General features: G+C 41.9%; 1 protein-coding gene across 1 annotated transcript; it reads left to right on the top strand.

Moving 5' to 3' along the window:
• Positions 1 to 14,979: 14,979 nt before the first annotated feature.
• Positions 14,980 to 38,019, top strand: LOC125761483 (muscle segmentation homeobox). Its single transcript, XM_049422641.1, has 2 exons — positions 14,980 to 16,755; positions 35,639 to 38,019. The coding sequence occupies exons 1-2, from the start codon at positions 15,969 to 15,971 to the stop codon at positions 35,977 to 35,979; spliced, it is 1,128 nt and encodes a 375-aa protein (XP_049278598.1). The 5' UTR covers positions 14,980 to 15,968; the 3' UTR covers positions 35,980 to 38,019.
• The last annotated feature ends 34,070 nt before the right edge of the window (positions 38,020 to 72,089 follow it).

Genomic DNA, 72,089 nt, shown 5'->3' with positions numbered 1-72,089 from the left:
TAGCTTCTTCGCATTGTCATATGGTCGTATCGGTCTCGGGGGTCTTCCCGTTTTTATTCATTTACATCCACACCGGTACCGGAATCGAGGCGTAACGGCACGAGCTACAGCAGCGGAACAAGCAAACGAGCTGATGCAAATTTGACATAAATTTAATTTGCTGACATCGTTAAATAATTTCAAATTTTTATGATAATTTATTGCTTATTGTAGTGCAATTAGCGGATTCGCAGTTCGGGATCGTGAAGCGATCCTCCGGCTCAGGACGCGGATCGCGTTCCAAGCAAAACGTGAGTGGAATGGAGAAATTGAAATGGAAACAAATTGCAGTGGAAATTAATTTTAAAAAAATGTCAGGAAATCAGCTCTAGATTGTTGGTTCTTTTACTTTATGTAAAAAAACTTCTGCTTCTTTCGTAAATGGACATTGAGTCTCTGGAAAACATCCAGACAAGTAACGATATTACGGCTAATACGTATAAGGGGCGGCCAGGTGGTGCATGTGATAAACGGCCCCGGCCCACATGGCAGGACCGGGTTCAAATCCCATCCCGACCGTTCCCCCGTGGCAAGGACTGACTATCCGGCTACGTGGTAAAATGAGTCTAGTAAGCCAGAAATGGGCGGCGTGACCTGTAAGGTCGTTAAAAGCCAAGAAGAGAGAGAGAGAGACGTATAAGATCTCACTATAACAGCGTCTTCGTGGTATTTCCTTTAAAGTATTATGAAAATTGTTTTACAAATATGCATTGCTCTATCTTAAATGATTGAAATTTCATAAGTTTAGTTCGTTAGTTATCTTCAACATATTTCCATCCCACATAACGCATCTTTCGAATATCCTTTGTACTGTATTCTATGCTGTAAAACAACGTCCTTCAAGTGCGTTGTTTCTGCCGCAGTGTTAAGCCATCACACAAAAACAGGCTAATAAATCATCTCTAATTTTTGCCCCAGTCCCGTAACCAATTTGACTCGAGCTATGAGCTGCTCGAGCGTTATCTGCTGCCTTTGGTCACGAAAGAAAGCACTCACGGCTAAAGACAACACGCACTTCAAAGGCATAATCCGTGAAATTTAACGATTTGACTATGGTTTTCGGCGCTATCTTACTGCTGGCGCGAGTTGGCTCATTCTATCGGGATAATTATTGCCGCGTTTTGTACCCTCAAGAACTCTTGCTGGCGCCAGGGGCGTGATCTGCCTCGTGTCGCAAAAGGCTCAAACCTTAAATGTAGTGTGTAAAGTTTGGTGGCACCTTATTAGCGCTCTATGTGATCACCATCCTAAAGGATGGAAGGATCGTTGGAAGATCCTTTTGGGAATTGCGCTCATGTTGCATCGTTCGAAAGACCTCACACTGTAATATGATCTAGCGAACAAGTGCGCACTGACATTGGTCATAAGTCACAATGCGACGCGTTGAGGTTTTCTGGTATTTCTTCTATAAGTCCTCAGCAATAAGGTAACGGAGATGGTGGCGGCACTTTAGAAGGGTCCACTAGACAGATAGGCCAGAGACTAGAGACTTTTCGGTAGATTTGTATAAGCATCTAACGGGATGGCCATACCCGAGAAACCCAAATGTCCTCGGAGATGATCCGATGATTTATGTTGCGGTCAAAACATATGTTTTTTTTTGATTCCCCAAAACCAGTCCAATAGGCGGTGGTTTGGTCAACTTTGGAAACGACCTCCAGTCCCGGACCGGATCCGTTACGGTTTAACTCAGCCGGTTGGATGTTCGGCTATTGCAGATGCCAGAGCCACCAAAAACGCCCCAGACATCAAACAAATGTCAGAATGGCACAATATGGTCTGTCCGATAAATTATATTGCTCAGCTAATCGCCGTCATATGGAGTTCCGAATTCACGTCTATAATTTAGTTCACCAACAAAACTTTGTGCAATCTTTCAATTTGAAACCAGATTTGTTGTAAATTTGAAGTTCTTCGAAATCTGCAAAACATGAGGCGGCAAAATACCGCCAAAGACTGTGAGCAATTAATCACTATTCTCACTGTGAAATTTACTGTTAGCTATAATTTTTAAATGTTACATGAACTAGCTCTGAACTACGACGAAGGAACTTAACCACGAATTATAAACACACACTACTTGACGCTATAAGGATTGACAATAAGGGACAATTAGGATGAACTATAATGAACTTTGCATGTAAAATGAACTCGGACAAATGAATAAACAGTTGCAAACAGAACGGCGCCAAGACTGCACGGGTTTCTTTTCTATACATTTCTTTACCGCGATATTTTCCAGTTTCGAGAGTTTTTCTCACATTTTTGGTCCTTCGAACCGGATCGTAGTAAAGAAAGTGTAGTTTCGGTCATCATCCTGCTATCAAGGGTGAATTTCGGTTCTTTCGGAAAAGTGCAGTTTTAAGTGACGCTTCGCGCCATCGCTTTCGCCCCGCTATCAAGGGCAACGGTCTTTCACGCGCCATCGTTCAAATTTCGCGCCATCGCTTTCGTTTGTTCGTTTCGTTCGTGTTTCGTGTAAAGTGTAAAGTAATACCATGGACAAGAAAATCAAAGCTTCGCAACTCAAAAAGAGGATCGCAGTGGAAGGCCTCAAGACGTTGGAACGGTTTCAAGCGGAGTTTGTGCCCGAAGTTGCAAGCCAGATTCCAGAAGCTTTGGAGGATTTGGACAGGCACAAGTCAGGGTTTTTCATCTCGATTGAGAAACTCGAAGAGCTGGATGAAAACGACGCCAGCATCGAGGCATACATCCATGAGAGGAGTGATTTTGAGGATCGTCATCGGAAGCTGAAATCATTCCTACGGGAAAACCAACCTAAGGAAGAGGGTACGCTGAACGACACGACGGGTTTGGCTTCCTCGACGCTTGCCTTTTTTCGGCCAAACGCTTCCAACCTACGTCTGCCAAAGATCGAACTTCCAACGTTCGATGGAGACCACACAAGATGGCTTTCGTTCCGAGATCGGTTCATAGCCATGATCGACGCGTCTGCAGAACTTCCCGCCATCGCTAAACTCCAGTACTTGCTTTCATCGTTAAAGGGAGAAGCAGCTTTACCCTTTGAGCACACCCCTTTAACATCCGACAACTATCCTGTTACGTGGGCGGCACTTCTGAAGCGGTACGATAATTCACGGTTGTTAATCCGTGAATACTATCGTAAATTGCACCATCTTCCGGGTGTGCAATCGGTGTGCGTCGACAAGCTTACGCATCTAGTGGACGAATTCACTCGCTTTGTCAACGGATTGGTGAAGCTGAAAGAACCGGTGGATGCATGGGACACGCCACTTTCGAACATGCTGTTGATGAAGCTTGATCGTGATACATTGTTGGCTTGGGAAAAACATTCCGTGCATTTTCCTAAGGATAAGTACAAGGATGTGATCGCATTTGTGCAGGATCGGATCCAGATCCTAAAATCGACGAACGATTTTGCGTGTGAGCAAATTGTTAGTGGAAGAAAGGTGGCCGGCACTCATCATCCGGCAGTACAAAAAGGGTTCATTGCAGACGCAGCTGCATCAAACACGGCCCATTCCTCAACCCCGGCTCATTCTCAGCGATTGAAGTGTCCCTTAGCATGCACCGACGCTCATCTTCTACGCAACTGTCCGGTATTCATCGCTAAGGATGTTCAGCAGCGACGAGATGTCGTTACAATGAAACACTTGTGTTGGAACTGTTTCAGTGGCACTCATCAAGTCAAATCCTGCAAGTCTGACTATTCGTGTCGAACGTGCCATCAACGCCACCATACACTTCTGCATCACACTCCGGGTACAGTGGTAAGCATGACATCATGTTCGGATGACGATAAGGTGTTTCTAGAGACGGCACATATTGTGATTCGAGATGATTACGGTAATGAGCATGAGGCAAGGGCTCTACTGGATTCGGGGTCCATGTCGAATTTCATCTCTGAGGAATGCGCTCGAAAACTATTGACCAACCGCAACAAGGTCAATATTGCTGTTTCGGGCATCGGAAATGCGGTGTTACATCAAGTAAGGGGTTCGATCGTCGCTACAGTTCGGTCCAAGAATCAACCCTTCGCTACGGAAATGGCTTTCTTGATTTTGGACAAGCCATCAGCTGCCATCCCTACTTCATTTTCGGACATCTCATCGTGGAAAATGCCAGATGTGGCATTAGCTGATCGCGCCTTCAACGTTCCGGGGGAAGTCGACATCATCATCGGAGGCGATACTTTCTGGGAACTTCACACCGGTCGCAAACGCTCTCTCGGTATGGGAAGACCGTGGCTGGTGGAAACCCATTTCGGTTGGGTGGTCACCGGAAACATTCATCATTCATCGCCTGGTCTGCGACTGTGTCATCTCGCAGCAAAGGACATCCCATTAGAAGACGTCATGCATCGGCCTTCGCAGAACCAAACGCTAGCAGAGGATTCTGCGCTATCGGTGGAAGAGGATGCATGCGAAAGACACACCGTTCGCAACTCATCGGGAAGGTATGTCGATCGTTCACCCTTTACCACCAATCCACATGTCGTTTTAGGGGGTTCACAAACCACAGCAGATTGTGGACGTCGTTGCATGAAACGTCGTCGAAACGATAACCCTAAAATGAAGAAAGAGTACGTCAAATTCATGGTCGAGGACAAGCGGTGGGATCACATGAAAAAGGTAACCGATCCAACAGACGACGTGACACGAGGACTACTCCCAGACAAAAAACTAAATTGTCATCGTTGGTGGCACAAGCCACATTGGTCAAGCAGCAAGCGTGAAGCAGAGCGTCGGTTGTGTCGTGTCCCCCGGCAAGAGTCATTTTCGGATGAGCTGCACGATATCGAGAACGGTAGGGATGTTCCGCGCAACTCGAAGCTGAAGTGCCCATCTCCAACCATTGAGCAATCGGGAAAGCTGCGCGTTGGTGGCCGGCTTCGTAATACACAAGCGACTGAATCGCGCTTGATCATGCGTTCGAATGAGCTTCTTGGTAGGGTCGGTCATGCGAGTGTACCGCAGGTTGATAGGAGTTTGATTGCGTCAAACAGCGTCAGCGTCATTCATACCAAATCCGCTTAGCATCAATTCAGAGGAGCTAGTCGATATTACACCTGAATAGTTTACAACACAAACCACGCTACATTGTTGACACTCATGGTTGTCAGTACAAAACACCAACATACACACATCTACACTCATACGGAACGTTAACAGATAAGCGGTTACATGAAATTCTAAAGCGAAAAGTAGATTAGTAGATCAGAATATTACATGAATTTTTAAAGAAGTTCCTTCTTTGGTGGCCGGGAATGTGAAATTTACTGTTAGCTATAATTTTTAAATGTTACATGAACTAGCTCTGAACTACGACGAAGGAACTTAACCACGAATTATAAACACACACTACTTGACGCTATAAGGATTGACAATAAGGGACAATTAGGATGAACTATAATGAACTTTGCATGTAAAATGAACTCGGACAAATGAATAAACAGTTGCAAACAGAACGGCGCCAAGACTGCACGGGTTTCTTTTCTATACATTTCTTTACCGCGATATTTTCCAGTTTCGAGAGTTTTTCTCACACTCACTTTCTCGAAAGTATCGATGGGCTTGGTGTACGGAGCTCAAATTACTGCTACATACTTCGGTAATGATGTACCGAAACAAATGGATCGGTTTGGAAAGCTTATTGTCGCTTTTTGGACAGCATAAGAAGGTGGGTAGAAGGAGCATAAGAGAAAAAAAAAGATAGGAAATACGGGAAAAGATGAAAGTATCAAACATGCTTAAGCAAATATCTTTACTCTAACAAATATGTTGTTTTATTTAAATGTTGAAACTGTTTGAAATGTTGACTTTGTAACGAAAATTGCTGGGATCTATAAAAACTCTTCAGCACAAAGATAATGTATTTATTATTTTATTTGAATTTTAGTTTCAACGCGTATCTCGAAGGAATAAGAGAATATGTTAATAAAGTTCAAGCTTTCATTGTTTTTGTCGATCAATGCATCCGAACGTTTCATCTGGAAGAACACCCTCACCGACACTAATTAGCATAACGCTTCACAAATCGTCATTTCCGATCCGGATTACTGTGAGGGTAGTGAGCTATTACACGTTCCTTTAATTTACAAACTCCCCCAATCAATGCATCAATTATTATCCTCCTAATGAACGCTGTCTCTCGCTCAACCCTTATCTGATCAACTCAATCTGTCAATTTCGCCCAGAACTGGACGCTGAATGCTGGAGGTCAGTCAGTACTGTGTGCGTGTACATTTGTTTACAGTTCTGAACGAAACAACACATCACCTTCGAACAAACGGACTCCTTATTAGTTAGATCGTTTGATTAACAAAAGGATGATCAAACGTTTTAATGGGCTAACGCCTTAGGATACGCTTACCGTTCGTTAACGCAGTTGGGATTGATTATCTCAAGATGAGATTTTCATCGCCAGCCCGCCATATGGTAGCCAGTGGAAAATCAACGTTATGAAAACACATTTGGACAATTAAAGCTTTGTTAAGATCTCTTTGTGTGTTTCATCATTTTTGCAGAACGGCACCACCAGCATGGGGAAAAATCGCGCAAAGTTTTGTTTCCAGCACAACACAAACCGTCTCGTTAGAAGCGGATTACGATCGGATGTTGCTGATAACAAGCGAAAATAAAAGTGACTGATAGGACGCGAATCACCATGGTTGCGTGGTATGCTGGTTCTAACTCTCGGAAGGGAAAACCCTTGTGCCAGAATGGAAAGCATCGAATAAGTGAGTATAGATAGAAACGTAGAGAAAAATGGCACGTCACAGATATAATCCTAACGAACTTTTAACAAACATTGTCGTGCAAAAGGTAGATAATGTACTGGTCGATCAGGTATGAGGAAGAAGCGTATAAAAATTATTAGTTTAATAATCAAAATGCAGTTTGCTTTCCAAATTTTCACACACCGATCTTTTCTACCGCTTGGAAAAGAAATAACAAATAAAACAACCGTATCAAATAATAGAATATTTCAGCAAAATGTGTCTTGTAAGATTGGTTGAATTATTATACCACACAACTTGTACAGCGCACCCAGTTTTATGCGCTTCAATTCAAAGGAAATGCGATCCATCAATGCAGCCGTAAACAAGACACTCGTGTTTGGCATGTCAAATCGGTCTAGAGATCCCTTTTTTTTGGTTCCTCCATGTGGAACGACGGTTGTCATGCCTTTTGTGCGATTTCGAGTGGTTCAACTCATTAAAGTCATATTTACCATCGTCGCTGTGTCTCTTGTTTCTTTCCCGTTGTGACCATCGTAATGGTGCAGAACCGTGTCAAGGTGTTGGGCTTCATCTTTCGTGTCGCACTGTGAGTGGTCCTCGGCGGTTGCAAAAGCTACCAATGCTTCCTCGCTATTCAATCTCGGGCCGAGGGATCACAGGAATTCCGTTGAAGTTGAGAAGGCAAACCTGAGCAAAAAGGTCATAAAAATTGACTTCTTTGCTAGAGCGCATCGATGTGGTTGATTTTTGATGCTCTTGTCATTTGTGCTCAAATGTTCTTGATATGCGTTTTGAACGTTGCCCGAGTATGCCGATTGTTACGGCTTGGAGTGAACCACCGACCGACCGAGAGTTATGGGGTTTTTGAGCAGCTGTCAAACGGGACAGTTTGGGAAAACGTAACCAATCAGCGATTTTGTGCCGGGGGTCTTGTAAAATGTGTCATTTGTTTGTTGTTAAACGGACTATCCGTAGTTATCTCGGACAGATTCAATCGGTTCGTCCCTAGCCGATATCCCCGGTACTGTACCGTTTTAATTGGAAGGGATCGTACACGGTGTACTGCCAAACCGATTGCAGTAAAAGCCGGATTGGTTACAAAACCGCAAGCTCTGGGTAGAGAATAGACATCAATTTATGAGAGTTACGTTTACCTGACCCCTAAGGACCATACCTTAAAAATGACGCATTGACGGTACCAAAAGCATGTGGTGCGTGATCAGAGTTAGACGAGGAGATTGGAAGTGGTTGTGTATTTCCCGGATAGTCTATCACAAATTAATTACCCTCTAATTATCCTTAGTTTGGTAAAGCTTGTATTATACAGTTTTGAAAAATGGGAACCTTCATGGAAGAACACCAGAAGAAGAAATCTTAAAAGTGTTCATGCTTTGTTCGAAAAACGTTGATGATCGATCAAAGAATAGAACGATCCCAAGGGATTTTTTTGAGGTTAGGAGTAAATCTTCAAAATCCCGATGAGAAAAACGTTTGCGAACATGGCAAACATGTGATAATTGTGAGACATGGGTAGCGATCAGTTTCGCACTAAATAATTTAGTGATCAATCACATCAATTGAGTGACGGATTGGATTATAAGTACGAAGGACGTAGCTAGTTGATGGATGGGATTTCACGCGGTTAACATGCGTTTAAATACTGTTTTAACATCTCATTCGATTTGTGAGAAAAAAAATATTAACACACGATTATTATTGAGCATTTAATAAAATACCCTGAAGTCTAAATTAATTTCTTTGAATATTCTAATTTTGCTCATACTTCGGACTAAGTGCTGTATGAGTTTAACGGTTCCAGCTATAACAAACACAACGGAAATGAAACAATTTAAACAAAACAACATTGTTAAAGAAAAGAGAATAATGAACATGAACATGAAGATGTCAACTTCTGAAGTCTCTGCATTGTACGTCTAATCGGTTTAGCATGTAATGCTTCAAACGTATGAACTCGATAAAGAGGATTAAGGAATATTTAATGGAATAAGTGTGCCTTTTTTTTGCTAAACAATACCGACATTATTAACGTTCATCAAAAGTGCATTACGGGGGAAGAATTGGGCCGCTCGAGTACGCTCTTGACCGGATACAAAAGGACGACAAACGCGCATTCAAACCATTGCCACCCGCACAGCTGTGGAACAATTCCGTGCAAAAGCCAATTCTCTGCTTTTTTCATTCAAATTGGCCCAGCATCCCTCATACCCTCATGGTGGCCAGGTTTAATATGTAGTTTTTGTTTCATTCTTACACCCGCTATCGGTGATCGGTTTTTGCATGTAAGGTAACACACAAAAAGGTGCAAAAGAATGCACGCAAACACTGGACGGCCAACTGTCAAATGTCAAATTTAAAGCAAATTCATCAGAAATCTTCTGCTTGTGTCCCTCGTCCAAACTGTGACGATCCTTTTCGTCCCAAAAACACGATTGTTTGCTGATGTTGCAAGCAGGTTAGCGCAGCATGATACAAAATGTGTGAGTGGCGCACTGAAGTACGTTCCCTGAATTTGATTTCGGGGTTTTGGAACGAAAAAAGTCTAAAGTTTGTGTTGAAATATTTGTAGCATTTGGAATAGGTAGAACTGGACAGCTCATAAAAAGGACACCATCATTTACAAAACTCATCACACGGAAAAGGTGTTTGAAAAGATGCGGGAGAGGACGAAAAACAGGACGAAAATTACAAAGTAATTGACTTCCATCCTTCTGTGCAACACTCGAAGAAAAAAAAAACATTTAAGGGAAGGTTACATATTGTTCACAATTACAGGTGAACATAGTTGCAGCTGGGCCGTGTATTAGGAGACACGTGATGAGAAGGATACAATGCTGGTTGGCCTCGTGCCAAAAAAGCCATAATTAAATATTTGAATATAATATTCACTGTATACCGTAAGACATTAAAAAGATATTTAAAAAACTGGTTTTTATAAAGATTATATTATTATCTAGATTTAATATAAATATATCATACTTGTGTATTTAAGTATTTTTTTAATTTAAGGAATAGTTAAGATTAGTAATAGAATGAATTTAAAAATTTGCTAATTGTAATACCAGTTAATAATCACAAATCCTTGAAATATGTCTCCCAAACATCTTCCAAACATATCAGTCTGCCAAAGACCATCCATGCGTTATTCTCAACCAGCAGAGGGTAAATGATGTAAATCAAATCTCATCGAATAAAAAATCCTACATTTTCCTCAACAATCATCCTCCCGGGGGAAAGATTGCTGTGCAGGAATAGGACACGAGGGAAGAGGCCAACGCTCAATTACAATCACTTATCTTGTTAAAATATTTGTTTGAAAATAATGCTTGGAAAATATAGCATACGTTCGCAGGATATGGCACCGGTTCCGGAAGTACGGTTGCGTACGAGACATTTAGCCAAGGGGAAGGAACGGTTTGTGATGAAAAATTCATCGCCCGCAAATAGATTTCCCCCTTTTTCTCTGGCACATAATCACATTCGCACGATGGTTTTTTTCCCATCCCCTGGGCCGATTTAGATAAACGTTTCTTTAAATGGTGCGTTCGGCTTCATCTATCCCTCTGCCTTCGGATAGGGTGCAGCGTTCAGAAGTGTTTTCTGTAGCACCAATATTTATGTGACACCGATTCGTTTCGTTTGCAGACTGCCGTACTACTCCCGAACGACTATGATTCGTTCATCGGCTGTTGTGAAGTCAACTAAATGCTGAAGGAACGCACACTCTGGTACCAGTGTACGAACCTACCAAATCATGGGCCGGGTTTAGATAGCGGTTAGAATAGGGAATCGGGGTATCGTTTTCAGCAAAATCTGACACGTGCGCAGCTATTTACAGAACGGCCTCGGGAAGTGGAGTTTTTATTGTTTGCTGATAAGTTGTTGGAGGTAGAGATATTGGTAGCGCAAGAGATGTCGACGATACCGTTTTGTATGCCACGAACGAGCGTGGGCCGATGAAATTAAGTCTTTCGTTCATATACTGTTGTAACGTTTTAACAAATACGATAATTTTTAGTGCGTATTTTTGTATGATGCAAAAAAAATCTCCGATTGAAAATAGATTTTGGAAAAAAAATAGAAGATGTACATCAAGCAGACAGGAAAAAGCTTTTTATTTGCAATATTCTCAATTGTTTGATTATGAAATAATTTGGCAAAAAGTGTACATATTCAAGAGTACATGGCAATTTTTATAAAACAATCAACGTTTTTACAGATTTTACTTCGAAAATCCGTAAAAATAAACGAATTTGAGGTACCTGATGACGTTTCGTCAGATTATTTAGATTATAAATTTATATTTTTAATGAAATCTAATGTTAAGTTGACACATTGAGAAAGAGCAATCAATTTCGTACTTGTTGAATTGGATTTTGAATCTTTAATTTTTATTATGTTTAATTATTACGGCATTTAACCGTACGCTCAACCTCCAAAGGCTGCTTGTACAAGGCATTTCCTCCTTGTACTGTGCCTTATTCCGGGCATACTCGGTTCAAATCTTGTTCTTGTTGTATTGGAATTTGAATTTTTTCAATTCATTACAAAATACCAAACGTTTCAAGTTGAAAAACAATTTTTAGCTCGAAATGTGTCCCTATTTTGCCTACAAAGGGAAATCAAATCGATTTAATTTAATTTAAATTAATTTTTAAGTCAACCGGTTTATTGGTTTTTGAGAAATTCAGCTCACCAATTTCACACATCTTATCATCGACAATGTGCCTTTTGAAATTTTTACCAGATATTTAAATGTAACTGCCTTATTTTATTTCTTCGAAGAAAATATTGTATTCGTTTTTGTAATTGTATAAAATTACAAACAAATTTATTGTTAATGGTGGAATGAGTTTGGTTTTTTCCCCCGATATTCTTTTGTTGAATGTGATAATCTTACTTTGAAAAGGCAATATTAGGTAAGACACAGTCGACACCAACAATCAGAAGAAACAAATTTCACAATTTCATATTACTATTATGATTTTCCGGATGCCAAGGGTGGCAGGAAATCAATCTTAAATTTTAAAGATACTAGTAGCAATGAACGATGAAAAAGCTCTCGAAAACAAAACAAACAAACAAAAAACTTCAATAAAACCATGAGCCGGAGGTATTTCTTCCACCATAGTACCGTGTGGCGCCAATATAAGGTGGCAGAAGCAGGGAAAGTTGAATAGAACAGAACTAGAGACACGTCACAGTTGACCGGAGATCTAATTAATGACACATTTTGTCCCTCATGGTTGTATGCATCGTTCAAGGGGGAAATAGGAAATAAGCACGGTATGTAAGCAGAGCCCGTTTTCCTTTTCGTTTAGTGTCACGGTGTGTAATAAATCAATTTCCGTTTTCAAGCTCTTTTTTTTCTTTCTTACGCTCGCTAGTTGGTATTTCTTACACACTCAAGAGTCTCACAACTGAAGGACAAACCCCTTTTTTCCAGGCTGGCTTCTAGTCTACTGGAACCAGACGGGGAAAACTAGGCGCCCGAGAGAGCGAGAGTGACTTTTTTCGGTAAAGTCATGATTACCGTGCCACAAAAGCGCGTCTTTTTCGGAAGTTTAAGTATCAGCGCGAAGCAAGAAAAATGGAAGGAAACAAAATGCATCCACCGAGCGACATTAGCGATGTTTGGTGTAATGTTTGCGGTGAAGCATCTTACACAGCATCCGGCCTTCGATGTGTGGTATCGTGTGTGCGTGTGGAAATTGGTGTGGAATGCAAGAAATGCCGGATGGATGAAAAGTACAAGCCAAAATTAAGAGAGAATTTTTCATTTTCCTCCCTTTGCTTTGTAGGAAGGTGGCTGTGATGTAGTCGAATGGGTGGAAGATGTGAGAAATGCTGCGCAGAGATGAGAATAAACAAGGAAAACAACGCGCTACCAATGCTGTAGTCAAAATTCTTCACAGAGCCGTGAAAACTGGAACAGCAGAAAATGAAGTGCGAAGAATGACGGCTGTGTGCATCATCCGGGGGAAAGGAAAAGCAAAAGAAAAACACATAATGATGAGCGCCGTTTAAAACGGTTTGTTACATGTTAAGTGGTTGATTAATAATGTGATCACTAATGGTGAGGTTTTTGTTCACCGGTGGCGTTGCTCACGAGAACCTTCTTTCCGGGCACGATGTACTACGAGGTGTGTTCATGATGTTTATGTTGGTTTTGAATGCTGCGGAACACGAAGAATTCATTAAATCGTTGAAACAGAGGCACTTGAGAAGTGTTAAATTGGAGCAGTTGATAAATAGCGGCAAGTTGACTAGAGTGATTGGTTGTTTTTAGTTCGATAAAAGTGTTTTCTTCTGGAAAAGAAGTGACATATTTCAATGCAATTTATTTTAGATTTTTTGTATTTTTTTAAAGAAGGAACTCCGCTAATTTAAATGAACCGTTTCCCTAAACGTTGTAAATTAAAGAAAAAAACTAAATTCAAAAAATAATGTTTGCAGTTCATATAAAATCTGAATTTTAATAATGTTTCATTACATGATACATCCAAAAATCATACATCAGAACTTTATTTAAATATAAAAGAGAGAAAGAGTAAAAAATTATACTGATTACGGATTATTTATTTGTTGTGCATTATCCCACTGCATAATAGTATGCCCATTTTGCTGTGTAATCGCCATTTTAAATATGTTTCGTACGAACCCACACACCAAACACAGCGTCCTGAATGGACATGATTTGCAAATGCTGTGGGCGTCTGGTTCTCTACACCCCAGAAGTAAGTGTAAGATTGTGCCATTCCCAGGTGCTACCGTTTCAATTTATCATGCTTTAAATGAAGGCGAAAAATTGCTTATTAGGTGTTAGTTTGGACCTCATTTACTGTGAGTGGGGGTTTTATTTATCGATTGACTTGTTGGGAGGTATTTTCTTCCATAACTTTACCATAAGAATTCATTAAGTGACAATTGTTATAGTTCACGTAATTGTGAATCGCGAGCAAATGAAATAAATTTTAGATTAACATTTTAACTCCATTTTGTGCCATGGCAAAATTTGTTAGACATGATGCTTATCGTGGTACGACATCAAGCGACTGGTTCTTTTTTCATTTGCCTCACGGAAAATCTCAAGGGAAAAAATGTTAACTCTTGCATAGAAAAACATGCCAAATCGTGCTTAATAAGTTGCCGTCGGTTTTTGAGAAAAAAAGGCAAGAGATTTGCTTGTTCTAAAACAGTGAAATGGACGTGTTCAAAAAAAAATGAAAGAATACAAATGCAAAATAAAACGTCCTTCCCCCAAAGACAAGAATGACATTTAATACGCCAACTATTAATAGCCATCGGATGGATGCTGCACGTGTGAAGGGAAGCGAGTGAACCCATTAAAAATTAACCAGAATAAAATGAGCCTTGAACCGAGCGAAAATTACTCACACAAAATGGTGGAAAGATATCCGTGCCACCGTTTTTACGGGCACGTGGGGAAGACGAATGGTGGGCAGCAGCAGGACGAAACGAGTGAGAAAATAGTGGCAAGAACCGGGTGACCGTTTTGTCCGAAAATTAATTACACAGTAAATAAGAAATTATGGAACGAAAATTGAATAGTCCCTTCGGGTAAAGCGCTCCGACATTGCCGGTGACTGAGAAATGCGGAGGGATTTTCATCGTTTCATTGTTGGATGTTTGCCTTTGGCGAAAGGACTGCTCCGGGGGTGGTGCAAGGTGGGAGCACCACCTTTCCATTCAGCCTCCCCTTCCAGAAGGAAGGGTGGTGTCGAAAAGTACTGTCCTGAAGAAGGACAGCTTTTATAGAAGTTAGCAGCTGCTACCGCTGCTACTTCTGTCGCCTGCATGTGCATAGAGCAGAAAATAATCCAAGAACGAGGCGAGTCGAGTAACGCCATCGTACATAAAGAGGCCGCACGTTTCTGGATTGAGTAAAGGGGGGGGGTTAAAGAGAAAGGGGAGTGGTAGGGGGAAGGTCGAAAAAGCAGGGTGAAACATGAAGCGGTCGAAGAGAACTCATAAAATATGAACAACTTCATTTTTCTCCCCTTTTGCTGCAACCCCTGCAACGCAGCTGGTACGGCTTACGATCGCCATTGGTTGCGTTACGGTAAATGTACACCCCTGTTAGCTCCGCCCACTAAAGACGTTTCCATAGCAACAACCCTGTACATAAGGGGGTGCGATTTATATATACACACCACCAAACGTAAACAAAACCAGTTTTGGGTGTGGAAAGGAAACAGCTACATATGCTGTGCACGGGCCCGATCAACGTAACTGCCGGCAGACGGAAAGGGATGAAACCCTTACTCTACGGGGCCGGCGCGTGGAAATCTGTGGTGAAAAAGAAATGAAAACGGTCATCTCCGATGCATACACCAAACTAACTCTCGCTCCTTCGAATTCATTCAATTTTTATTCTCTGACAGACGCAGACTCGAACGCACGTACATCCACGCGCCCGAACGATCTGTGTGTACGGGGTTGTCTCTCGAACGTAAAGCAAAACCCGTAATCAGAAACAAAAAAAAAAAAATAAACCAAAACGGACCCGGCAAAAACAGAAGTGTCCGGATCGTTGGTGAAGGTTTGCTTCGGTATTTTTTCTTGTCGTTCTGTGGAAAGTGTTTACCGTGTCGAATTCGCGATAGGTATTCGGAAGGATTTTATCGATATTCTCGTTTATCGCATACACAGCAGTGTTCAGTGATTCAGTGTGTCTTGGTTGTTGGTGTCGCTTGTTGGCAAAAAGGTCTCATTCATGTTTTGTGATTAGTAAAAGTGATATTGCGGTTTAGCAATCGTAATAGCCTGTGCAACAGCAAAAAAAAAACACACATACATGTTTGATCGATCGATCGATCGAAGCGTAGCAGTGCAGTGCCATTTCCAACATCAAATCACGCATCAAATGAGGTCAACTATGTCATACGACGTTAGTTGCCGATTGCGTTCAAAGTGTTCGCCGCTTAGCATTTGCTAGTGGATGATGTGGTGACAAGCCTTAACAGAGTGTTTGCAAAACAATTTGTTCGTGTCCCTTAACGAACCACCAAAAACGCTCCCTTGGATAATAGATAGTGCTTGCTGGATTGGTACTCAATAACTCCCAAAAGTAAAACACCCAAGAAATCAACGAACCCCGAATTCGTGCATTCGTCTTAGTGTGAGTGTATCCGATAATAGTGGTGTAGTTTGGTCGCAAATCTTCATGCTAAAATCGTCAGGAATGACTGTAACTCCGGTACGAATGGCGATGACCAGCCCGACGGTGCCCATGCAGCAGAAAAGTAATACGCGGATCAGCAACTTCAGTGTCGCCTCACTGTTGGCGGACACGCGGCCCAAAACCCCTAACGCCCACCATGCAATCATCACCTCCGGCAGTACCACCACCACCACCCCCACGGCCACCCTCACCCCCCTCAGTCCGCTGATGGTGCATGGTCCGCACGGTGTCCTGCACCAGGCGGCAATGACGATGACGACGACGACGTCCCTGCCCGGTGCGTCACCGTCCGGCGATATCCTGCCAGCGAATCTGTCCTCGCACACGACCAGTTCCTCCTCGCCCCGGTCCCAGCACGATGCCAGCTCGCTGAAAAACGTCGACACCGATCGGGCCGACACACCGCACAGTTTGCTCGAATCGGACGATTACGACTCGAACCACGACGAGGAGGAAGACTCGATCGTCGACATCGAGGATATGGATCACGAGCTGAGCGAGAGTGGATCGGGTCGCAAGGGCAGCGGATCACCGGGGTCTCCGTCGACGATGGGACTGCCGCACGGATCGCCGCCAGCGGCCGCCCTAGCTGCCGCGGCCGGTCACGTACCGATCCGGCCCACGCCGTTCAGTGCGCTGGCAGCGGCGGCAGCGGCCTGGGGTGGCATGAGCGGTGGCGTCCCATGGCCCGGCGCTCGCCAGATGCCACCGTTCGGACCACCCGGTCTCTTCCCGGGCCAAGGTTTCGGTGCCGGTCAGCTTGGTGGAGGTAAGTTCCTTTCCTGGGGGATCAAGCGCCCTTGATAGCAATAAGTTCCCAATCGGTTGCCGAATTGACAACCCCGGGTTGGTTGTTTGGGTTGTGGATTTCGGCGAGGTTAATCACATGCACCGGGTGTTTTTACGTGTTCGGTTTTCGGTTCCGGGACGAATTAGAAATTAGGCGACCTGATTAGACAAAAAAATCGCACGAGCAAAACCCACGGGGAATTGTTTATTTGGGGCGGAAATGGGCACAGAGGAGGTACGGTGGGGTGAAAGATTAATTTCATTTAATCGTACCCCAAAACGTTTTGGCTGTGCTGTGGGTAGTAGCATGGTTTGATGTTATGTTTGCGCATTAACAGCCAGGCTGAACAGCCCGGAGGTGAAAGGTTAATTGTGGCGCCGAATTTCTATCGGAAGCGCTGACAGATTTTCTGTATCAGTCCTGTGCTCCACACCGTGGACAAAAGGCCGTTCGTGAAGTTATCAATGTGTTGATAATTTGTTGTTGTTTTTTCTCTCTATTCTGTTAATAGTTCGAAGCGGAACGAATGCGTTCTAATAATGGGCAATAATCTGCGTTGTGTCACGATACGATCAAACAACCGGACACATGTATTTTATGACTTTTGGTGGCAGAAAGTATACCGGGACTTAACGCACACGTGTGTTCTACTGTAGACCAGTAAGCAAATATTGATCTTTTTGTGGCTTAAGAGGCAGAAAGAAGAAAGATTCTTTTCCTTGAAAAGGTCAACATAATCGATCGGTCATGTTTCGCCCTTTTTGTGCTTGCTCATTTTATTTAATTCCGGTGCGTTTTCTGCCACCGACTGTTTTGTACCCTTTTCCGAGTGGATACACTGTGGCGAAAGGCGAGAAAGAAGGTTTTGTTTTTTGGCCGTTATTTTTACCATCCATTACAAGCAGTATTTGTGTAATGAAGCTTCGAAACTGCTGCTGCAAAGGCAATGGGATAAACGAAGGAAAAGGATGAATCGAAACCGGCAGCAACTCCGTAATCGATACAGCACTGGTTTCGGTTTCGACGGACCAAACAACAGCAGCACCATGGTGGGCTGGCAACAAATTAGAAACATTTAACCCATTGCTGCGATGTGTTGCTGCGTGAATGAGTGAAACAAAAGGAAACAAGATAAGAATGGGAACCGGAGCGGCCTTTCACGTATCTTCGTACACGATTGAGTTGGGCGATGAGCGAAACGCTAATGGGAATTGAAATGAATGAAAACATAAGAACCATATCGGTGAGCTTTTGGGCTACGGTTAGTGGGACAAACAAGTTTGAAACACCAAAAAAAAACCGCCTGACGAAAAGTCACACATGCGTGTGGTTAGGATGGTATATTTTTTTTCTTTTTCCGCGGGGAGAATATGTCATCGCGAGGCACACTCGGTGGCACACACTGTTTGTTAGCGTGTTGAAGTTCATCCGATCTGACGCTGTTTGGATGCTGGCGAGCGGCAATATGTGTCACCGCCGTTTCCGACGGTAAAACGGCAACACATGGTGAACGGTGAACGGTTGGTTTCGTTTAAATTAGTAAGACAAGCATTTTGTGTTGTGTCAAAAGCAAAATCACATCACAGCGATTATTGCGATGCTGAAAGGAAATCTTTTTTTTTATCGTTGTGTCTTTTTGTGTTTTCCACCACCCGATTAGCCTTCTGTGGCCATGTGGGGGCCACTGTATTTGAAAACAATATACAAACCGCGGTGCACGATTGTCGCATCGGCGTTTGGGAATAATTATACGCCTGATATTTCGCACATGTGTGCCAATATGAATGACTTATGAGATGGGTTTGTTGACATCGCAAAAAAAAACAGACAAAAAACAAAAAAAAAACAGCATTCTACAGCAGATTGATGGCGCAGATGCTCGAGGTATAAGGAAAAGGTGAAATTCTATACAATTTTCATGCCTTCATCCTGTTACGATTGTGGAATGTGCTCGCGAGGTGGCAAGGGGGCCGATGATGGGGGAAGCATATTTTCCTAATGAAGCATCACGGGGACCTGCTGCTCGGGGAGAATGTGCGATAATGGCAAGTTCAACAAGAAAGTCTCGCCTAATTCCGGCTTGCGAGCCGTTTAGCTAGTGTGTGCGCATCGATCGGTGGCACAACACTAATCGCAATAAATCATCGATCAGTGAACGCAACGCAAACGAGCTTCGAAAATGCCACCAATAAACGAAGGCGCGCTAGCGAGTGACTGAGACAGGTTTGTTGGATAGCGGGTGTTGGAGGAGAAAGACTTGAAGCGGCGGCATCGGATAAACGTCATCAAGCGCAGATGACAAACGAGCGGTCGGAAAAGATATAAACATATTTTATCGGGTCACCGGGTAGCTTCAGGAGTTTCGAGTCCCGAAACCTCGCCAACCGGGGATAGGAGAATTTCGGAAGGAATGTTTTGAGCGTTCTGCCGCTCTTCCGAACGCCTTTTCGTTCAGTTTTCTTGACCATATTTTGCTTCGTCGGTTTTAATCACGGCCCTTTTTCGGTTCGGCTATCCACACTGTCCACTTCCTGGAACCTGGAAACCCGGGAAAGCATCTTTGTTGTTGGTTTTTTTTTGTCGCTTCTTCTCCTGCTTGTTCCTTTCCATCTCCTCGATCGTACTCCCGGGGTCTTAATGTTTTCTGCTGCTCCGATGCTCGTGATCAATCCCCTTAACAGAGGCAAGAAAACAATTAATTAGGCTCGGTTTCGGGGACCGGGTACCGATGGGTGTTTTTTAAACTGCTTCTGGGGTTTTTTTTGTTCGAGGCGTGGAAGAACTAGGGCGATCGGTTCTTTGCTGCAGCGGGCTGTACATTGCGAGAAGCGGGAGGACGTCGATAAGAAAGATTAATTAATAGATTTCAGATACATCTTGGCCAAGGCAAAGATCGTACGATGATGCTGATGATCGCACCCAGAAGAACCTTTCCGAAATAGTGGATAGAGGGAGCGCGGGACGGAATGAAACGGAGGCGGACGGAGGGAAACGGAGGGGGAAGGAGGGAAGCGGAGGGGGACGAAGGGAATCGGAGGCGGACGGCGGGAAGCGGAGGCGGACGGAGGGAAGCGGAGGCGGAAGGAGTGAGGAGGAGGACAACAAATCGGAACAGAATCAAAGTGCGGTGGAAAACGTTCGTGGGAAAAACAAACGATTGCGGTACAACAGGGTAGAAAGAAATGTCTGTGTGTGTGTAAAACAAAACGACACAAGAAAGGCAATTTCGAAAGGGACGTCTTCATGACTTTATTTTCATCTCATGATGATCATGATCGTCGGCAGAGCAGATCGATCTGCTAGCACATGAAGCTGAAAGCCTTAGCTAGCGATGAGGGTTAGCCATTGCCACTCGCAGTAGAAGAATACTGGAACAGGAAGTGAAACCGGTGTCCCGGTGATGGCCGGTTAATTAACTTGTAATTAGTTTACACACCGGGTTGTAGCTTTTTTGTGTGTGTCGTTTCGTTTTGTGTGTGTGTGTGTGTGCCTTTTTTTTCGATTCTCGTTGTACTATATTTTTTTGTGTGGTGAAGATCGCAAAGACTCTCAGCAGATCTGTGTTTTTGTTTTAATGTTCTTGTAGCACTCAAACGTTAGTGATCTCCTCAAAAAAAAAGAAATAGAAATGACTGTCGATGAAACAGGAAGCTAGAAAAATCATCAACGAAACGGTGGAAGTAGATAAATGAACCAAGCAGCAAAAAAGCATCCAACACACAGTATTATCATAATTTCACCGTTTAAATTCTATAATTTAATTAAACTGGACTCCCCGGGGCGCTCGGTGATCGTGATCGCGACCGTTTGCTGACTACACACTGGTGAAGTTAGCGGAGGGTTTCTTTAGCTTTTGTCGATCCATTTCCTTCCACTATCCGCTTTGCAGTGTGTAATGTGCCCACCACTACCCGTCGATTTTTCTATTACACTTCCTTCGCAAAGCACCATTTTGTGATCGTGTCAAGATCAACGGATTATTTCGTGGGTTAGGATCAAGTTGTTTGTAGCTTTTGTTGATTTTTCTCCTTCATGGTGTTTGCTACTCACGTCGACACTGCTGTTCACCCGTCTGCTGGAGTGTGTAATTAGTCAAAGAATAGTTTTTTTTTGTTGTTGTTCGTTGTTGTGTTCCCTTGTGCAGCTTTTCGTGCGCTCATCGGCACCTTCCTCGGTGGGTATGTTTGGGGTGTTTTTTCGGAATTAAATTTCAACAACACATTGACGCCATCTTTCATTTCTTGTGAGGCTTTTGTACATTTGTTCGATTGTGTTGAGTGGTGCGTGTTTGTTAAAATTTTTGTTTTTGGTCTCGTTCTCGTTTAGTTTCGTTTTGTTTCATTTCACTTCACCGGAGGCATTGTCCATAGCAGTCGGAACGTTGCGCGCAAATTAAGTCATTAGGGAAACAAGGCGGTCGATCTAACCGGCAGGGCAGCAAACGCTGTACCCTGTCCGGACTCTTGCCTCCCATTGCACGACGTTCCGGTGGAGGCTTTACCCCTTGGCTTGGTTTGCGTAGCTGCTCTAGGGGCAGCAGCTGATGAATTTGCCAGAGGCTCTCTAGCGTTTGTGGCGTTCCTTCTAGCTTTTCCGCCTGGCGGCGAAGGGGGTGCGACAGGGTGAAAATTTGATAAGTGTTTTAATTAGCCCGTGTGGCGCCTTTTTGATATATTTTTATGTCAACTGTTGTTCCGTTGGGTGGTTCAGTTTGTTGGAGCAGTGAATGGTCAAATGTGAAATAAAGCATATAAGCACACGCGTTCCCTTTCGTGCCACCACCCGTAAGGTGCGTACGTGAAATTAATTCGCATTTGTTTTGTTTTTGCTTTTGTTGGAAACGCTTCCATAGCATAATTTAACATTTGTTTAGGGAAAGTATGTAAAGTGCTCCGTATGATAAGAAGCTAGCAGCGTGGACCACTGGGAACAAACAACATTGGGCGATGAATTTAAAAAAGGGACTTATAAAAAATAAAAACATTGATACTACTTCTGGAAGATCTCAACCGAACCGTTTGCGTTATGTTACAGCTATTCATTTGCACCGTCATAAAACTTCATCAAGAATACAAATTAACAACAGCGCATTATAAGAGTAATTTTACAATCAGTATGAATTAGTTCATTTTTTGCTAAATGTAGCTAAAGCAAAAGTAGCATAAAATAGCATGAAATGAAAATTACTGTTGTACAGCATAAATGTTCCCATAATGCTGGTAATGGGTCGTTCGTGATAGTAGAAGCAAACAGCAGGAAGCAACAGTATCGCAAAGAAGTTTCATCTTCAGATTTGCAACCATCTCGAATTCGCGAAAGGATTTCCGAATCTCCGACAAGATTTGGAAAAGAAAAATCTTTCCCTAAAAAGTCATCATTTGAACGTTCAATTTCCTTATTATGCTGACTGTGTGCTGGCCAACGAATTCGATAGTCGGTGGTAAAAATCAAATGAAACTTCAGACGACATGTCGTGATTATCTGCAATCAGCAACTACCGGACTTTTGGTATGCATCCCGGTGCAAACCCGGTGTGACGCACAGGTTCCTTCCCTTTAGTGAGCTTCATCGCTTGCACAGTAGCAGCGAATAAAGCGCAAATATATTCTGCACGGTCGTTTGTTGGCACGGTGCATTCAGACGGATTCGTTCGTTTTTTTTTTACAAAACAAATTAAAACATTTTTATAGCGCTGTTCCATTCCACACCGTGTGCTGCATCGTTTTGCCCGGTTGGTACGATTGAAGCGAGCGGCTGAGAATGCAAGTGCAAACGAGAGGATGGAAAGATAATCGCAAAGAGCAAACCCTGGCACTCTCCCTGGCTGCAATCTGGCGTCCCAAAACAAACGTCCGATCGCTAATGAGTCTTGAGAGATCGCATAACATCACCTCGGCCGGGGGTGCCCGAAACCTTGATCCCTCCCGACCCTGCCGCCTGCCCCTCCACGCTCCACCAACGAGCAGATGTGCCACAGTGCAATGGGTTTTAATTCGCGGCTTCCACAGCTTATGCATTTTATTATCCACCTCTTTCTTTGACCATTCGGATGAAATGAGTGTTAATGTGGGTAACGGGTGGTAACCTCACCCGGACGACTTCCCTTCCCCCAGATGGATCCCGGACACCAAATTAGGAGCTCGCGGGGGCAGTGAAATTACAATAAGAAATAAATTAACAACAATACTTTTCCATGTTCGCTTTTATTATAAACAAGTATCAAATTAATGTAATAATAATTTTAAATCACTTCCACCTCCCCAGTCCGGCGACTGCTCCCCACCGTCCGTTTCGACTATTCGACAGCGAATGAATTAGCACCGGAAGACCATGTGGCCATGCAGGGTCTCCGGGTCTCTGGGCGCCTGGGAAACGGGTAGAGGCCCGGGTATTTGATAATAGATTCTCAACACGCAACCCCCACCACCAAGGACCATTTCACTTGAAGTGGTTGTTATTGAGGAAGGGAAGGAGGTCCATTTTTTTTCGTTTGCACATTTTAGGTTTTTACTGGGCAGTGTGTTCCATCATACAGTTTTTTTTTTCATTACCACCGAACTGTTTTATTATTTATTGTAATTTCCACTAATTAATATTAATTTCACCAGAAATCAACAAAACTAGAAGAGGAAGCAAAAAAATGGAAGCGACTAAATGTGATGCTAGGTGCCAGCCACCAGGTGCTGCTCCACCGTCAACCATTTGGTCCATTTTGTTTGTGTTTTCATTTCAATTTCCTTATTTGAACGTGACGCATAGATTGCTGGCGGTGGGGGCTTTTTAATTTTTCGCTTTTGGTTATCTTCCAGCTACGAGCCCTTTTTTGGGCAGAAAATGGAAGAGTGAAACCACTTGGTGGTAAATTGTTCTTTGCTAATGCACATAAAGTACACGAGAAATGGACCACAACACTTAGCTTTCCATTAATTGGAATCAATATTAATGAAGATCTCACTCGAGCACTACCCCGGCGAGTGGTTTGTTCTTGGGCAACCTTCTTTCACCATCTCACCCATCATACACAGAGCAGAAATACCGTAAGACAATCCACCGGTTCCGATCTTCGAAGGTACTACACGGACACGTTGAAACATTTCTATTAACGTGCCGAAGGTCAACGGATGACACGAGCACCGATCGTCCAGCGGTGTGACGATCGATCGTCGAGCTTACCCATCCGCCCAAGCTCCAAACTCGACCTGGCCGCGCAACATGGCGATGCATTTGAAAATAATTTACAACGCCATTGTTTGTGGCGACCCAAAACCCAAACCACCATTGCAGTACAACGGGTGGACACGGTGAAATGGTTTATGATTTGATTGTAAACGATCCTTGACCGGCGGTCTCGCTGTGCGAGAAGCTGTTCGCTGTTGGTATGATGATCCCGACCGAAGAGCCGGTACCTTTAGTCAATCGATTGAGATTGCAAATGTGGCTTTTTTGTTTGTTTTTGCTTTCTTATTTGTTTGCAAAGAACAGAAAACTTTTCCACGAGACTATCGGGCTTGTGGTGAGCGCAAAACTGGTTGTGGGCCCTTCGGAAGCTCGGTTTCTGCAACAAACAAAAAAGGGAGAGGATATGGATAACGCTATTGTTTTGTGTTGTATTTTCTTGTACTTTGTGTCGCGTATAAATTCGGAACCGGAGAGCTTGGGGAGGAGGTGGGGAGAACACCTTATGTGAATGTTCCGGAGCTAATACGAAGGACGGGCACCATGGGTCCCATGAAACCCGTACCCAAACCGTCGAACTGACGAAGAATTTGAAATGCAAATCCAACGTGGAAACGAGTGATTTCCGCGAACAAATTCCCTAACCGAAAGGGAAGGAAGTTGGAAAGCTTTTTTTTTTGCTTGTTCGTTGTTTCTTTCGAGCCGCTTTATCCTGGGCGGACGGTCTGGAACACATCGAACGAATCCAGGATTGTTTAGGTTTTGGAGTTTGAGAGAATAATTTCAGCGTGTTTTTTTGTTTGTTTGCTTAGAGCACGCTGTACTTGCCGATTGCTGTGGAATACGATTGTAGAACTTTGATTACATAAAGAGTAATATGGTGAGCAGGGCAGGGTTAAAAAATATGTACTACTGCTTGCGTGTGTAGCTCGACGAATGGAGCTACCGATTTCCTGTTCAACATTTTAAATGACTTAATTTGTCCAATGGTAAAACAGACATGCCACAACCGTATGCGGGGTTGCTACTTATACCGCGCGGTAGTACGGTTTTGCTAATTCATTCAATAATAATGTAGCCATTTTACGAGCAGCGTCCCAATTTTCGTTGCCTCTTACCGTCCAAGAGGGCCCGTGGTTTTGCGATGGCCATGGAAAAAAATTTATGGAGGATATATTAAAAAAAGCAAAAAACGGAAGACGGAATGGTTTGTTTCGCTTTCCTTTTTTTGTAGCGAACGCAATATTTGCAGCTGCAAAATTCAAATTTTTGACACATTTGTGTTTCGCTAGGTCGGATTTGTGAAGACGCGCCACCGAATGGATGCAGCAGCTATGTCACTGCCGTCGGGGGGATGAAGTTACTAATGGAAACGATCTGTAGAACAATTCGAAGAATTCTACACCCATGACGCACCGCGCTGCCTGTTTGTTGGTTTCGTTTTAGGGGGCCCCTAGCGGCAATTCCTCGAATACGCTGCGGGCAATTGAGTGGTTCTCCCGTCTAAATAGCACGATGCTCGCGGGCAGAAAATGCAATTTTCCTCAAAACAATTAAACACCATCTGAGCTGCTTTTTCGATGTGGCATGCCAAAACTGCAACACACAAACAGAAAGGACGCTCGGGACTGGAGTGCGGTTTTGTGGCGGGGTGAGGCCATAAAATGACAACCATCATTAGGAACGCACCCGAAGCCCAGCGTAAATGAGATGAATAAATTTCAATCCATAACGACACTGGCCTTTTTGCAGCACCCGTATGCCAAGAGGATGCTCGTCAACCCTTGCGTAGGTAATGGCAAACTCTAGTGGCGAAATTGCATCGAGCCGGAATGGAGTTTTGTAGCTTCAGACATTTATTTTATTTAACATGTGTTTTACAAACCTGGGAATAATCCTTGCGAAAAGGCAACCATTTTCAAGCTGAATCATTAGCACAGGCTCTTTAAGGGTTATTCTGTTCTGTGCTGTTCCGAAAATGTTCCACAACGTGAATTCCCTGCTTCCTAGCGGAACGTCATGTTGCGCCTGTTAGGAAACGGGTCGAAAACCCGAAGGCGGGCGAGTGAGCGCGGATGTCGAAACGATATTTGCGCGCATCCGACGTTGCTAATGAAGCTGTTAATTTAGATTTGTTTTATGTAACGGCGAATTTGGCGCGTACCGCGAACGTACCGTGCATATCGTCTATTGGCAGCCGGTGTAAAACCGTGTACCGAGCATTGTGTACGGCACATGGTACGGTCCGGCGTGATGATTTGAAAATTAATTTCTTTCCCACATCCCTCCCTGCCACCGCTGTGCCGGTATGTACCCTTGTGTGTGTGTGTGTGTGTGTTGGTTTTGGTGGGCACATTTTCCTACCCAGCCCCAAAAAACCAAAATTGCCCACTTTTCACACGCAGGTGCTTGCGCCAGGCTCAGAAGGAAGGCAGCGTCGATATTGTTTGTTTAGTGTTTTTGTTCGTCGTTTTGGTTGGGATTCTCTTTTTTTGGGACTCTCTCGCTCGTCAATTCCAAACCCAATTTGGTGGGTGGTGAAGAATGGAATTACAAAACTAGCATTTACCGGTCGATAAGAATCTGTTTACTGTTTGCTGCTAGGGGCATTTTCTCGTGTGGAATTTCTGTATTCTATTATCAGAACCGGTAGCGGTGCGCGGATGATAAAAGCGGATAGAGTAGAAATGAAATATTTATGTACTGTGCATTAGGGGCCAGCAGCAAAACGGTTTGTTTCGGTTGAGCTAAAATTAAGTTGTGGTAATTGAAAGACCTTGTCTAAATTTTTTTTAAAAAACATTTTTTTGAATGATTTCAACGATTGGACGTATAGTGTTTGATATTTTTCTAAGCTTTACATACATTGAATTAAATTAAATTAAATTAAATAAATTAAAAGTTTACAATGTTTTAATATATGAAATATTTTTCTTTTACTTTATAATCAATTTAAAAAAAATTGTACATATTTTAAAAGGTGTTTTGGAGCTTTATTTCAATTTTTGTATTTAAAATATTTTGTAGACTTTTTGAGGATTTTTTCATGTATGTTCTCCTTTGTATAATAGTATTAAATTTCTCTTCAACACTTTTAAAATATTTCCTAAATGTTTTACATGCTTCATTGAACCTGACTACCACTACCCAATGAGACCTGTTGCTCTAAGCTCCACGAGTTCAAACTCGTTAGATCAGCGTTTCAGAAGCCGATGGATTGTGTACGAAGCTGTGAAGCTGAGGAAGCTGATTATTTGAACAGTTAATAACTATATTACTTCCGTTACAACCGCCAACCAGTCGTGTCGAGTCGAGTCGTGATTGAGACGCACACGCCCCACGACGTAATCAATCTAGATGATGGTTGTGCGATGTTAGGGAGTCCAAAGCAGTATCTTCCAACACTGACCAAAACTGAACACCCATGCAACCGATATGCTAGAGACAGTGAACGAAACCAGCGGCCCATGCGGACAATTGTAGACCGGAACTAGAATTTAAATAAATTAATAATAACTCTCACTCGTTCGCTGGCCACGGTGCGATATGCACGGTGACATGATCGTTTCAGACATTTCTCTCTCCCGGCTTTGTTTGGCTGGATGCTGAATGGAAATTTATTTCAATCATTTTCTATTTCCCGTTTGGTTTGCCCTTTTTCGGGTGCAGAAGAAAAGGATGTGAAAGAGAATAAGTAACGATAGAGAAATTTCTCCACCCGCTTCACACATTTCTAGTGGTGCAGTGTGGCCGCCACAGTTGTTGGAGATTTACAATATTATGCATATTAACGCTTCCTAATCCGTTGCCGTTTCTTCCCGATCGTGCACGCCAAGAATGGGTGGTTTTGAATAATTTGTGCACAACATATTTGCTGCATGATGATGATCGTTTTGCTAGAGGGGGCGCAACATTAGGCTGTGTTCACCCCGCGGAACGCAAATTTGCGTGTCAATCGCTAATTTTGGCAATAAATTTTAATCGGTCCCATAATCACAACCAATTAATAACGCCTTCCGTTTTGCGGTTTGCCCGTTTTTGGTGAAATGCCACAATTCCGGTCGATTAAGATACGCCTCGGACATGGGAGCCGGATTGGAAAAGGGCGCGAATGATACGAAAGTACATAAGCAACAAAAAAAAAAAAAATAAAACACCCAAAAACTGATAGCCACATTCAAAATTAAAATGAAATTGAACAAAATACTGAAAAAAAATTAAAATCTTCCCGCACGGGAACGAATGCATCGAACTCACCCCAAAATGGGGGACAAGTGCAAAGCAAGCGATAATTACCGTTTACGTTTTGTGCTTGTGGAATGCATTTGCAGCTTGCAGCCATCGGAAAACCGTGTCCTTATCTAATCTTAAACGGATCCCATGACAACGGATAATGTGGAAGGTTTCGGGAAGCTAAAGGCGAGCGAGAGAGAGTCACCAAAAACTGTCCCACCGGGAGCACTTAAGGGATCGTGAATTGGGGATGAAACAATCCGGGACCGGGTTGGTTAGTTTCGTTCATACCAAGACCGGTGGCGAGCAAAATGTGACATTTGCGATAAGGTTCACGTTTGCGTGTTCCGTGCGGGGAATGGTTCCGTGTGGACAAGGCCGCGGAACGCCGAGAGCAGAAGCCAAGAAATAAATTACGCGCTTATAAGTTATATAGAGTCATTAAAATGGTTTATCACAGGTGTAATTGATTTAATTAGTCCATTAACTTTGGAGCTACTGCGCCCCGGGTTTGTACTGTTGTGCTAGCGTACCAATCCATTGCCTACATCTTGACCGTTTCTACGGGGTAGATCGAATCGAATTTATTACCATTGTTTGTCTTGAAATTGACCGCTTAAAGGCAATACCCGTTTACGGCTTACGGCAAAACTGGGGTAATTTTGTTATGGCTCTGTGTGTATGTGTGTTACATAAATGTCATGTCGTTCAAAGTTTATGATTTTCTTTTCTCCACTGTTGTTTAATACCTTTTGCATGTCACCATGGCAGGGAATGGGAATTACGAACCTTGCCACCAAATACCCGAAGGAGTTTGTTTCGATTCCGAACGGCAGGAGAAAATTTAAAAACACATTTCGAAAAAAAAACTGGAACCGGCAAATCAAGGGGTAAAAAGGATAGTAAAACAGTTTTTTTGTTGTCTCTTCGCTTTTTTAACTCGCCTCGGCCAGTTCAACCCAATTAGTGCTTGTATGCAAATGGTGGCTAATTAATTGCAAAAATCTTCGTCGCCTTCGACGACGGCATCGGCGGTTATGTCGCTGTGTTTCCCCCGTTTTGCCTTATTATATTTCTTTGCGTGCATCCAATCGTTCAAACATGCGCGTGATGAAAAGGTCGAGAAGAGATATTGTTTTTTCTTCTCGTTGTTGGGAACGTAAAGTTTTAGCGATCGAACCAAAACGCTTCCCTGCCGTAGTGTATGAGCGTGTGACAAAACACATTTGAACACACGGACGACAGAAATAGAACCTTCGGGGTGACCTCGATCGGTGGTGGCGTAACTTCCGCCGACCTAGCATCTGGTCCAAAGAATCGGTTCCAACGCATCGGTTCCAAAGGGTACACCGGGAGGAAACCGTTCCGAATGGGGCCCTTCCAATCGAAGGGCCCACCTATACAACCGGGTAGGTGTAAAGGCCAATCGTTTCCGTTTAATTCAATTAGGTACCATAATTCTTTTCCCTAAACGACGGTTTGGGTGCTGGAAATGGATGCTTTAGAGCTGGTCGGCACCAACCAACCGGGTGTTAATTAATCCTTTCTTCACCTTTTCGATCGACAGCAGATAAGGCAGGGGAAGCGTGAGTGACTCAGGCGCCTTTCGAATCCTTCAACAATGTTTCATTTTAATGCCCATCCGGGGGATTCGACCTCGAGTGAAGCGTCCTGGAGAAAAGGAGCGTACGGAACCCCTTTTTTATGGACCAGTTTGGCCAGATGACGGACGTCGATGAACCCTTTTCCGGATGAAAAAAAAAACAAAACAAAAAAGACCGAAACAAAAGAAGCTTAAAGCCTTTTTGGCTTCCTTTTTTTATGGAGCTGTTTGTTCTATCGTTTTATCGTTCCAATAGGGTCAAAAAAGTCACGTTGTTAAAAGGGCTTTTGTTTTCCACACAGCAAAATGTGAAGCGGTCTAGAGCGGGGAGACAGTTTTATAATCTCACCGGAAACATATACCGACGATCAAGGCTTTGGTTTTGGAATCTTGCGGTTTGTCACAATTTCGGGACTTTCATCGTGAATTTTTCGCTTTTTTTACTACAGCTCATTTCCCTGTCAAGTTGTGATAATAGCCAGCTATATCCAGCAGTTTATGTTGTTTCTGCCATTTTGTTTTTTTTTATAGCACATGTTAGCATTCAAATTTGGAGTACCGTCTTGTACTTCAAAACAATGATGATTTAACTTTCCCAAACAAAACTTCCTGTAAAACCTACGAAACAAAAGCTTTTCCCAAAACTCGTCGACACACCCCCGGGGCGGAGGAAGTGCTCAATAAAATTCAAATTAAAATGTACCAGATTTGCACAGCCCCGAACGGATCGGTGCAAAAATGTCGTTCCGTTGCATCGTTGTGTCGCGCCAGCGGTTCGGTTTGCCGAATCCCGTTGACGAATTCGTTCGGGAAGTACTCCCCCCCCGGAGGCTGGGTGCTGATCGCAGCATTTAAGCACATTCCGATACGTCTGATTGAGCATTTGTTTTGCTTCCCAATTGCTTTCGCTCGCTAACCCTGTTTCGCCCTTTTTGCTACAGAAACATTTGGCAGCACGTTTCTCGCTATCCATTAGACGGGCGAAATTCTTTCGCGGCGGAGGTTAGAGAGGCATTACGTTTGGCCATTTTCCCATTTGTCCCAAGAGCGCTGCAACATCAAAGGAAAGTCTGTCGCAACGGTTCGGTACGGTCGGTGGTGGGATGCACATTCCTCTACGGTAGGGGTTTGGTATGGACCCGCTGTGCGTTTCTTCTCGAGCGGCATCCCTCCATCGCTGCCGCTAGATCCGTTCGGTTTGCAGCTGAGTTTTGCGTTTTCTGGCGCGTTGCGCGCTGTTGTACGGTAACGGAAGTTGACCAAATATCACCGAAGGAATATATCGGTAACATCACAAAAACACAGACACATGGTTCAGGGTGATGACGTTGGGGAGGCTGGTAGGATCACGAAGACTAAGATTATCTTATTACCATTTGTCAAACCCGATAGCGGGGACGAGATTTTTTTTTCTTCTGTCGAATGGTGTTTGGCACAGGTTTGGCACGACAAACCGGCGTGTTTTGCCTTGGAATCGCGAAACATGTGTGTGACAAATCTCGTTTAGCGGGGCGGGGAGATCGCAGAGCGAGAAGGAGCGAGAGACGAGATCGCGATCGAACTCTGCGCTAAGGGTAGGTACGATGTAAACGGTGGGGTGGATGGAATTCGTCACGGTATCCAACTGCACTGAAACGCGCAACAGCAAATTGATTTGATTGCAGTTAATGAATTGCTGGTCGTTTCACCGACAAACTGCAAGGGTCTGGCGAAGGTTTAGACGACGGTGGTACGCGAGTAAATTCACTGATCAAATGAACATTAGCAATTTAGATAAGCGGTTGCATGGTTTGCTTGTGATATGACCTACCTTGCGGAGTTGTACACTTTGGTTTGACAGTAAACATAACACTTAATTCGTTTGCTGTTTATGCTAGTTCTAGATCGGAAGGATATATGTTTGGGATGAATTAAATTTTTTTTATTTGTCTCAAGAATTTCAAAAAATTCCCCCTCAAACGAGGCTCCAGATTGACAAATAAATTTAGTTCATTATCTCAGGTAGAGTCACATCTACAAAAAAAATCTTCTGTGGGAATGGTATTTCGATGCCTTTCTGGGAAGGATCACCGCCGCCGCATTGGTTTCTTGTGCGAATGTTTGCGATTGCGATTAGATCTTGTGTGGAGGAAACTTTCGATCCTACGATTGTCTCACCCACGGGCACGGTAACAAGCAATTACTAATCGACGCTAATGGAAATGCAAATTTCTCACTACTGCTGCTGCCTACGTGACCGTCTTCATCATCATTACACCGTACTGCATCCAGAACTGCTAGCCTGGTGATTTTCACAATGTGTGTGTGTGTTAGTTTGTGTCTCGGGTCGAACTGCCTATGGACGATTAAGCGGCAGTGCTGTGCAAAAGTGAAATAAAAATGCTACACAAACACGAAGCAAAAGGCAATCGCATTTGAACCTGAACCCGAACTAATCGATTCGCTCTCTTGTGCAAAACAAATTAGTAAAAGCAAAGCACACAAGGTTTTTCCTTCTCTCCCTTCGTCCTCCGACACCCTCCGACACCCTCCGACACACTCCGACATCCTCCGACACCTTCCGACACCCTCCGACACTGCCCGCGTCATCCCAACTTACCACCATTAAGCCCACTTCGGCAAACACCCCATCTACAGTGGGCCGCGTGCCCTTGGAATACCATCGTACACACAAAATGCATTGGCCTGCACCTCGGACAGAGCAAGGAGACATTGCATTGCATTGCAAATTGCAGGCAAGTTGTAGAACATCCAAACAACTACCACTGCACAAAAACGCCGTGGCACCCCGTGAGAGCTTCGAATCGTGGGGAACATCGGTTGGGCGTATTTGCGGGATGGTAAAATAAAAAAAACACGACAAAAATAATGATAGAGCTGAGCTGTAATCAAAACTTTCTACCTATACACCTAACGTGTACCAGCAACACACCCGTGCTGGGCCCGTGTCGGAGGAGTGGCAAACGAATGGAATTAATTTATTAAACTGCAATTCACACGTCTTCGATCCATTACGAAAGAGCTCCAAACCGCGCATTGCGCAAATGCAAGTGTGAACGAGACGGTGCAAAGTGCAACAGCATCAGAAACTGGGCACTACTACCACTACTACTACCGTGTGCTGGGTGGGGAGGGGGCGATGTTGCACTTCACTGCACGCGGAATGTCTGCTGAGCGAATGCGCGATCCCCTCGGCACTGTATGTGCGGGCGAACATTATCAGCATGTTTTCCGTTCTGCTCTCCGGTACCGGGGTCCGACCTTTATTTACTGCTTCAACACCATTTTGGCCCACGGACAGGACAATGTGAACTTCCGTGTCGGGGTGCCACCAACCGGAACGTGGCGGGTTTATTTTTCTTCGCCCCCTTTTTCACAGGAAGTGGTGCAGTGCCAAGGGAGAGTGGCGGTAGGGGTTTGGTCGGTAAAATACCAGCATGAAATATGTTTTTTCTGCACGGTGTCCTACCGAACTTTGGTTGCACGTACACAGCAGTAACAAAGCCCGGGGTGTGGCCAAAAAAAAACGGGAACAATTTAACTGAGGGACGCCCAAAAGTGTGATGGTGTTGTATGAGCATTTTGTTTTGTACGCTGGACTACTTAAGATTTGTATGGGTTAAATGAAAAAGAAGGGCAAATCATGTTGTTATTAATTAATCTTTTGAGAAGAGTCGTTTGAATCATCAGGCGATTCTTTAAAGACTAATGAATCTTTAATAATTCATGAATCTTCAGAAGAAGTTCTCGTTCTTTTCTGCAATTCTTCGCAATTTCGAATTGGTAGATCACTTTAAAATAGGCTAAATTATTGCTTTATTCAAAGCTTTATTTAAATTTGAATCTTTGAAGATTCATGAAACTTCATCGAGAGTCATTCATTTGTATTAAAGATTCATTGCGAATCATAATGTTCTTAATTAATCTTTTGAGAAGAGTCGTTTGAATTATCAGGCGATTCTTTAAAGGCTAATGAGTTTTCAATAATTCATGAATCTTCAGAAGAAGTTCTCGTTATTTTTAGCAATTCTTATAATTTCGAAATGGTAGATCACTTTAAAATAGTCTAAATTATTGCTTTATTCAAAGCTTTATTTAAATTTGAATCTTTGCAGGTTCATGAATCTTCATAGAAATTTATTTAGAGTCATTCATTTGTTTTAAAGATTCATTGCGATTCATTTCGATTCAGATTTTGAATCAGATTCACAAAACACTTCAAGTGGAAATTGTTGAAAGTAGGTGAGGTTAAATGAAAAGTGTACTCATAATATTGCCGTAGTACAACAATCCATGAATGTGCATTCTCCGCCGAAACCACTCCGAATATTCTGTCGCCAACGGCACAACCGGTAATGCCCGATACAATGGCGTCGATCGTCGTCAATTAACACTGATTGAGGTTATAATTTACTGTGTCACTTACCCACACTGCCACTTCCACAGCCACTTGACTCGTTGATGCGCTCTCTTGACTTCGGTGCGCGTTCCTATCAATTAACTCCAACGGGAATGGAGTTTCCGTACAACACCGGTACCAAACGGTAGCCGGAAAAAAGGGGTACTGTCGCAAACTGTCTGTTCCGCTTGCTGGATGCTTTGCTCGGAGCGACGGTATCGATTGCTTTGCAGTCTTAATAGACTATTAGCTTCCTCACATGGGGTACACATCTACCACGCCGCCTTGCTTTCCATTGCCGTGTGCGCGTTTCCGCTCGGTTCGGTTGTCTTTTTGTTGTAAAAATAAACATATCGCTGTCACTGGTGAATGCCGCCCGGTATCACTTTGCATCCCGGCAACGGAACGGAAAGCTGAGAGCTCTCCGCGCGCAACTAGGGGTGAAGAAGCGGTAAGAATTTCCATCACTGCCACGCGGAGGTTGGTACGGTAGCAGAAGCCACACTTGACTAATGAGACATTAGAGATACTTCGACAACCGTTCTGTGCGCCGGGTTCTTGTCGAATGGTTTCGAGTGCGTGTTAAAGACTTTTGCGTATTGAACTGGCGCGTAGTGCGCGCTTCCACAGCTGGGAAGCAAAATGCTGCGAGACGAAAAACCTCGAATTGGATGTTCATAAAACATGAAAAATTAAAAATCGTAATAAATCTTGCGGCGTTGTTCAGCTCTCCAACTCAACCCGGGGGCCCCGCAGCAATGGTGGCAGAGTCGGGAAAAGGGAAAATGCTTTCCACAACACGCTCGCACCGCTCGTTCTCGGGTGAGGTGTTGTAAATTTATTAGTATGACGATTGCTTCGAAGCACCACAGTGCTGTCGCGTGGGGTTTTGTTTTTGTATTTTGCTAGCTGTCTTCGGCAACTTCATTAACTGTCACTTGAAATATTGTAATGTGTCTTTAGGCGCATACACGCACCAAACGCGAGAACTTTTCTCACGGCAAAAATCCACGTACCGGGAGGAGGAGGAGGAGGGCGTGGAGGAGATGATCGTACACACAGGCACAAAACCCAATGATGAACGAGATACCTCACTTACCGATGATGAGGGCATTTTATTTTCGATGTTCGAGCACATGTTAGGAGGGTGCATCCGTGGGACGAATGTACAGCTGGCACGCGATTACGATGTAGTGTCGAACAACTTGGTCGGAGCCACCGACCGAGCAAGGGTTTGTTATGATTGAAAGACTGCCTGCCGGCCACTTCCAAAGGGGTTCTTTGAATGTTTGACAATCTGTTCCTGGGTGGAATGGGGTAGGCCCCAACCCCCTCTAATGTGGGAGGGGGGTGATTGAATGCATGCATGTTGCTCACGTGTAAAGAGGTGTCCGCTTAAAGAATGTTACTGATCAGTTGTTTTGTTTTTCCTTTCTTCCTTCCTGTAACAGATAACGAACCACCCCGTATCAAGTGCAACCTGCGGAAGCATAAACCGAACCGGAAGCCACGCACACCCTTCACCACCCAGCAGCTGCTGTCGCTCGAGAAGAAGTTCCGCGAAAAGCAGTACCTCAGCATAGCGGAACGGGCCGAGTTTAGTTCGTCGCTGCGGCTTACCGAAACGCAGGTGAAGATTTGGTTCCAGAACCGGCGGGCCAAGGCGAAGCGATTGCAGGAAGCGGAGCTGGAGAAGATTAAGATGGCGGCGCTCGGACGTGCACCCGGTGCCCAGCTGTACATGGGTTACTTCCATCCGAGCTTAATGGGTGGTGCGATGCATCTGGGATAAGCCGCGGTGTCAGTAACGATCTCCCCCCGGGTCTCCCCTCGGGTGTAGAGAAAGGTCGTAGGCCAATCCCAACAAAAAACCAACAAAACAAAAAAAACCAACAAACCAACAAAACCTACCAACCAATCAACCATTGTGAATATTAGCATTTAAGTGTCTATTGCTAAACGACTGTTGCATACTCCTAAGATAGTACTGCCGAAGTGTGAGGTTATGTATGATTAGGTATTTATTTTAGTTTTCTCATCCAAACGTCCTAACACTCACAAGAACTCCTCCATCTCCCCATCCAACCAAACTCCCCTCAAGCCCGGATTCGAAATTCCGGTCTTCCCTGCCAAAGTAAATGCCCTCCCTTCCTTCTTTGGTTGCCTTCTGCCTATTGCCTCGAGGCGTTCAACAAAACCCGTCCATAGGCGTCCCGGCAGGCGAGAAGAGTTTAATTTTATTTATTCCTAAACGCGTTTTTAGTCCCCCTCCCTCTCCTCTCCGCACCCTTCCTCCTCCGCCTCCTTCTTATCATCCAACGTTCTTCCCTATTGCGGCTTGTTGAGATACCCGCAGCACGTCATAGTCAGGCAAGATTTTTGTAAATATCAATCGTAAAGCTTCGGTACGCATCGTGGCGCATTGTTGAGTGGTGTGTTGGGCCAACAAACACGTCAGTGCCGGCGAGACAAAATATAACCTCTCCACACAAAAAAAAACCCGCCATTTGTAAATATTATCCCACGAAACGCATTTGGCATGCCAAGGAGCGTGCGAAACGTTTTCGGCCAATTTGCTCCCTTTCCCTTCCGTCTTTTGCGTTGCGGTGGCCCTTTTAGTCCGTGATCGGGACGCCTAATGTGCACCTTCGTCGGCCTTTTTTTGGGAGAGGGGTGAAACAAACTTTTGTCCTACTATCCTTCCCATTCCCACTTCCCTTCCCGGCACAATTGTAACGAATTCGGCTACGGTGGACGCCGTTGGACAATACGGGTTTTTGAGCGTTTTTCGATTAGGAAGCGTTCAAATGGAAGGGTGGGGGAGGGAAGGAAAAACCTCAAGAGTGTGCACGGTTTTAATTTCTTAATTTTTTGTAAATAACAACAGCTCGTAATGTGAGACACACGAATTAAAGGGGGAGCAGGCGCCGCTAGGGGTTGCAATGGGGGTTGCAGGGGGGACGAAAATCGAGATGAAAAAAAGCTTAAAAGGCAAACAGTGTGAGCGCGCTGTTTCGTGGAGATTTCCGATCGGTTGAGTTATGCGTCCGATCTGATCCGCAGGTGAATGTCAGGTGTAAATAGAGTAGTGGTAGGCTAGTAGGCAAACGACGGGAAAGACGACGAAAGGTGGACAGTTTGAGGCGTTTTGTTTAAATGTGACAGCTTCTTCGCCATTGTGTGTGTGTGTCGAGGGCTAATAGAGGGGTGCCGTTTTGATGGTAAGCCTCCGATGTTTGTGTGTCGTGTGCCCGAACTCGATCGATTTCTTATCCAATTGCTGCCAAAGTTGTACAGAAACCTGGTGGAGGATGGGACGTGAGCAGTGAAAACCACTTAAGTGGAAGGTAAATAAGGTTAATTTGAAGCCTCAAGCAAAAACTCATAAACAATTGAATCGGGCATCCGGACCACAAAATCTAACCAGCGATGAAAAATGGATCAGGCAAGGTGTCGTATGGCTAGGACAGGACAAAGCATAGGACAAACAGGCAAGAGTAGTTTGTGGGGGGAAGTTTTTTTTGGTCTGTTGGTTCAGACGATGTGACGCACACACGCCATTTGTGCAAATGGACGGGCGCTTGATGCTGTGCTCTATTGGAAACGAATGGTGAGACATTTGGTATTATTTCGACTGGTCGCTTCCCCGTAGTCGAAAGCTGCACACTAGGAACAATAAGCAACAAAACAGTGAAGCGTAAGAAAATATCATGCAAATGTAAGTGCTAGCGTGTAAGGGTAGATACAAATATGCTGGTGATTTGAACACTAAGAATACTAAGAAAAGAAAAAAAGAAAAGAAAAATATATACAATAAATAATTAAAAACAAACTTTCGTTTTCTTTTACACATTTTTTTAACCTTTTTTATGAAATATCACATTAAATTTACAAAACTAGCTAAATTAATTAAGGGTAAGTATTTTATTTCTATTCGATATAATACTCCAGTTTAATCTCAACATTCTTGCATAATATTTCGATTAATTATTTCACTTTTATTTTATTTGAGAATATCGAATAATTTCTCAGAATTTGAAACTATGTTACTTACTGATTAATTAGTTGAGTAGTGTTTAGTTCATTCTTCTGAGAATTTCTTTGTCTTTACCTTTGACTTGTCGAATTTACTAGTCTGGTTTATATGTTGATGTATGCTTGTTTTTATTTATTTTATTTTGATCCTTTACTTATAGTTTGAGAGCAACTTTCGTTCATAGTGGAATGTGAACTTTTATTATTACTTTTCATGTTTTAAAATTCGGTCCGGCCGCAGTGTTGTGAGAGGTTACAAATGTTTTATAAAATAGGAAAGAATTGAAAACATGCGACAACATTTTGAACAATCAAATGTAAAAACAATAACCCAAAGAAGCAAATTTTTAAATATAATGAATTGATATGGATTAACAATTCAATAAAATAACCAATACAAAACAAAAAAAAATAAATAAAACAAAAATGCAAAGTAAGAAAGTATATGAATAAAATCATGAATTAATACCACACATCCAAACATTCTCAGACTAATAGTCTATTGAAATTTTTGTATTTTTCTTGGCAATGATTTTTGACTCACTGATTAAAACAAAAATCTGTTTATTACAGATTTAAAAAGAATCACCCAAAAACCCGCTGCTACTACCTTTGCTTAATCGGTTCGATGAGCAATCGAGGAAAAAAGAACAGCTTCCCCGCATGATAGCATGCGGTCGAACGGTCGTCTCCGGTGTCGCTACTGTATAGTGTTAATGGCGCTTAATTCGCAACGATTATCCACAATCAGCGGATTATTATATCCCGCCACGTTCAATTAATTCCATTCGACACTGGCGGCAGGGTACGAATCATAAATTTCCGCCACTATTAATCGAAACCGACGTTCTAGAGACGAGGGATGGGAGGAAGGGAAAGAGGGAGAGAGAGAGGGAAAGAGAGGGAAGTGTGCGAGTCAACTTAAAGCACAATATCCGTGAGGCGCTCAATCAGCCGCTCATTACGAGGGTGGATGATTTGAATGATTGGCGAATTCATAAAGAGTGGCCGAAAAATCGATTCTACCGCATGCCGGCAGCTTGATGGTTTTAGTGATTTCGCCACGGGATGTCCGTTGGCGCACGGTATGAGATGACTGACCCTCAGCGGGATGGAGATCGGAGAGTTGAAGAAGGATGCGGATCGATGGACATGGTTCGTTCGCTGTTGAAATGCAAGTTGTACGTTGTGCGCCATATTTTAGGCACCGCGAACCTAGCGGCGCAAAGCCATTCGAGAAGACCCCCTGGTGATAGAGACCGTTTCCGTAGCCCTTTTAGAGTGTTCACCACGGAACGAATCCACACGATAAGACGTTACTAATGACATCGGCCGTGCACGAACTGACGCTTCCTTTCGTTGCAGCTAGCGATAGCACTTGTGGCACGGTTGGACAAGAAAGAAGATGCAGTCACAATGTGGTAAGTGATGACGGTACAATGATGGGGAATAATAATAATCGAATCGGAAATAATTATGCGCTATAACACTCATCGCACTGATCCAGCGAGGATTGAGATTTTGTCTTACTGCCGCTGCCGGAGAATAACTCCACTGATAAGAAGTTAAACTGTAGGTCACTGGTGATGCTGATGTTGCTACATTGCTATCGGCGTATGAATGAATGGTACAATTTTTGCTTTGGGTTATCGAAATCACAAGTGTTGGTAAACTAATTACAGCTGTAGCAAACTGACTCTATAAACCATCAACAAATAAATAAAAGCATTTATATTTATATTAAATGTAATAATAAATAGAAAGAAATGCTATTAAAAATTCATATTTATCTTTTTTTTATGTATGATGTAACAATCCTTGAATGTTCTTTGCAAATCCTGTACGCCATCCTTTCATGTTTTCCAAACATTGTCTAAACTAATATGTAAGATGTTTTTAATAAAAACTTTTATAAAAAAAAAACCTGTTTTTATCGCGATCACGAACTACTTCCGAGGTACCCAAATACGTAGGAAAAAATTTATGAAAATTATGACAAAATAACCTTTTTCCGCTTTATGGCAACGATTGAAACATTCAGATAATTGTAAAAAAAAGTACTGATCGAAATCTATAATGTACCCCAAATGCTTGTCCCTTTACGTATAAAAAACTGCAACAATCTTAGCTACATTTGCACCGCAGCGTTACGAATGGTGGCGGATATCGCACAAATCGCTCATTTCTCGGAATTAATTAAATCAAATTACCACACACAGAATGGCGTTCTAGCGGCGTTTCCCGGCACCATGTCGGGTGTTTTTTCCTATCCCTTTTTTCAATCCCCTTTTGCCAGGGAACATCTTGGTTCATCGTCAAAACGTGTGCGTGTAATAGCAATTACGGTACGGCGTAATGAGCAATAAAAACCTCATCTGTAAATCTCTCGTTTCGCTGATGCCCAGCAAATGTCGCAAATATACATGCCAAGAAGGCATGTGCAATGAGCTGCATGGACTTCAAATTGCATCAGTGGTTTATGGGGTTATAGCACGTTTTCGCCGTGGAGCAAGTGATGACAGGCGTCGACTAGGCTGAAGATTATGAGATTTCACCGTGCCAATATACCCCATTCCGGTGTGTGGTTTTTGGTGCTGATGTCGTCGAAAGAAGTCGTACACCAACATAAAAAAAACCTTCCCAAAAAGATTCTAATCGATCGGTCCAAATAAAATGGGACAAAATGAGAAAAGCTTTTTTCGGGAAGGTTTTATCACCCGTGCAGGCAAATAGTTTAGCTGTGGCTATGGAAATTGGATGGCTTACTGGTAAGGCGGCCTTCTGGCTGCTGACTCCGGATCACGACCGAACCGCAACAAGAAGGAATCCGCTAAAGCAGGAATCGAAACCTGTGTATGTTTTAACGATGCTGATTAGCGGACGAGATTACGATGCGTTAGGCAGGCAAAGGATCGTAGCTGTCTCCGACTACCGGGAACGTATTTGAGGATCATTTTTCGGTGTTCAGAAGCCGCCAACCCGACACAAAAAAGACGCCTCACTGTTAACCCATTCGGCATACGTGCGATCATATGTAATCCACCCCTGGGAGCGCGGTTGGGAAAGGAAAATGTGAGCTCCAGTAGCATAAATTTATCGCTCTCCGTATCGTGATTGTCATCACCAGCATCGTCATCATCATCATCATCATGGCGCGCAGCATTTACAATCGCATCACAAGCAAGCAATCGAGTGGGATCAACCACGAACGGAGACAACGCAACGGGGCTGTTGATGGGTTTTAATTTGGACAAGTATTTATATAAACAAATTAACCGGACAGATAGAGATAAAAAAGCAAATTAATATCACACAGCGTTTTTTTGTCTGCCTGCCTGGTACTCCACGGGGAGGAGGGGAAATAGTCAGTGTTTTTGTGACTTCCGAATGGTTCGTTCATGTTGCTGCTGCCGGGGACGACTGACAGAATGACCCGTTGACAGAACTGGCCATTAACATTAAGCGCTGTCTGGTCCGTTTTCTCCGTGTGGAACCGGTTTCGTCTTACAGATGCAGGTCCGATTTCCAACCTCAATCGTACATTCTAATGAATGAGATATTCTGTGTTTGTGAATGAATAAATATTGACCGCGTTAAAGGCTTTAGAGCACACGGTGTGTTCCTTTACTCCACATCGTGCATGGTTTAGGACCAGGTAGTTTAGGATTTTGCGACCGGTTTACCGGGGTCAGTTTTTTTGGGGGCCCAGTGTGTTCCCAGCGGATATAGCGTAACGCAGGAATAATCATCATTGTGCGAAAATTTATGCCAACTGTCATGATCGTGATGACTGATAATGGGCCGTGATTTAATGGCAAATACTTTTAGCGAATTATTTCCCACAACGTGATAATAAGGGTTTGTATACGGTTATCTAATTCAATCAATATATTTGATCATATTTGATTGTAAAAAAATCAAAAAAATATATACAAAAGTAATGTAAATGTCAAATGTCATAATCATAAAATATGGTTTCCATTTGTTGAAAACAGAACAAAAGAGCTTAATTGCTTAATTTGTACATTGTTTGATGTCGGTATTCTTCACCCATTTCCTGTGCTGTTCTGTGCCCAAGAAAGTTTCCTAACCGTTATAAAAAAATACACCCCTGTGCGGAAAGTTTTGTAATCCTTCGAAAGCATCGATCCACCCATACCACCCGACATACCTGTACCTGGCCTGTATGGCGTATCCTGGCTAATTAAAATCCTTTGGAATGCGTTCGCCCCTCCATGTAACTGTGCGGCTTAATCCGCGGGTTTGAAGAATTCAGTCAACCCCCGAGCGTTTGTACGAATCTCTTTCGGTTTTAGGAACTTGCTACCATGTTATCGGGATAGCTCATTAATTATGCCGCAATTTGTAGCTTTTCTAGGAAACCTTTTTTTTCCTTGCTCTGCCTCGGTTTTGTGTTTCAGTGACGTAGCACGACACCCACCACGACGATGCAACCTGCCACCTCCGTGAAAATGTGTGCTCCCAAAACTTCTCGTGCTAACGACTTCCGGTGCGGTGAAAACGTTCGACGTCGGCAATCGCTCATCAGAATTATTGTAATCCCTTCCTGAAATGTTTTGCTACCGGGCCCCGTCCTAAAAAGCGCTGAAAACCCCGAACTCCCTGGTTTCCCATTATTGTGTTCGGTGGGCGAAGGAGATCGCACACTAGGAATGTTATCAATTTCTCTCCAATCGGACCATTAATTTCCGCGCTCCGAATTTTACTCCCTTTTTTTGTTGTTGTTTTTGGCTGGTTTTTGGTGCCTACCACCGTGGGTCACTGGATGTTTCGCGGTCAGGATACGGGAGTGTGCGTGACTATTTTACGAGGACCCTCGAGGGGTTTGGTTTTGCATGGGAAACGGAACACGGTTGGTGTCGATAGACCGTTTTGAATGGGAGGGAAACGCGTTTTAACGACGCACAGCTCTCTATCGTTGGATGCTTTATCGATGTGAAACCCATTGCCCATTAAGCCCCGGATTGGAATCGCACCCGTATTCAAATTGCGTCCAGGCTTTTGCTAACCTAAACAAATTTCCATTTTTGATCCGTTTCCACCGTATGAATCTCTCGTGAGGGGTTTTGTCTGTATGTTCATTTCCTGTATCCAGCACCAGTTTTCACGGTGGAAAACGATCATCGTTGATGAGTGAATGGTTTTACGATCGGTGCCAACGGACCACAAGGTGTAGACCGTGGCGCTGAGACACAGGCAGCAATTGTAGCGACTGTGGAAGTCAATTGTTTAATGGCTTTATTAAAATATTTGGCCATTTTTGGGGGGTGAGGAAATGAGCATCGGTCGGGTGTTTGATGGTATCTCCATACTTTACCGCGAGGCATCCAAGAAGAATCACCCAAAAAAAAAAAACACATCAGAGCAACGAGCCACTCAGTTCCGTCATGAATACGAAATTTTATTACTTCTGCACGATAATGCTTGCCCCTTTTTTCTGAGTCTGCAGTATCTCTGGTTGGGTGGGTAGATTTGCCTTTGAGGCATGGAAATGCGTGCAACTGGAGATCGGTACCAAGAAGGAAGAAACTTCCACAAAAAAGCAACAATCACAACATTCGGCGTCAGCTATCCTGCAACCGAGTAATGGTGGTAATTAGCCTTTGTTCTTCGCTTTTGCTCAATGCCACGGTGACTTCCCTTCGCTGTTACCTTTGCCCCTTTGAGCGTATTATAGCTTCCGGGTTATGGAAAATGGGTCCATCGCCCCAAAACTAACTTCAATGTTTTTTGAGGAAGGGAACAATCATAGTTTGCCGTTCCTGTTTTCAATGATTTCTCAGTATTTCGGTACATATTGTTTTCCCGCGTTAATTGTACGAAACTCGACAGTGCGTGGCTGCGTACGCGTTTTTTCGCATTACCAGCAAGATATTTGATCGTCGAATTTTCCATTACTTTAGCCACTCATTTAGACAATCTAATGGGGTTTGAGTTTTACGATCGTTACCTGGGCTTGGTTTGGAGAAGCCTTAACCTTGGTAATGAGAACTAACATCAAAACTGAACGCTGGCGAGTCTTTTAAGCAAGACTTAGAATAGCTTAGATGTGAAAAACGCTTAATTGTTATTAATTTAGCGGGAAATGTTTGCAAGCTTCCGGCGCCGGTTCAAGTTACAAAAACAAAGTAATTACCCTTACTGTTCCCTTTCGGGGCGTACCGGTAGCTTTATGTTTGGATCACTTTAGTATGCCGCAGGTGGTTCAGTGTTTTGTGCGTTTCCAATGTCGCTACAAAAAAAAAACGAGAGAGCTTTCAACTTTAAACCAAAACTCGTACCGATCAATTTAACATCTTAATTACAGGTTTACGATCGATCGCTTTGCTACCTTTTGCTACCATCCATCTGATGTGGCCACTTTTGGATACTGCGAAGTCCCTAGTAAACGTTGGGCGAACATTTCCCAAATCTCAGGAAACGTCTTTACATCCGTGAGAAGCAACAAACATTGCGGCTGTCGGAGCTCCTGAACTTCAACTCACTGCCGAGATGACTTTTATATGGCAGATAATTAATTAGACTTCTCCCTAATCACATCATGCGCCACATAGCTTCCTCATCCGCGCGTCAAACGTGCTACTGCTACACGTTCTTCCTCGGTGTGTTGCTGTTCCGGTGATCCGTCATTAGATGCCGAGCGTACGATTGAACTGAACGATCGTAGTGATATGGTGATGGTACTGGGAAATAACCGCCGGCACAGGTTCACCATCCAGAAGGATACGTTTGCTTTCATCTCCACGAAGATGGCCATGAAACGGCCCCGGTAGCATCACCGAAAACATGTACAGATTTTCTTCTAAAACGAGATGAATCACACGGGGCATTGAAGCCGATTGAGCCAGGAAAGAGACAATAGTGAGGTTCGAAATTGGTTTGTTCTGTTTCGTACTGTTTGTCGGTTGGAGTTGCGATTTAAACCCGTTAATGAATCATGCTGGAAGCTTGTGTTGTTGAACATTTAATTAATTAGTGTTTTGTATTTACACTGGTTCTGCCATTGGCCATTGGGGGATTTATATACGATGTAATTGAGCAAATTTTCATTTAGCCGATTCCATACAAAGCAAAATGGCCGGTTGGTGCGAAATAATAATTAAATTATTAGAGAAACTTTTTTCGTGTGAATTCGGCAGACAAAGGAATCATTTGTGTTAGTTAGATAAATAATTTAATCAATACTCTAAACAAAGTCTATGAAACTCATCAACCCTAAATGTTATCAAGGATTTATGTATCTTAATCATTCTTAGACATAAACGCCTTTCATGAGTTTTGATAGTTTTTATCTTGAAGTGGCAACGCTTCAATTAAAAGTTGAAGTTATTTAAATATTATTTCAAGTTAAACTAGAATGTGTTCAGGTAGAACTGGAATCGTTCCTACGTTTTGATGAAATTTGTAAGCAGAGTTTAGATCTGCATCAAGCTTTCCCGATTGAAATTCTGAAAGCTTTGCAAGAATGAAGATAACTTTTAAAAAATAATTCCAATTTGCTAACGTCCTGCAAAGTGGGAAGATTTCCAGATCTACCTCAACAAATTTCTTTATAGTTGACACATTTTTCTTCACAATTTGTAGAGAATCAAGAAATGGTAAGATATATGACAACCGTTTTAGATAGTGTGTTCCATAAATAAATTCCCTCATCTGGAATTATCAAACAAATCTTTAAAATGGTTTTGAAACGCTTCCAAACCATAATTCCCAAAGTAATACAAAAAAAACAAGACTGATGTAGAATAAGATTTTAAGAAGAAGCTGACAGCTGCTGATGGATATATTTTCCTTAAAACTCTGGGAACTGTAAAGCAACGAAAAAGGGTGAAATCTTCATACCGGATCGTGCACATACTGAGGTTGGCAGTTTGCCGGATGAACTTGAGAATATGTCGGTTCTGTCAACATCGCAAATTGCTGCCCTCCTAGGACCACCACATTTGGTATGCAATCGCGTGCATTGTAATATTGCCCTTTCGATGATGCTTTGAGGTGCGGTGGTAAACAAATATTAGCCATATCGCCAATGTACAGGTTGGCAGCCCGGAACCCGCCTGCTGTGTCGCTGCTGCAACAGGAAGGATTGGAGGAGTGTAAAGTCAAACAGCTGAAGCAAAAATGCTATATCGAATGATGGGCTGCTGACGAAGTAGATCTCTCCCGGCGAGAGGTTTGCATGGGATCGAGAGATCGAAAGGATTTAATGTTGATTTTACGTAAAGTCGCACTGGCGTGAGCAGGGGGAGGAGGGGGGGGGGGAAGGTTGGAGGCATGAGCGCACACGGACACGTGGAGTCGTGTCACGCGTCCTCTCCTCCGACCCTAAACGAAATGCAAAGAGAAAAGAGTTGAATAATTTCGCTGTTCATCGACGTTCGGGTTGGTTCGGTAATGGCAGCAAAAACAGCACTTAAGCCCGATGGTGGCGGCTAGAGGTGAGCACACAGTGTGCCTGAGTGGACAGAAAGGGTACAGTTTGCACGACGGAATGGATACCGAATGGATACCAATCCACCCCGTATGCCCGTTAACCGACTAATAAAGACATTTAACGAGCAGTGGGCACTCGCCCGCTACTCTCTCCCGGCTCAGCATACCAACAGGATAAAAGTATTTTTTGCCAGCTTGTTCCGTAATACGACGGACGGGTGCTAATTCCGCACCTTACAGGTCAAATTGCGCTTGAACTTGTTGATATGAGATGAAGAAATGAAACTGAAAATTTATAATGCATTATTTGAGCTTGATTGCATAAGTAAATTCCCTTTTCAATATGTGTAAAACCACATATTTGTGTGAAATTGCCATCTAAACAATTCCTTTTTTCTGTAATAAAAATATGAAAAAGTAATTTAAAAAAATTTAAAAAAATTACCCAAAAGCTTACCCGCCTGAGTGTCTCTTTCCGTTTGATAATTGACTAACGATTTCACTTCATCTTTTGTTGCACGATTGTGTTTTTTGGCGTTCTTGAAAGTGATGGAAATTCGAGCAAATCGTGAAATCGCGCCACCGGTTCCCATTAGCCGAAGGAGAGGTAAAAAATAAAATAAAAACAACAATCGGTTTAATGGTCAGCCATGGGTTTGTGTGGGGATCAGATGCGGCAAGAAGCAGCAACAAGAGCCAGCCGAAACCCGAACGCCATTCAGCAAATGGTGGAAATATTGGCAGGAAAAGCTGACAAGGGCCCGCTGAATGCGCGGGAATAAACATTTAATTGCATTGTTTTCACCCTTCTACTGTGCTGCCTCTAACGTGCTGTGCCGCAAAGATGCAGGATGTTTGTATGGATGAAAGTATGGACGGTATGGATGAGGGAGTTGTACCGATCGAGGTTCTTCATCGACGTGGGGTGAAATCCGGTGGCTGAGCGAAACTAAAGTCGAATAAAAATAAGATGGAGAAATATTACGCTGGTCGGAGGAGTGCCGATAAACGAGCAAATTACGTGTCCACTTAGGCACCCAATTACCAGCGATAGGGTTGTAACGAGGAGGTCTGCGGACCGGGCGTTCGGTTAAGCCATCCATTACACTCACGTTTACGTGACGCTCCATACCGGACCAGATTGATAATCTACTCATTATCGTATTAATGACGTTAGACAACTGTACGTGCATGCATGGTACATGGTCACGTCAGACACGCAGTCTGTAAAATTGAGTTTGATACATTTGATATTTCAATCAGCAACTGTAGTTACAAGCGTTTTATGTTCAATCAAATTTAGGGCAAACGTTTGCCTGTAATTTGTAGAATAATTCAAGCTGAACCAATTTGACTTGGTATGCTTTTAATTTTTTTTGTTGGAAAATGTATATAAATTCTTCAATAATTTATTTCATTGAAATTATTTCCGAAGAGCAAGTCTTTTCAATCTTTGGTACATAATAAAATAGTTTTAATTCACATCCTTCAAAATTCCTTGGAAAATAATCGAAATTTTCAATAAAAGAGCCAAATTTTACGGATCTACAGAAGTCGTCTAAATCCGCCGTTTTCCGATAGTCAAAAAGAAAAATTAACTTCCAACCAGTGTGGGAAACGTCTTTTCGGGGGCACAAAAAGCAACTCCTTTTATGCATAAATTACATACCCTTACGAGTAACTCCATCATTTCATCCATTAAACATGCCCGATGCTCTGGGCGACAATTGGATTCGTTTAGCCAGAGGCGTGAGTGTCTACACACAAAAGGGTCACCACTCTTCGATTACGCTGCCACGTCCATCTACCGGATGGACCTCACGTTTTGCGGTAAACTGTTACGGGGAAGAGAGGCAGTAAAAAGCAAGCGAAAAGTACACAGGAAAAAAAGTCCCAAAAAGGATGAACTAAATTTCGTGTCGTCGAGGCGGAGATAACCGGACGGTCGAACCGGAGATGAAATTCACAAACTACAAGCATCATTTTCACCATCACTCTGCAACACTCTTGGTGGTTGTTCGTACCATCCAGCTGGATACTGGGAGCATTTAGTAGCAAAAAAAATAGAAGAAGATTTTTCCTGTCACTTCTAAACGTATCTTCCTCTCCGTCCACGCTCCTTTTAACGGTGAGAGTGTTAGCCCAATACAAAGCACCGAAAGGACCTTCTGCATCATATGAGAAAACGGTGAACAAAAACCGTACAATCCCGTACCGGGATGGCGAGTAGAGCGAGCACCAACAACAAAATCAATAAACTTAAATTTTCTGCAAATTTCCAAATTGGACATATTGATATTACATATTTATTGGTGTCGCTTCATTTTGTTGGTGGTTTTTGTACTGCACACAGTCAAACAGAATGCTGTAACGCGCTTGTGTTTGTATTCGGATCCTGTTCAGTGCGACCGAGTGCCAATTACTGGTGGCCAGAATTTACAACGGAGATTTTTTTTCCAACGTGAAGTGTTGTACATAGCGAGCTTGAGGGAAGGATATGGAAGAGTCTGTGCAGGAATCGATTCCCGATGCTCTCGTCCTTTCAGAAACGGGTGATGCGCAGAATCGCAACTATCACAGGCCGTCGGGAAAAAGTGAGTGTTTGCATTGCTAACACACGGGAAAACGCGCAGACGCCACGCATCGGTGTTTGGTGGTTGTGCATCCACCCCCCCGGGGTTTTTGAGGGGGACAAGCACAAGTGGTGAGCAGCCATTTTTTCCATTTTCATCCCTTCTTTTTTTTGCTCTAAACATTATTTACATTGACTCCCACTTATGCTACGTTTATCAGTGGTGTTGGTAGTAGATGCTACCGGAGTATATGGATGTGTTGGTTACGACCGTTTTATGTAAAACTCAACATTTACTGCACCAGGGTATATGTTTATGTAAAGACTCGCACACACACGTAAAACATGAACAAGTTATCTTCCTGCAGACCAAGCAGCAGCAGCAGCAATCACAGAAGACACGCTCGAAACGTTTAGCGTCGGTGGTTACAATTTCTCAGACATGGCTTGTTGAAATATTATGCAAATTAAGTAATTAAAGTGCTCCCTCTACTCCATGCTGCCCAATCGCTGAACTCGGTCGGTCGGTTGGTTGCACTGGTTATTTGTTCCGTTTGTTCCGTGCACCGTGGAAAACGAAAATGCCGCCGGGGAGCGTGTTTTGGGGGGTTGGGATCGGTTACGAGCGTCGTGACTTGAAGGACATTTATAATTGGAGTCATTTACTGGAAAACAAATTAATTATATATACTTTTTTTTGACTGTTGTTTCTGCTAAAATGTGACCATTGTGGGACAAGGAGCAAATGGTGCAAAATGGTATAATGAACGGGATCGGGACATTTTGTTCGTGGTGGAAATTTACCCGAAAAAGTAATGATGAGCCGGGGATGGTTTTAAGGGATGCATTAACAAAAGGAATTCAATTGGATTTTTAATTAATTTTCCAAAATAAATGTTAATTTTCTAGTGCTTTGGTTTTTTGAAATGGAAATGTGTTGGAAATTATAAAAATTTAAATTTCTGAGATATGTAATTTTTAGGATGTACATTTAGATAATATTAAATAAGTACTTTGTTGAAATAAAGCTTATAAAAAAGCTCTTATATCCTTCTATATTATATCCTAGAAAGATTTATTTTCAAACACAAACTGTGTAATAAAAATCCTCTCAACGGTCGTCTGAAAATCGTTTCCTTTCTGGGTCATTTTTTACGCCTTCTAAAGCCAATCATTACTTCATGCCTAGCGCCCATTTAGCAGAATTATAGATCTTGAAAGCTTCGTCTGTTCATTTCATTTGCCGTTCTACAACGAGAACACGCCCGGCAGGAATTCGTTCGGAGCAAGCCGGCTTTAATTGCTGCTAAAACGAGTTTTATGACTTTCTTATTTATCAATATTTTGATGTCTTAATTAGTTGTTTCATTTCGTCGGCTGTCGGCTGGTTACACGGCTGGAAATGGGAATGATCTCGTTCAGTGGCCGGTATTGCGTGAGTAGCCTTTGGGGTGGGGAGCTTTTGCAATCGAGGATATACATAAAATATCCGACTCCTTTCGTGACGGTTCGGGCTGGAGGATTAAGCTAATTATGATACAGTTTACGATTGTGAGTGGTTCTTTCTCTTTTTTTTTGTTTTTTCCTGTTCTTTTTTTGAAGTTTTGTTTGAGAATTATAAAATTCCTAAAAAATTGATGTTTTTATCAATTCTAGTTTTTGTGAATTGTATAGAATAAATACTTCAAAGTTTACAGAATAAAAAATGATAATAATATATTCATAGCTTTTCTTCTAAAACAACTGATGCTTCGTCAAGCAATTATTGACGTCAAACTGTAAGGAAATACGTTCATTTGGTGCAAATTAATCGACATCTGACTGTCTCTTTATTCTACCGTACTAACACCCCCAAAAAGGATTCGTACCTTCGCGTCTAAGTGTGTGTTTGTGCACAACGTTTCATCCATCCCCAATATCAATTGCGTTTTCCTTGCTTGTCTTACATCACCCTACTTGCCGAGATGCTTATGCGGGCAAAATCGGACGCAAAAATTGGATGCGATGATTCGTGAAAGGTCCGGCTGGTTGGTGCGAAAGTGATAAACTTACGCAGAAAAATATGATTGTTCGTTTAGGCTCATTTCCGTCCGAACGGTTGGAAAGATAAAACCCATTTTCCATCCTGCTACCAGGTATATGCTTCTTTATGCTGCCATCGAATAGATGATCTCGAGTTACTTGCCTGGCGTCTTGAAGAGCCATCGTTTTCGGTATGATTTCCGCCTTCTTTTGGCTCAGTTTATATTAACCATTCGCCCCCTTAGCAAAAGAACTGAACGTATAAACGAAACGAGGATGAGTTTGTGGTCGTGCAAAGGGACGGCTTTGCCACATGGGGGGACAGGGAAAGCAACCCCCGAATAATTTCCCTCTTAAACTTATTATGTCAGCATGGCAGATAATGCTATTCATTGCTCATCCCTCAGTCATCCCATTGCTGTCCTCATCTTTCCCCCTTTCCCTCCCTCTCCGGAAGCTGTCAGAAATATTATGTACCGTTTTCTTCGCGCACAACACAAAGAGGCCAAATTTTGCACATGAAATTGGGCGACGGCAGAATCGACTTTTGCCGCACGATTGGCAGTGTACGGCTGGAAGTAGTAAGAGACAACGGTTGGGCAAAAGTTTTATTGTTATTTAAGATGGCAATAATGGTAGAGCATACCACAGCATCCTGCCTGTCCTTCGTGCGAACCGCATCTTGATTGTGTGGGTGTGTGTGTGTGTGTTTAATGTAGGGTTAGAAAGTCAAGTGAATGGGAGGGTGTTAAAGAAAGCGAGCAACTGTTTGTGTTTGTCCAGTGTGGGTTTGTGAGGTTTCGGATCAACCATTGTACAAACACAAACATAAAACAGTTACAATATTTTTCTGTATGAAATAGTCTTTTCTATTGCTTAGATTGACTGACTGTATGTTATAATCATAAATGATTATCACACACAAGGTAGGGTGTCTACATTTCAAGAAAACTGCTACAAATGACGATTTTATCTAAAACAGATTACACTGACATCAAACTTTCGTTTTAATCGATAAAATTTCTCTCAACCATTACATTTCTATTAAAAGCATATTGCAAGCATAAGTATTATGAAAAAAAAAATCAATCGTAATAATCATATTGCAAGCATAAGTATTATGAAAAAAATCAATGCGAAAGGATGGACACAAAAACACAGCGCATAATAACAAGGTAAATAACAGTAGTAAATAGAACCAAACTTTACCTTTTTTTGTTGATATATTAGCCACGATAAAGATGAAATATAATTTCCTTTTTGTATTTTTTACGTTTTGTAATTAGTTCTGTATTGTTTGTGGATTGAGAATTGGTCCATAAAGTTTTCCATTTCAAGCGAAAACAAAAAGATTAAGTGGTGTAGATGTATTTTCAAACCACCGTGCTGAAGTGCACAATACGTAACAAAAGTATGGCAGCTGTGTAAATTGTGGAAAAACAGCAAATAGGCAACAAATAAAGAAATATGATAAAAAACAAAATTATCTTTTCTAACACTTATTTGAAGGTTGGTATGTTGTTACCGTAAAAAAGCAAAACTAATAAACAACTTGTTGTTTATTAAATTAAATGAAATTGTGGCAACTCTTGAAGCATTTTTTTCTTATTTACATTTATTACATTGATTGTTTTATATTAAATCAATCAATAATAATGTAAATATGTTTCTTAATTATTAAAGATGTTTTGCTCAACTTGAAATCAAATAATCGCAAGAGGATAAAATTGGCACCGATTGTAGATTTACGAACAATGAAGCAAACATTTTATTTCACGAACATTTCCCTATCGTGTTTGTAGCATGATTGTTTAACACCCGCGCAGTTGGCAACTTGGAGAGAGAGAGAGTGGGATAGGGAGAATGCAGTAAATAACAATAGAAATCCAATAAATAAATATTAATTAAACTTTTTCCTCACACTTGCTTGCCATTACACACCATCGTTCAAGTTTTTTTTGCAGCGCTGGTGTTGCGCGGTATTTTATTAGTCGTCCGTTCATTAAACCGATTCAACCGAGCAAGAACTGGGAGGCGACAAAAACAGTGAAAAACTCATTTGCTGGCCCTAACTGAGTAACGAGACGTAAGGGGTTTTCGGGTGGAAGTGATTTTGCTACGAGCGAGTGGCGAGTTCGATACGATGCAAGGTAAAGGGGAGATCCATTTTTGCATTCCAGTTACAGTTTTTTTTATTTGACATACATTAAATGACAGTATGTAAATACAATGGAAAATGGAGTGGTTTTTTAGTGTGAAAGATGCGAAGGTGGGTTAGTTAGAAAATGTCAAACTGTCTACAACATTGGTGGGTGATTCATTTTACAGTTTTTCTACCAGGTTTTAGGTACCGTCTCCACCAACCATATCCACTACATTGCGTTGCATTCAGATGATTACGTTTCTTGTTTCCGGATGGGTGCTGAAAAATGTTTACAAAATGAGGCAAGGCTATTGTAGTGAGGAGATTTGTTTGAGGAGAATTAGAAAGTGGAAATGTTTTAAAAAGTCGAAGCTTAAGCTTAAAAAACATTAAACTTTAGAGTTTAATAGATGATTAAAATTTCAAACGAATATACTGAAAAACCACGAAGCTAGTACCAGAAGAAAATGTTCATCCCTTTTCAAAAATCAATTATCTCTCTAAGCAACGCTTTTTGGAATTTGGATTTTTACGAGGATCATAGAAAAGATTGTTTTGAAATTTATTTAACAGAATTTATTTGCATTGATCTCAAAAATATTTATAGGCTATTTTGTGGGAAAGAAGAAAAACTTTTCCGAAAACATTTCGTTCTATGTCTACATTAGAAGGACCAAGTCTCAATCAATCTTAAGCTTTTATTTCGGTTGTTTCAATAAAATGTGTTCTATGAAATGGAAATATTTTCTATGGAATAAATTTTTCAGCGTCATTGTTGGAAATAACTTTAAAAATAAAAATAAATATAAGTGAATAAAAGTGTAAAAATGAATGAAATAAAATTATTATATTAACTTCTTCACAATAGAGATGTGGTTTAGAATGATCAATCAAATCAAATTGCTCACAATTCCATTATCAACACAATCAGGTGTCGCAATGGAAAGCAATTTCGAACACTGGCGTGTGGTTAGGTATCACGAAAGGGGATGAGACAAAAACATATTGGCGTTTTAATTGTTTTTTATTTTCACTCACCGGACATTTGTCGGTTAGAAGCATCGTTTTTTGTTGTTGCATCAGACATGTTTCCACACTACATGTGTTGCGACTGAACGTAATCTATTGTTACGTCGGTTATGTTCTATCGCTGACGGCAAAGTAGACAATTGGTTGACAGTTGAGAATGGCACGATCTCCCTTGGGGATTGCACACGAATGGATGCAAAAATTCAATTAAAACCTATTGATTGCAGGCTACATTGAAATGATGTTTCCGTCGATACAGTGTGTTAGTGTGATGATTGGTAGTGGCTGTGTGTCAGAGGTGCGGTGTTAATTAAGCTACAAATTAATTAATTAATTCTCAATAGAAGCTGTCTAGATGTTGCAGCTGATTGCAACGAAACTAGAAAATAAAACCAAGAGGAAAGAGGAAAGAGAAAATAACCTTTTGATAACTTAAATAATTTATATTGAACACAATATTTTCGTGTTATATTTTAAAAATACATTATCATCCTGATATTAGATTTAAAAAAATTAAGTGTAAGTAGGTATGAAATCTTTTACGTTAGAATTATATTAAAAATAATATTTTTTTATTTTCCACAATAATTTATAAAACATAGATAGCATGTAGATAAAAATAAAAGTAGAAAAAAAAAAACAATTCAAAGCGATTGCCTTAAAATTGTTGCTACGTTCCGGTGTAGTGATATTGCCCTTTGATTGCTATTAACTTCACTCGTTTAGCCCACAGCAGTCTAAACAACCCCCCGAACGTCCTAGTGTGCGATAAACATTGGCAAACCCCCAGAAACGGATGAGCAAGAAGCATCTCCTACTATGAATTGCGGTTTTTCATACCTTTCGTTTTCTGTTTCTGAAAGTGTTAAGGGGAAAACATTTTCCCAACACGACCCACGCGTGTGACCGTTTGCACAAACCGTACAAACAGATTGAATATTAAAATTGTATGAAATTAGGTAAGCAATCTCGACGTAAAAACCATCGTTAGGCTTGTGCGCCCCGCAAGCAAACGGATATGGAGGGTGTATGAAGGAAATTATGACAAGGATGGGTCGTAACAGAAAAAAAACGCAACCCGAAAAATCTCGTTAATACGCTGTAATCCTTATTAATGTGGATTGGCACCGGGTACATGCGTGTCATTTACATTTATATTAAAATTTGGTCAACGATTGATAGGAACCATATTTGGAATGATTTTCTCATCCATTTTCTTTTCTCCTTTTTATGTGATTTTTACTTATAAAGGGGGTTTGAAGGAGAAGCAGTAAAAGATTTATTTTTTAAAAGTGTTGATTAATTGATAAGTGTAATTGGAATTGAATTGATCTTAAAACAACAATTCCAAGCAAAAATATTTACAGAATTTTCTTTTAAAGAAATATCATACAACTTGTTTACTCCAATTTTTTTCCATCCTTGGAAGTAATATTTTGAATATCATAAAAAAGTCATAAAAATATAACCTCACATGTCGTGTCTGCAGCGGATCATGAGGCAGCACTTTGCTGACATGGGGGGCGGGCGGATGTGCTGTCGCACCGAGTGTGAAGGAGGTTTGGAAAAGTTGCTTACTTGGAAAATAGAGACACATCGTCACGATCCGTCAGCAAACCAATCCAAATCCCAGTGGGGTTCATGATGTACTCTGGTTGGTCCTTCTAAAAACCTTCCTGCCTTGTATGGTCGTCCCTATTTGCTGGAGAATGAAAGACCTCACTGGAAGGCGAATATGTGAAATGCCTTGCATAATCTCGAATATCAAATATCCGGTTGGTCGTAAAGAATGTAAACTTACGGCAGGGCATGCACACTGAGCTTCTGCTGGTCAAAATTCAAGCATCTTGAGCCTTATGTATGTATGATAAATTTGTCCATAATTGCATTTTGATTTTAAAGCGTTCATTATAATAGTTAGTAAATTTTAACTATTAAAGCTCCGACATCATTTCTCACAATTGGGTAAATAGTACATAAAGCGCTGAATGAAAAGGATTTTATTACATCATTTTTGAAATACTAAATATTTTACATTGAAATGCGTTACCGTATTTTCTTCATAAATAGTCCCTGTAATCCCATAATTCATCTATCATATCATATTTCCTTTCCTTTTTCTCGTTAAATCTGCACGTTCACGTTACTTCCGGTTCGGGGTGCTTGGGCTAAACTGCTAAACGAGTCGCCTTCTTCTTGGTATCCGTTTTTCACATCTCATAAATTTTCACTTGTAATAAAACTGTAATAAATAATAAAATATAAGGCGACATCGTTCCAGCGCTCACGTGCCCGATAGGATGGGTAAAAGATGTGATATGACGACGGATGTCTGAGTGCCCGTGGCGTGTCTAGAGTTGAGGCACACAGTTGCCATTGTACGGGGTGGTACCGTGCCCGGTGTTGCCAGCGGCTGCCCAATGATGTTTGCGAAAAACCACATCAATCTCCTGTATTCTTCGCCCGCACAAGCAGGCGTCCCCCCTGGTATAGCTCCACCTCTGTATGGGTGTCCTTTGCTCATAGTTAGTTCGCTATCTTGGTTGGTGGTGCTGATAGAATGTTGCACTTTGTGTGCAGAATTGAATTTCCCATGCACCTTCCGCAGCAAATGATACGAGAGACGAGCAGTTCGTTTGCATGAAGATCGTTACCGGTTGGAGTATTATTACTCCACGCGGTACGTGTTTGCGCCACAGTCAATACACTAGATAGGGCATAATGGTTGTTGGATGGAAAATGCTTACCCACGCTACGATCTCCATCTACTGTACAAAGTATGTGAGGTTTCTCGCTCAAAGACCCACGAAAGCCGGGGAACTAGCGTTGAAAAAGTCATTGGGGAGGCACTAATTTAGCGTGCACTGATTAGCACGCATTATGTGTGTGTTTTTTTGGGTTTGGGTAGAAATGTCGGTCCAGGTGATCTAACTGAATGCCTGTACCGGAATACCATACAACGGTAATCAACGCTACCGCGGCCAAGGATACATCCAAAGCCATGCCAAAGGCAGGTGTACATTGACTTGGAAATAGCTGCAGATAATGTTTGCTGACCCATAGTCTCTATCCTCCGTGTAGTCACCGTATGCCACAGAAGGATACGAGGGAGTGACCGTCCTTTTTACGTACGAGTCACGCCACTATCGCGAGCATGACACGGTGGACAGTTTTACTGCAGCATAATTGGATGTTTAACTTTATGACGGTACAGGGTGGTTTGGTGCGTTTCTGTCGCTATCAGTGCTAGTGCTTGGAATTCCTACAGCTTACTTCTAGCCATAACTAAAGGTTGTTCTGGTGATACCTTCGGACCAGGGCCGATTTATGACTGGTGTAGTAGGGGTTAGAACTTCCATATACAGACCGATTAGACACTGCTTATCATTGTTTTGATTAGCTAGAATGACTGTTAAAACGGTCGTTGGGGCCAACTTGTGGTTGGGCTTACAACGCAGCTATATCCTGATGAAACCTTTACCTTTATTGGTACTTTTTACCTATATTTGGGAATGTTTTACAATATTAAATATATTAATATAAGAGTTCCAAATTGGTGGTGGTGGATTCTTTGTTTTTGCTTCTAGAGAACGACCGTATTAAGACTTATTTTAACTCGCAGCCGAATAGTCAGTCCTTGCGGCGCGGAGACAGTCCGAATGGGATTTGATACCCAGTCCTCTCGTGTGGACCGGCGCCGTTTATCATATACACCTCCGACCCGCTCCGACCCGGATGGCCCGTGGAAGCTACTTTTTCTATAACCCTAAATGTTTGTCCTCAGCCACCGATTCGCAATGTATGTTGATGACTGGGAAATTCAAACAATAATCATTGTTTTGTTTTTCTCACACTTTGGATGGCAACAAGCATCGAGCGTAATTGTGTCAAAAAAAAAAAATATCAAAAAAGCCTATATTGCTAAATTGACTCAATCCTCTCAGCGCAAACGTTTGGCCATCGGTCGTAATCCGACGTATAACAATAATCACCATCAGCTTTGTGTTGTAATTGGATGTGATTTGAAGCAGAAGAAAAGTCATGATGCGATAGAGCAAAAAAGCTAAAAACGCTCACAACGCACAAAATCATGAAGGCAATAATAAATATCAAATTTCCATGAGAAAGTCAACAGGAGCGAAGGTACAAGCGCCGGTGGCGCATAATCTTCTTCACGCACCACCACCACCATTACCAGCCGGTACATCTTGCTCTCAAAATAGGATTTGGTCCTCTCGAGGTCGTAGGGATCGTTGATCTGAATCGGTGAATCGGTGTGTGCCTGGGGTGAATCCTTCGCGCCCACCGTAAAAGGGATGTGTCGTGCCTTTTGTCGGAACACTAAATCGGTTTGTCAAATATTGGGATAAGGAATTAAAGGAAGCGACCGCCGCCGTGTCCGTTGTCGAAACCGGAAACTTCCGGTTGGCGGAATCGGGTTTTTCGGATGAAATCTAATCCCGTTTTTGGTAAAATGTGAGGTCCGCTTCAATTACATCGAAAAAGGGCGCTAGGAGAACGGAACGCTAGTCGTGACACACTTTTCGTCCACATTGAGCATTGGTGGAAATGTTCCATTCTATAGAACTAATTATGATTGATCATAGATTATATGTGAATGTATGAATGCGCACGGCGCTGTCAACTTTCTGTCGAGATTGTTCATCATACAGAAGGATAACTTAAAGTAAGAAATAGATAAAAGGAGTATTCCACTTTTTTTCATTTAATTCTATAATTTGAAGTGAATGATTTCTTTGGAAATCAAAGTCGTTTAAGAATACACCCCATACAAAATATAATCTAAATCTTACAAAAAATCGTTTAGAACCTAAATGTTGATGCAAACAAAATTTGTTCCCCAAAAAATTTCTTCACTTAATTTATCACTTCCCCACCAGCAAAAACATACGGCTGACCCTAATGAACTGGTAATGAAATAATTGCGTACAGCGACGTAAAACATCAAACAATCTCTACATCCCTTCCACGTCCGAACACCTTCGAAGACAACCGAATCGGGGGCGATGCCGGCAAGCGTTGATCATTAATATCCGTTTCCCATCGTACGAGCTTGGCAGGAAGTTGGCTAGTTAGCAAGCATCCAGACACTGTCCCTTCGTTATGTTGGCAGCTCTTCGACTTTCCGATTTTCCCCTATCCCATTGACGAGACAACCCTCGGCGATTTTTCCTACCGCTCTTGAGTGTTGCTCGGCCAAAACTAGTAAATGCGATTATGATAGAGTCATTTTCTCCCCGCTGGTTCTATTTCACAGATTCCAACCTCAGCGCGTCCTTTGGTGGTTTGCAGCACAGCGAGGGCAATAGATTGCCGACTGCTGTAAACCACCACCGCCGACAGAGTCGATTTCACAGTCTAACCGCGTGGCAATAGCATGCGAGGGGTCGAGATCATGTTGTTGCGTGCCAGGAAGGAGGTGAGAGAAGAAAAAAGAAATCACATAATGTTGTTAAACTAAACAGTGTTTAATGGAAATACGATACGGGAGACTTATGTTCGAGATTAATCGGGTGAAAGAAATTTAATTTATCCAATGAAAACGAACTGTACGAAGCGGGGGACAATAAGTGGTTGGGGAGTGTTTTTGGGTGAGAAAAATCTCGCTCCGTATGAGATGAGACAGTTCGGTGCAGAGTGGTAAAGGAGGAAATCAAAAAGCATTACTACATCATAACTAATCTCATGAGTGTGCATTGATTTTTATTGGTATCGCTTTACTGCCTTTTTTGGTTCGATGCGGTCAAGAATATCATTTATTGGAAGTTTGTGCAAATACAATTTATCCAAAAACGTTGGGACGTAATTTGACGAATGCTCAAACAGAAACAGAGAAGTGTTTCGTTGACCGTAGAGGACACATTTGAGAGAATGGGAAAGAAAACAAGTCCGATATCCAAAGAATAGCAAGCGATTCTTTCACATTTCACAAAGATAAGGCTCGTGACAATAAGATGATGCCCATGTGGACAAGGGGTCCGAACGTCAAAATGGTGATTAAAAAAATGCCTCGTTTCGGCATTCGGTATGAGCGCAATCGGATGAATCTCATAAAGAGCGACACGTGACCAGTCGGCTGCCTACTTTGGCACTCCTGGCACATGATCGACGGGGCCCGGAAACGAGCGAACCGGAAGATAAATTCTTATTTTATTCATAATTGCCTACAGCCATTTCGACCAAAAACCGAACGTTTAACCAGTTCCACCTTAGTAACCCTCCGACACGTTAAATCCCTGATAGGGGACATCCTGAAGGATAATACCTAGCTGCCTTTTGAATGCAACGGCTTACCATCGTATCGCAATAGAATAAAGGATGTTTGAACAGTGTTTACAAAGCGCTTTCACACGCGTGGCGGCGTTTTTTTTTTTTGGGTGAAGATTGGTTTTGTAATATTCTTTTTATTTATTAATTTTAATTTAAAATCCACCAGTCCAGTGGTGGTAACTCGGGTGGTAGCACGGTCGTGGGGTGTGGAGGGACGAAGCAGTAAATGCAGTTTATTATGATGATGAATAATGATCGACGAGCCCATCGGACCATCGACGGGTTGCGCAAACATGGGGCACCGAGGTAAAAACGGGGTGTTCACTTGTCACGGTGCAATGGCAGTGGGAAATTAGAAATGTGTAATCGAGGTCTTGATGTGTTGTCGTGGGTTGTCTTTATCTTTTAGTGGTAAGCAAACGAACCGATTGCACGACTGTGCCGTTGTAGCCGTTTATCTAATGCAATTATTACGGCGCTATTTATCCGATTAACATTCATGGGCATGGGCTGTGTGTGTGTGTGTGTGTGTGTGTGTGTGTGTGTGTGTGTGTGTGTGTGTGTGTGTGTGTGTGTGTGTGTGTGTGTGTGTGTGTGTGTGTGTGTGTGTGTGTGTGTGTGTGTGTTGATGATGGATGAGATTCGTTGATATGTTGCAAACTTGATTTTTATGCATGACTTTTAATCAATTAGGAGTCATTTATTTTACAATGAATGGTTTTTCATTTATTTTAGTTTATTTTATTTTAGTTTTTGATGAAAAAATAATAGGACATTTTTTCTGTTTTTTAAATACTTTATTTACAATAAATTCTGAGATATTTTTAAAATATTAAAATGTGTAAAAACTAATTTAAATTAATCACTAGTAATTTTTGAGTTTTTGATTTTTTTTAAATTTAATTTTTCCTTATGATATTTAACATTTATTAAAATAAAACGAAGATATTAGGTGCAGGAAATTCGTTTGAAAAATGCGAATTAAATTAAACAAATTACTCTTTGTACAATTTTAATTCCTTGTGCTTTTTCTTTACAATGTCTCACTTCAAGCGCTCTAATGATGGGAAAATAAATGCCCCGTTAAAAGACTTCAATTGCGTTTCGGTGTCGCATAAAGCAACAAACCCGCGCTATTGCAACTATTTATGGTCTATTTAATAGCAAAACGTGTAGCAAAAATAACAGAACACCAAAACCCCAAACTGGCACAGGATGAAGCGACGAGCACGGTTTGACGGTTGAGGTTGATCCAACAGTAGAATTGTATCTGCCGCAAAACAGGCAGAAGCAGCCGGAGTTTTATAATGTGTCTCATTGCTTTTGATAAATGCAAATTAACGTCATGACTTATAAGGCAGAAATATATTATTAATATGGAATCCCGGCCCGACCGGCCCGTTCTTGTCGCGTTCATCCAACGAAAACCAGTGCAAGTGGCCTTCACCGTTCTGCTGCTTCATTCAGTCGATTGTCGATTTCTGCCTTCACTCGTTTGATGTTAATAAATTTCTACTCCTGCTAAAAGTAGGGTTCGTTGCAGTTTCCACCAAAGCTCCACCACAATCACTAGCGTGCTGTGGGCCGTGTGACTCGTATGCTCGCATCGAGACGAGATTGAGTTGTCTGCGAGATAAAGTTTATGCAGCACCGATGTTGGGTTTGCGGGAGAGGGGGATTTGGGTGGGATTGCTCGGTGCTCCGTTCATCCATTCTCCCAAAACCTCACCGGACAGCATAATAGTCAATTAGTCATGATGGAAAATATATAGAGCAATTATTATCGTTGTAAATATTTCGCTCTTTGGCGAACGCGCCATAGACAACGCGCACACTCGCTGTTTGGTGGTTTGGCAAGTTGGTGCTGGTTGGTGTGGTGTGCGCAAATCGCAAATAATGGCATAAAAATCTACGCGCATGAGCTATTCACCCTTTTTGCCTCTTCTCCCTCTATTCTTCTGTTTTTTTTTCTACTTCCTTGCGTTGGAGTGGGAAACGTAAGTCGCACTGTACCATTCGTGGTGGAAAACGCAAAGTCCTCCATCGACAAGCTCGTTACGATCGCGATGGAGATCAATTTAAAATCAACAAAGACGCGAACAAAGGCACGAAAGGATCGAAAGTGGTGGCTATTGATACTTGTGCCGTAGGATAACGAGCCAGCTAGCGGTGGCCGTTCACAGTGCGAATGCGTTGGAAACTTTTATTCATGCAATTGCTTCCATTACTCGGTTTTGCCATCTTCGACGCTCTGTGTCAACGGTGCGCGCGCGTCTAGTAAACTGCATTCGATATCAATCACCCGGCGCCATCCGTCGTTCAGCGGCGTGCACCGAAATGAAGCAAAACTGGGAAACCATTGCAATGCGTGAACTCGATGATTGGGTGGCTTGATTGAAATTCCTGCATTATTTAGTGTAAACAACCGAAAGGATTGATGCTGATGGTAGAAGCTGCTTGCAGTGGGATACATTTACATCCGTTTGGTTGGTTGAGAAAAACCAAAAAAAAACAACCACACAAAACAGCTTAATCAATTTATCGAAGGAATTTCACGTTTCGTACAAAAGTAATTGGAGAATTATGTTAGAATTAAATTTGCTCTCCTGTTGACTCGAAAATACTAAAGAAAAATCAATGTTTATTATTATTATTTGTGTAATTTATTTGCTAAATAATTTTAAAGGTAATGAAGCAAAGTTAATTTTCCTAAAATTTAATTATTAAATGAAATTATGATTATCTTAACCCTATTATTGGATATTTCCTCACACACAAGAACTGTTTACATAAAGGCAATTTGAAAATCAAAACCAAGTTTAGTTGACATATATTTGTTCAAGGGACCAAACGCTCTCCAGAACTCCAAACAAAATTAATTGAGAGTGATTTTGTTAAAGGATCAAATTCGAATTAAATTAAAGATTGAAATCTCTCTATAACCACTACAAAATAATGTAAAGGGCTTTTGAGGAAAAATCAATCGGATTGCAGATTTTCATGAATTTCAGAGCACTAGCTAGCATAAGATGTTTTGAGAAGATGCGTTTATACTTTAACACATGCATCTTCAAATGGCGTTTACAAAAATTTTTAAGCAATAATTTTGTTATTTGTTCAGTTGCTGATGTTACTACATATTTATGAGATCTGAATCTAATAGTCTGGAGAAAATGCAATCAATATAAAATGCTATGAATCATGTTATATCACAGTGAATTTTATAGTAACACATATCAAATATTAAAACTGAATAGTTCTAGAAACACTTTACTTCTGAGGTTGACAATACAATGAAGAGTCGTCATCATTGCAAATTGCAGAAATGCTTCACTAGAGTTTTGTAAAAACGTATGTTTGGAGCGTCTTCTCTACCAGAATACGAAACTCGTTGTCTTCTTTTCGGACTGAACTCTTTAAATATGATACGATACTTGGCCCAAGCTTGTTTTAATTGATGGTTTGCTAAGAGGTTCTTCTAATGCTCCGGAACTGCTTGTTTCTGTATGTTTGTATCTTGACTCCCGTTCTCTTCGTCCTTGTGATCCTTTGGAATTGGAGTTGGAAGCTCTATTCCCATAATGATCCGCTCCTTTCAGGCTTCAGGTGGTCTTCGACGAGTTTGATTTTAACTCCTCCCTAGCTTCCTTTCGGGATCGTGTTCTAAACTCCCTTTATGTCTCGTAATGTTATCCCTTGATTCTTGTTTTATCCTTTTCCTTCACATCCGCTTTGCGCTTACGACAGTTTTGTTAATTTCATTGGTTTTCTTTAGTATTTTATTTAGTATTTAGTATTTCTTTAGATAGTATTTTTTTCTATTAATATTTCTTGAAATATAATATAGATTAGAAATCATTGTTATGCCTTATGGCAGATATATGAATAAAGAAAGTAATGAATAAATCACGAAATATAAATAAAATAAATGAATAGTTGTAGGAATTAATTAACGAAATTTAAACAACATTTTCACTTTAAAACTTCGAAACTAAACTATTTAACAACCTAAATTGAAGTTTTAAAATATTATTTAAAATACGATTGCTTACAAATCAACTTTCGCTAATTTAATTATTTATTTTAATAAACGCTCAACCACCACCACGCACATTATTTGACTGTAGTGTTAGTTTTTCCATCTTATGAACTATGCCGGCTTTGAAAAGGATATCCCATGTACAAAAGCGATTTGATCCGTGCTACATGCTACTCAGGAATCGAATACATCTGGCCCCGGGTAAAGTAGCGATCCTAAGTCAATATTTAATATCTCCTCCCTGAAAGGAAAGCATCAATGATCAACAAATCCTGACGCTATAGTAACCTCGTAGATCTTCCTTTTGATGCTACGCGCCACACTCTGTGTGCCTGTGTGTGTGTTTATCCGGCATTTGCTACCAACAGAAAAAAAGGAAAAAAAAGTTGGTTGTTGTTCTAGGGATTAGCACCTTCTTGTTGTTGTTTTGCGGGCATAGAAGTCGGCGGCATAACATGTATTGTCGCCCGGTTTTTGAAGCCCCGGCTCCAGTGCGACGATGCTTTTATGCGAGTAAACCGAAAGGTAACGAACAAGCATACCACGAACCCACATCCGTTTAGCTTCCCGAGCATGTCAAATATTGACTTGACCGCGCAACCGCCCAGAAAACCCGCCCGCACCTTTTTTTTTCTTCGTTTCTTTACTCTGTGTCAAGTTTTTGGCCAACTAGCTCTCTTTGCTTCTGCAGCTGACGATCATCAATTAAGTGGCGGCATCCGAGAAATCGATGCGCAATGAGTGTGGGGCGCAGTGAAAGTGGGATGTATCTGGTTGGGAGGGATGGGGGAAATCACTCACATACACACACTAAAACATGAATGCATTATTGCACTCTCTTCGTGGTGGTTTGTTTTATTTTCTCTTCTTCCGTACAATGTGTTTTTCACCACATGATCGTGGCACGAGCGCCGATTCGAACGACATTTCAAATGATGAAAATTTCCACCCTCACGAGGGTTCGTTTTTCAGATGGCAAATGGAATCTCCTAAATCACGCCTCCATTTATAAGGGATGGGGGGAGGATGAAGTGGTGTTGTGTGTGTGTGTAAACAAATCATCACTCCCATTAGGTTTTCCTTTTTCTACAGTTGAAAAGTGCCTCTTTATTAATGGATTCGATTAACTTTAGGATCGCCGTTGCTGCCGTTTGACGTCAGCTTAATTGGCTGCATTTAACAGTGATTGTGGTGCATAATCACGTCATCCGCGGGTGATCCGGATGGAACACGAAAATAGGTCTTTTTTCTAAAAGAATGATACTGTTTTTGGGCAGTAAAGATGGGCCACCGATAGTATAGACACTGGGAAATGAACTAGTGTTTTGGATGAATTTTATTCAGATTCATGAATCTGAACGAATCTTTGAACTGAATGAATAACTCTGAATCTCTATTCTGAAGATTCATGAATCCTCATTGAGATATGAATCCTTGAAATTTCAGAACAGCCCAATGAATTTTGGGCCCCCCTCCGTTCAGCCCTTTTAATTTAAATTTGTATGTAGCGAATAATAAAGGATTCATGAATCTTTCTGGATTCATTTGAATTTATGACAGTTAAATAATATTTTGGGAGTCGACTCATGATTTAAATGACTCCTTCACTGAAGATTCATATGAATGACTCTTTCACAAAATATTCAATAAGCACAACACTAGAACGAACCAAATGCTAGGCTAACGCCTCAAAAGCTATGCGTTAAAGATGAAAGGTGCACTGCCAAACAAAACTGTGTACAACTTCATCCCGCAGGCTTTGTTCCTTTCGAAATAGAGGTAACAAACGGGGAAAGAAGCAAAGGAAAATCTCTCCCATTAGCTTTCTGATTGGAGTTTTTGTTCGGTTTTTGATTGGTTCGAACAAGCTTATTGCTTTCTAAAGGAAAAATTTGCATGTCCCTTTGCATTGACGCAAACTTCCAACAAGGGAAACTTCCCTATAGTACACCTATTGGCGGCAAATTAAATTCTCTCGCCCGCGCTATCACGATCGCACCGAGCGAAAATAGCGAAATAGTGCAGTACAGGAAGAAGCAAAGTACCAGCCCCGGTTAAGGTAAGGAAAGAATCGTGCAACGTGGATGCAGGAGGTGCGTTTTGGAAAACGATAAATTCTGCGTCTATTCACACTATGGCCACCTTCCGGTTTTTGTCGCTGGACGATCGGTTGGGAATGTTTCTGCCCGGGGACGCGGCCGAGTTCCGGGGAGCGGTTTTTGCGGAAAAATTGATTTCTTATAAAAAGCTACCATTTACTCCTCCCTCGTCATTCCCGGGGAAAAAAGGGATGCGGGAAAAGATGGCGCGTATAAAAGAGTGTACAAAAAAAATATCCATCTCCATACCGGCTCCAAGCTTGAATACTTCGTGGTGTGGCCCCCAAGTGCCGTTTGCCGTTTTGTGAAATCGAAAATTTGAATATGAATGGAAAGCAATCCCATAAACCAAACAAAGTTTCCACCAAAAGGGCACCGTCGTCCGAGAGTCGAAATTCTTGCCGAGCTCAGCTCTTTCGTTGATATGTTCGTTTTATTTCTCTACCGGCGACACCAGCATCCGTGCGTCGCTTTTTTTCCTATTTTTCTTTCTCTCTCTCTCTCTTCTCTCTCTCTCTCTGTCTCTCTCCCGCGTGGTTCACGACTTTGGCCAAATCTTTCACTACACCTTCTGGCCCTACGTTACCGTAAGGACGCCGTTTCGCTGTTTTTGGGGCAGCAAACATTTTTCCAAAATGGGATTTGTATCTTCGTGGAAAAAGAAGGAGATGCGCGTCCGCGAAACACCCATGTACACCCGATGTACACCCAATATCGAACGCCTTTTTGGTGAAATCGAACCGTTTAAGGACAGCTTTTCCGTTTTTCTTCTTTGTGGTACTTTGCAAGGCAGGGGATATGCGGGGACAAAACGTTACGCGATGGCGTTTTCTTCTCTTTAGCATATAAATTAGAAATTGAATTCTTCGAATTGATTGGCTTACTTTTTGGGTTGGGTTGCTGACTTGCGTGAGCGGTAGAAAAGTGGGCCCTTTTTTGTCGATGCACATCCACTGGTAGAACGTTTTTTTTGTTGAAAACGAGATTACCGGTTTCAGGGGACAGTGAAAATTCAAATTGAATTTTGAGCTTCGTCCCGGTCGAATCAATTGACTGCACAATTGATTCTTGATATATACGCGCAAACACACACACACACACCCAATTTATATTATCCAATTACAGATTGCATTATGGTGATAATACCGGTAGCGGAATAATTATATCGATTGATTCCTCGCCACTCCGCTACTTATCATCGCTTATTAAAGAAGCTAATGTTATGATTTTTGTTGTTGCCTGTCAGGATAAGAAAGAATTTATGTTTTACTTTAAATTGAATATATTTCGACGGGTATAAAATGGGAGCAATTTTCGCATCATATCGTTCATATTTATCCGTACACAGGTAGTGTACAGGTAGTCCACGATATGTCCGATACTCGCAGAGAAGCTTTTAAGTTTTGAGAGGTAGTGAGGTAGTTCAATTTAAATTTCTAAGCACAATTTGAAGAAATATTTGCTTTTGAATAGAGTGTTGAATTATATTTTGTTATGTTTTCTCCTAACTTAAGATATGTGCCTTGGAGTAATGGGTGAATTCTTTAAAATATTTATTGCGTTCTTGATATCGAAGATGAACTTTATAATCCCATAAAGTTTAGAAGACGAATCGTATAGACGTGAGTTAATGAAAGATACGGTCAATGATAAAATTTGGTAAATAATTTCATCTAATTTTGTCGCACAAAATGATAAACTAATACGATCCTATAAAAGCGATTTAGAATGTAATTTTCGAATGTAAACGAAATTTCACCCTAATTCGACATACGTAGAAACTCAAAATACGTGAATCACGTATTAATAGAGCATCTCGAAGACTACCTGTACATGAGTTTCACGAACAAACATAACGATTTTCAATACAGACCCATACCACCCTTACCTTTCCGTAACGCCGGACTAGATAATAACAACGCCATTACCATTTATCACAAGTGGTTGGGAATTAAATTTTCATAAAAGAAAAATCTTTTTATTGCAATTGGTAGCAATATCGTCTTGAGGATGGTCGTTCTAACGGGAAGCATCGAACGCAAAAATAGCAATACCCGACCGGCAGCGGAACGAAGCTCATCCTGTATCTCAGCACCAACGCGAGCCAACGATGTTGGCGACACAGGCAACACCTTCTTCCATAGCCGAGGAAAAACTCAACGACCCGTGGAGGTGCAAACTCGCTTAAATTTTTATGACGTGTTTTTCGAAGGTATGCGGCCTTTCGTCTACGACCCTTTTGCTTTCCCGGAAAACCGGGAGACACTAAAAGCCCGAACCCCGGGTTTTGGTTTGCACCTAAACGGTGCCGGGGTTTTGGCCAAAGAATATTGGCTCTTTAGCCCTTGCGCGTGAGTGTTGGATAAGGTTTTTGCAGTCGCAGTGTCGAAGGAAGTGAATATGAAAATTCATATTTTACGATTATGAATTTTTCGCGAGCCCTTGTCGCTGCGGGTGACGGGAAAGAAGTTATTAAATGGCAACTTTTATGGCAATGTCTTTTTTTTTTCTTTTTCGCTCTACTCCCAGCAGAAGCTTGAGCACAATATTGAGGTTCAAAATGCATCCGCAAACAGTGGCCCTCTTGGGCGACGTCCAGGGGAATGTGTAACGGGATCAAGTGAAAATGTAAAATTCATAAAAAATTGCTTTGTCTTTTTGGTCTGGTGTTTATATGGTTGAAATCATTATCTATAAGATTATAAGAGTTACATTAACAAAGTGTTTAACATCCGAGTGCAAGGTGCATTTGAAGTTCGAATCGCATCTTTAAATGTTTCCAAACATCAAGCCTATTCTTTTCGGTGTGCTCAGTTTCCAAGAATGAATGTGTTGTTATTTATTTCATTCCGGGAGTCTGCATTTAAGGACTTAAAGCGATCTTAGAAGACCAATTCATACTGATAAGATTATCACTCTATTAACTAAGCTGTAAATCCATCCACTTGAAAACTGTGTTAGACATTTTTTGTTGTTTTCTGAATTCAAAAAAAAAACTTAAAAAAACATACACATAAACCCTTACGAGCAAGCAAAGGAAAAGGACTAAAAGGATTCAACATGAAGAGTGGAAAGCACTGCGTAAATAATAGTAATAATGGTGGAAGGTGCTTGGTCTGAAGAGACCCACATTTAATCCTTATGTCAAACAATCAACAAAACGGCAAAACAAAGCAAAAGTAGCAGCAGGAGCCACATGCGCCAGTTAAACATTTAACAGGGTAAAACGAAGAGCAAAAAAAACCGATCATGTGAGTACTAAAACAACGCAAACCGATTAAGGACGATGCGGGTTTGAAAAAACAGCCCCGATCCTTTGCCTCTTGCTATCAGCCGACAACGGTTAGCAGAACCCCGAGGGGTATAACGATAAGAGGAGCCAAACAAAAGATGCCGGCCGACCACTTGACGAAGAAGCACATGTAAAGAGGCAAAACCAAGGACACGCATATCCCTACAGATGCGAAGATTCGGCGGCATGCTTTCCCTTTGGTCCGTAGCCGGTTTATGCCGCTCTCGATCGATTGTCGCGTAATTGTGGCCACGCGGTCAGAGAAAAGATCGAAACCATGTATGACACCGTGTTTTTCGGTACGATAACGGGGCCGGGAGCCATGAAGCGGTTGTGGCGGGCGGTTTGTCGAAGGGTAAAAACGGCAAAAACAATGATTTTAAATTTAATAAACATCTTTATTTTTTCTCCCTCGTTCCAAAATACACAACCTGTGGTGCAGTGGTGGTACAACCGATGGCACAAAATACCAGCGCCACTTTAGCGACTTGAGTGATGCTGTTGTTTGTCGTCGCCGATGACAGGCCGCCGGGTCGGGACCATTGCGTGGCACAAGGACATGTTACCGCGCTGAGTTATGATCCCATGGATTGGTTATTTACCGATTCAATTAACACTAACCATTACACCACTTATGTGTGTAGTGCAGAGTGTGCTTCTTAATAATTTTACAAAAAAACCCGCTCTGGCAGGGATCGGGAATAGAGCAATGAAGTGAGAAAATGTGCGGCAACTTGAAGAGTCAAATATAGCACCTAAGGGGCTTCTGTCTCGTTGCAATGAGGTGTTTTTTTAGGATTGATGGTGTGGCTTTACATAAAAGCATTGCACGAAAGTGGTTTGAAACGCATTCAAGTAATATTTACGAGACTAAATCAAATAATATTTGGCGTAAAAAATTACATACAACGTCACATCCTTGCCATTTTTTATTGGAAATTTAGTCTTGAGGCTCTGTAAAGCCTGCCTTTCGCAGTCATCGAATCAATTATCTTTATTATGAGGGTCACTAGTTGACATGCAAATATGATTCCAAAATTTATTGCTAATTATATTCAATATTTATCAAAAGAATAAGGATTAATATATAGACAGATACTTTTATTTAAAATATAAAAGTTCCAAGATACAAGTAATAAAATCTTTCCCAAAGGAATCTTTCGTTGCTTTTCTGCAAACATTTTCGATAAAAATATCCACATTAAACTGCTCGTTGTGTATATTTTGCAAAAATCAATAGTTAAAAATAAAGAAAAAAAATATGATCAATTATGCTAGATACGTTTATGGCTTCTTTTAATTGTTTTTCCATAATGTCTATCGAAGAGTTAATTCGATTTGGAGCAAATAAGTCACAGTGAACTATAAAATAAAAATATACAAAAAATGGCTTAGAGATTTGACATTAGAATTACGAGATAAACAAGTTCCCACGTACTGCCATAATAGTGTATATCGGACACAGCAAGTATCGTGCTATAAATTTGAGCTACTACTAACTACTATCCTGAACTGTACGCTTTTAAGCAAAAAAAAAAAACATGGCGCCACAGAATACATTTGTACAAAGTACCTGTTTTTAGTTTACATACCTGTCAACATTTCATACATTAAGTTTTTCGCTTCCATCCCCACATTAGTACACCACTTTCTATGCAGAATATTTTCTTCGGTATCGGAAATCTCAGCAGAAAAATCAGCTGTTACTGTCATAGATATGATCATGCTGCACCTTCGCCGATGTGTTATGCATGTTTTGAAACAAACACGGATAAAAAGAGTGATTCCGAGCTGTCGGAACATGACTGGTCTTCACACCCGCCCCCGGGGGCGTCAGTGAAGCAGTCAGAAAAGGCTTCCATTGCAAGCAGTAGTCGTCAGCAAATCCAAAAAATTCAAGATCCGACAGTTTATGATGTATGGGCC

Source organism: Anopheles funestus, chromosome 2RL, assembly GCF_943734845.2.
Source record: "Anopheles funestus chromosome 2RL, idAnoFuneDA-416_04, whole genome shotgun sequence".
Lineage (NCBI taxonomy): Eukaryota > Metazoa > Arthropoda > Insecta > Diptera > Culicidae > Anopheles > Anopheles funestus.
This window is presented reverse-complemented; position numbering and strand designations above follow the sequence as displayed.

Excerpts from the sequence above, each read along its gene's own strand:
- LOC125761483 (XM_049422641.1), top strand. The coding sequence starts at position 15,969 with ATGCTAAAATCGTCAGGAATGACTGTAACTCCGGTACGAATGGCGATG. Across the intron at positions 16,756-35,638 it reads TGCCGGTCAGCTTGGTGGAG|ATAACGAACCACCCCGTATC; the intron begins GTAAGTTCCTTT and ends TTCCTGTAACAG.